Source organism: Sinohyriopsis cumingii, chromosome 10 (assembly GCF_028554795.1).
Source record: "Sinohyriopsis cumingii isolate HCF-2022 chromosome 10, ASM2855479v2, whole genome shotgun sequence".
Taxonomy (NCBI): domain Eukaryota; kingdom Metazoa; phylum Mollusca; class Bivalvia; order Unionida; family Unionidae; genus Sinohyriopsis; species Sinohyriopsis cumingii.
In genome coordinates this window covers 55,612,159-55,684,247 of record NC_142970.1, presented here as the reverse complement: position 1 = coordinate 55,684,247, position 72,089 = coordinate 55,612,159, and the positions used below count along the sequence as shown (strand labels likewise).

Below are 72,089 nucleotides of genomic sequence, written 5' to 3'. Positions count from 1 at the left end.
TATGCCTTTCTTAACGCTTGTTGGCAGGTTAAAACCTCAAAAGAGAACATTTGCATATGTGCCAGGGTTACACCGAGAAAAGAAATATCAGTCTCAAACGTCCAATTATATGCCAACAAATAAGTTTTTCAACGCAATGTTTAAAGTTTCAAATTCGATGTAGAAATCCTCGACGTATTTTTGTAACATATATACAGCTGAAAAGCATATGCCTAGAAAGAATACAAGACGCAGACAATTGAGTCAGATTTGAAGCTTTCAAACGAGATTTATATTTTATGGGTTCGTTTATGCGTATTATGTATTGCTACGTTTAGCTATGCTGTTAAATTATCGTCTTTGACGTAATTCTGTTAAAACAACACATGTGAATCGCGTAAATGGTCATTTCCTCGTCGTGCTGTTGCGGATTAAGGCTTATCTTCACTGTTATTGCATGCTGTAGAGATCATATATAAGACTCTCGTTTAATTATCCGCAGCCTCTAAAAGAATAAATATGCAACTATAAAATACCAAGCAGAACAGTTGAAGACATATCAAAGCCATTTTTGGACTTGATCAGTATCTTAAATGCCAACACGAAAATTCATATGATTATGATATGATGGTCAAATTGTGTCAGAGAATAATACATCTCTCCTACGGTAAGCTCTCGTCACACCTATGACTGACATTAATTAAATTGACTTTGAAGGAGATGGAAATTGTGAAATTTTCTTCAAATGTCTCTTCAATGCATAAAGGGGACATCAGTGTTTGCTGCTCTTAAGGTTTCAAAGTTTGAATAATACAATTTTAAGTAAGACCTACTTAGATCTTAGACCCACATGTTTTCAGCGTTATCGGTGTATATTCGTTTTGTGGACAATGCTTAAGCTTAGTTGCGTTGTAGCTACTGATTTACTTTCAGTTGCACTCGTTTGTCTGATACATTTAGTGAAGTGCAATATGCAGCAATTTGGTATTTAATAGTTATTATGCTACGATTGTAAGATGGAGAATTAGAGATGATACAATAGAAATTATTGTTATATCACCAGAACCTTGACAACGAATCAATATATAATTCAGCAAAACACAAAAACATTTCTTATTATAGACCTGTCACATAAGCACTTTCAACCCGATTGATTAAATATGCAACGTGTTAAATTTTGGATGTTACATCCTATTTTCTTAGCAGTCTTTGTGAAATATAAAGTTATTAAGTTGTACATCCTATAGGATTAGAAAACCGCTGCCGTTGAATACAAGAAACTACTTTTCATAAAAACAATCATGCAGTTGTAAATTAGTCGTTTGACAAATCTTGAAGAAAAGATTATATATTGATTTCGATAACGAGTTTTCTTCTTTGTCCTCGACCTACGTTTTCCAAGTATATGTCTCGGGTTAGGGTAGAATTAGAGATAATACAATAGAAATTAATAGAAAGATGGAGAATTAGAGATAATACAATAGAAATTATTGTTATATCACAAGAACCTTGACAACGAATCAATATATAATTCAGCAAAACACAAAACCATTTCTTATTCTAGACCTGTCACATAAGCACTTTCAACCCGATTGATTAAATATGCAACGTGTTAAATTTTGGATGTTACATCCTATTTACTTAGCAGTGTGTGTTAAATATAAAATAATTAAATATTACATCCTATAGGATTAGAAAACCGCTGCCGTTGATTACAAGAAACTACTTTTCATAAAAACAATCATGCAGTTGTAAACTAGTCGTTTGACAAATCTTGAAGAAAAGATTATATATTGATTTCGATAACGAGTTTTCTTCTTTGTCCTCGACCTAAGTTTTCCAAGTGTATCTCGATGGAGATATAAAGGGTACTTGTACAAGTTTGAAATGCGATGCAGGTATATTGAAAACAAATTATGATTTGCCCAGCTCTATGTCAAATGTGGAGTCCGAGTGGCCGAGTGGTCTAAAGTGCTCTCTGTTACGGATCATTGCCATGTCACCTATGTCTGCGCGTGTTCGAGTCTCGGGTTCGGGCAGGGTGGGTATGTGATAAATCTTGCCAGTAGCTTCTCATGGGTCGGTGGTTCTTTCCGGGTTTTCCCCGGGTTCTTCCTCCACCATTAATATTAGCCACATGTATAGCCTATCGTGTGCGTAAAAATGGCTTATAAACTACAACAACAAATCTATGTTGAATGTGGACATTCCTCAACTTTCGTTGCAAAGATATGCATCATCAAAAATACTTCGACGAACTAAGTTGTTGTGTTTTACGCAGTTCTGCATTTTATAACTTTCATATTTGCCTAATAACAATCACATATTTGGAAATCTTTGATTTCAGCTTTGGATTATTAAGGTTCAATTAAATTATGCTCCTTATGTTTTTGTCACATTCAAGCTTGCCGTATTGAGGACTGATTTTATTATCCTTTAATATCCCTTTTGTTTTCAACTCCTCCAGGAAATGGCACAAGTCCCATAGGTAATCTCTACTGAATATTTTTGTCTCATTAATAAGCAAGATTTGTTGGTCTTTATTCCTGTATGTGTTTCGAAAGAAATTTGTTTTACCGGATAAAATCCAAAATATGTTCATGATATATCATAGGGAAATAAAAATTTTTATGTTTGGTTTACCGATTTATAATTGTATAGGGTAACTTGTTTGATGTTTGTCCTTGTGTCGCCAGAACGGAATGACAAACATGTCAACCACCTTTCTTTTGGAGGTGTCGATCGTTTGTTTAGGGTATATCTTTACATTATGCGACGTATGTTACACAGTGACGACGAGATATGCCTTTCTTAACGCTTGTTGACAGGTTAAAACCTCAAAAGAGAACATTTGCGTATGTGCCAGGGTTACACCGAGAAAAGAAATATCAGTCTCAAACGTCCAATTATATGCCAACAAATAAGTTTTTCAACGCAATGTTTAAAGTTTCAAATTCGATGTAGAAATCCTCGACGTATTTTTGTAACATATATACAGCTGAAAAGCATATGCCTAGAAAGAATACAAGACGCAGACAATTGAGTCAGATTTGAAGCTTTGAAACGAGATTTATATTTTATGGGTTCGTTTATGCGTATTATGTATTGCTACGTTTAGCTATGCTGTTAAATTATCGTCTTTGACGTAATTCTGTTTAGACAACACATATGAATCGCGTAAATGGTCATCTCTTCGTCGTGCTGTTGTGGATTAAGCCTTATCTTCACTGTTATTGCATACTGTAGAGATCATATATAAGACTCTCTTTTAATTATCCGCAGCCTCTAAAAGAATAAATATGCAACTATAAAATACCAAGCAGAACAGTTGAAGACATATCAAAGCCATTTGTAGACTTGATCAGTATCTTAAATGCCAACACGAAAATTCATATGATTATGATATGATGGTCAAATTGTGTCAGAGAATAACAAATCTTTCCTACGGTAGGCTCTCGTCACACCCATGACTGACATTAATTAAATTGACTTTGAAGGAGATGGAAATTGTGAAATCTTCTTCAAATGTCTCTTCAATGCATAAAGGGGACATCAGTGTTTGCTGCTCTTAAGGTTTCAAAGTTTGAATAATACAATTTTAAGTAAGAGCTACTTAGATCTTAACCCCACATGTTTTCAGCGGTATCGGTGTATATTCGTTTTGTGGACAATGCTTAAGCTTAGTTGCGTTGTAGCTGCTGATTTACTTTCAGTTGCACCGTTTGTCTGATACATTTAGTGAAGTGCAATATGCAGCAATTTGGTATTTAATAGTTATTATGCTCCGATTGGAAGATGGAGAATTAGAGATAATACAATAGAAATTATTGTTATATCACAAGAACCTTGACAACGAATCAATATATAATTCAGCAAAACACAAAACCATTTCTTATTCTAGACCTGTCACATAAGCACTTTCAACCCGATTGATTAAATATGCAACGTGTTAAATTTTGGATGTTACATCCTATTTACTTAGCAGTGTGTGTTAAATATAAAATAATTAAATATTACATCCTATAGGATTAGAAAACCGCTGCCGTTGATTACAAGAAACTACTTTTCATAAAAACAATCATGCAGTTGTAAACTAGTCGTTTGACAAATCTTGAAGAAAAGATTATATATTGATTTCGATAACGAGTTTTCTTCTTTGTCCTCGACCTAAGTTTTCCAAGTGTATCTCGATGGAGATATAAAGGGTACTTGTACAAGTTTGAAATGCGATGCAGGTATATTGAAAACAAATTATGATTTGCCCAGCTCTATGTCAAATGTGGAGTCCGAGTGGCCGAGTGGTCTAAAGTGCTCTCTGTTACGGATCATTGCCATGTCACCTATGTCTGCGCGTGTTCGAGTCTCGGGTTCGGGCAGGGTGGGTATGTGATAAATCTTGCCAGTAGCTTCTCATGGGTCGGTGGTTCTTTCCGGGTTTTCCCCGGGTTCTTCCTCCACCATTAATATTAGCCACATGTATAGCCTATCGTGTGCGTAAAAATGGCTTATAAACTACAACAACAAATCTATGTTGAATGTGGACATTCCTCAACTTTCGTTGCAAAGATATGCATCATCAAAAATACTTCGACGAACTAAGTTGTTGTGTTTTACGCAGTTCTGCATTTTATAACTTTCATATTTGCCTAATAACAATCACATATTTGGAAATCTTTGATTTCAGCTTTGGATTATTAAGGTTCAATTAAATTATGCTCCTTATGTTTTTGTCACATTCAAGCTTGCCGTATTGAGGACTGATTTTATTATCCTTTAATATCCCTTTTGTTTTCAACTCCTCCAGGAAATGGCACAAGTCCCATAGGTAATCTCTACTGAATATTTTTGTCTCATTAATAAGCAAGATTTGTTGGTCTTTATTCCTGTATGTGTTTCGAAAGAAATTTGTTTTACCGGATAAAATCCAAAATATGTTCATGATATATCATAGGGAAATAAAAATGTTTATGTTTGGTTTACCGATTTATAATTGTATAGGGTAACTTGTTTGATGTTTGTCCTTGTGTCGCCAGAACGGAATGACAAACATGTCAACCACCTTTCTTTTGGAGGTGTCGATCGTTTGTTTAGGGTATATCTTTACATTATGCGACGTATGTTACACAGTGACGACGAGATATGCCTTTCTTAACGCTTGTTGACAGGTTAAAACCTCAAAAGAGAACATTTGCGTATGTGCCAGGGTTACACCGAGAAAAGAAATATCAGTCTCAAACGTCCAATTATATGCCAACAAATAAGTTTTTCAACGCAATGTTTAAAGTTTCAAATTCGATGTAGAAATCCTCGACGTATTTTTGTAACATATATACAGCTGAAAAGCATATGCCTAGAAAGAATACAAGACGCAGACAATTGAGTCAGATTTGAAGCTTTGAAACGAGATTTATATTTTATGGGTTCGTTTATGCGTATTATGTATTGCTACGTTTAGCTATGCTGTTAAATTATCGTCTTTGACGTAATTCTGTTTAGACAACACATATGAATCGCGTAAATGGTCATCTCTTCGTCGTGCTGTTGTGGATTAAGCCTTATCTTCACTGTTATTGCATACTGTAGAGATCATATATAAGACTCTCTTTTAATTATCCGCAGCCTCTAAAAGAATAAATATGCAACTATAAAATACCAAGCAGAACAGTTGAAGACATATCAAAGCCATTTGTAGACTTGATCAGTATCTTAAATGCCAACACGAAAATTCATATGATTATGATATGATGGTCAAATTGTGTCAGAGAATAATAAATCTTTCCTACGGTATGCTCTCGTCACACCCATGACTGACATTAATTAAATTGACTTTGAAGGAGATGGAAATTGTGAAATCTTCTTCAAATGTCTCTTCAATGCATAAAGGGGACATCAGTGTTTGCTGCTCTTAAGGTTTCAAAGTTTGAATAATACAATTTTAAGTAAGAGCTACTTAGATGTTAGACCCACATGTTTTCAGCGTTATCGGTGTATATTCGTTTTGTGGACAATGCTTAAGCTTAGTTGCGTTGTAGCTACTGATTCACTGTCATATGCACTCGTTTGTCTGATACATTTAGTGAAGTGCAATATGCAGCAATTTAATATTTAATAGTTATTATGCTCCGATTGGAAGATGGAGAATTGAGATAATACAATAAAAATTATTGTCATATCACCAGAATCTTGACATAGAATCAATTTATAATTCAGCAAAACACAAAATCATTTCTTATTATAGACCTGTCACATAAGCATTTTCAACCCGATTGATTAAATATGCAACGTGTTAAATTGTGCATGTTACATCCTATTTACTTAGCAGTCTTTTTTAAATATAAAGTTATTAATCATAACATCCTATAGGTTTAGAAAACCGCTGCCGTTGATTACAAGAAACTACTTTACATAAAAACAATCATGCAGTTGTAAACTAGTCGTTTGAAAATCTTGAAGAAAAGATTATATATTGATTTCGATAACGAGTTTTCTTCTTTGCCGTCGATCTACGTTTTCCAAGTATATGTGGATGGAGATATTAAGGGTACTTGTAAAACTTTGAAATGCGAAGCTGGTATATTGAAAACAAATTATGAGTTTCCCAGCCCTATGTCAAATGTGGAGTCCGAGTGGCGGAGTGGTCTAAAGCGCTCTCCGTTACGGATCACTGCCATCTCACCTATGTCTGCGCGTGTTCGAGTCTCGGGTTCGGCTAGGGCGGGTATGTGATAAAGCTTGCCAGTAGCTTCTCGTGGGTCGGTGGTTCTTTCCGGGTTTTCCCCGGGTTCTTCCTCCACCATTAGTATTAGCCACATGTATAGCCTATCGTGTGCGGAAAAATGGCTTATACCCTACAACAACAAATCTATGTTGAATGTGGACATTCCTCAACTTTCGTTGCAAAGATATGCATCATCAAAAATACTTCGACGAACTAAGTTGTTGTGTTTTACGCAGTTCTGCATTTTATAACTTTCATATTTGCCTAATAACAATCACATATTTGGAAATCTTTGATTTCAGCTTTGGATTATTAAGGTTCAATTAAATTATGCTCCTTATGTTTTCGTCACATTCAAGCTTGCCGTATTGAGGACTGATTTTATTATCCTTTAATATCCCTTTTGTTTTCAGCTCCTGCAGGAAATGGCACAAGTCCCACAGGTAATCTCTACTGAATATTTTTGTCTCATTAATAAGCAAGATTTGTTGGTCTTTATTCCTGTATGTGTGTCGAAAGAAATTTGTATTTTACCATATAAAATCCAAAATATGTTCATGATATGTCATAGGGAAATAAAAATGTTTATGTTTGGTTTACCGATTTATAATTGTATAGGGTAACTTGTTTGATGTTTGTCCTTGTGTCGCCAGAACGGAATGACAAACATGTCAACCACCTTTCTTTTGGAGGTGTCGATCGTTTGTTTAGGGTATATCTTTACATTATGCGACGTATGTTACACAGTGACGACGAGATATGCCTTTCTTAACGCTTGTTTACAGGTTAAAACCTCAAAAGAGAACATTTGCGTATGTGCCAGGGTTACACCGAGAAAAGAAATATCAGTCTCATACGTCCAATTATATGCCAACAAATAAGTTTTTCAACGCAATGTTTAAAGTTTCAAATTCGATGTAGAAATCCTCGACGTATTTTTGTAACATATATACAGCTGAAAAGCATATGCCTAGAAAGAATACAAGACGCAGACAATTGAGTCAGATTTGAAGCTTTGAAACGAGATTTATATTTTATGGGTTCGTTTATGCGTATTATGTATTGCTACGTTTAGCTATGCTGTTAAATTAGACGTTATTCTGTTAAAACAACACATATGAATCGCGTAGATGTACATCTCTTCGTCGTGCTGTTGCGGATTAAGGCTTATCTTCACTGTTTTTGCATACTGTAGAGATCATATATAAGACTCTCTTTTAATTATCCGCAGCCTCTAAAAGAATAAATATGGAATTACAAAATGCGAAGCAGAGCAGTTGAAGACATATCAAAGCCATTTGTAGACTTGATCAGTATCATAAATGCCAACACGAAAATTCATATGATTATGATATGATTTTCAAATTGTGTCAGAGAATAACAAATCTTTCCTACGGTAAGCTCTCGTCACACCCATGACTGATGTTAATTAAATTGACTTTGAAGTAGATGTAAATTGTTATATCCTCTTCAAATGTCTCTTCAATGCATACAGGGGACATCAGTGTTTGCTGCTCTTAAGGTTTCAAGTTTGAATAATACAATTTTAAGTAAGAGCTACTTAGATCTTATACCCACATGTTTTCAGCGTTATTGGTGTATATTAGTTTTGTGGACAATGCTTAAGCTTAGTTGCGTTGTAGCTACTGATTTACTTTCAGTTGCACTCGTTTGTCTGATACATTTAGTGAAGTGCAATATGCAGCAATTTGATATTTAAGAGTTATTATGCTCCGATTGGAAGATGGAGAATTAGAGATAATACAATAACAATTTTGTTATATCACCAGAACCTTGACAACGAATCAATATATAATTCAGCAAAACACAATAACATTTCTTCATATAGACCTGTCACATAAACACTTTCATTGATTGATTGATTTTATTTTTAACGGCGCATCAGCACTGTTAGGCTATTTAGCGCCAAACAAAATGTTATTTGTATAATCTTTTAAAAATTATAAAAGGTCTTATATCGACCAACGATAGAAAAGAACACATGGTTGAAATTAAAACGGTAACATGGTAATGGTGCAAAATAAAGCTTCCCGATCAATGATTGATTGATTGATTGATTTTTAACGGCGCATCAGCACTGTTAGGCTATTTAGCGCCAAACAAAGTGTTATTTGTATAATCTTTTAAAACTGATTAAAGGTCCTATATCGACCAGCGATAAAAAAGAACAAATGGTTGAAATTAAAAACGGTAGAATGGTAACGGTGCAAAATAAAGCTTCCCGATCAACGGGAGATGTAAATAAGATGAATACGTATTAAAATGGGACGGTATATATATTGCATAAAACTGCACAAGGTGATAGCATAAATGTCAGAGTTTAGAGTAAATATTTACGGCTTTCAGGAACTCTGTAATACGAATGATGTTTATAGTATCAAAAAGTTCTTTCATGTCATGCACAATGTAATAACGATCGCGCGTACGTTGTAGGTCGAAGCACTCTATCATAAAGTGCTTGACAGTGAATGGTTCATTGCAAGAAATGCACTCTGGTGGGTCTTCACCTTTTAGTATGTGGGTGTGGGTGATATAAGTATGACCAATTCGGATTCTTGCTATGACAACCTCCTCGCTACGAATGGTTCTGTAGGAAGGAGTCCATTCTCCTAGAGTTGGCTTGATTGCATGAAGTTTGTTATTCCCGGCATCATTCCATGATGCCTGCCACTTCTGACGAAAGAACTTTCTGATACAAGGTTTAAAATCAGTATATGGTATTTTAAAATCAAATGGTTCTTGAGTAAGGGCCATTTTAGCAGCGCGATGTGCTTTTTCGTTACCTTTAATGCCAATATTGCTAGGTAACCAACAGTATATTATATTGTGGGAGACACTCAGCTCGGTATTTTTGACCAGTATGTTTTTCAATAATGGGTTCTCCAGTTTTCTATTGTGTAGTGACTGGAGTACTGATAGCGAGTCGGAGAAGATGATACTGTTTAAAATATGGTTCTTTTCTATATGTTGCAGAGCAAGCTCTATTGCTCTGATTTCGGCTGTAAAAATTGATGCTCCATTTGGTAAGCGATCTTGCGTTGTGAGATTTCCACAAACAAAGGCTGCAGCAGCCTTTTCCTCATCCTTTGATCCATCAGTGTAAATTCTGGTGTAGTTTATAAATTCGGTGAGCAGTTCATGGTAAGAGTTGTGGAAGACAGAAGGGTTTGTTTCAGATTTTTTCCCATCGTGTAGTGTAAAACGTACTTTTGGTTGTTTAAGTAGCCAGGGTGGTGTTTCGGAGATAGACGTTTTCTGAATTTTAGAAAGATCTATATTTGTAGTGTCAAGGCTGGATGATATTCTAATGCCAAAGGAAGGTATGGCGTTTGGTTTATTTTCGTATAAAGTTTTGTATTTGGGTTGAAAAACAGCCGAAAAAGCAGGATTCAGAGGGCTTGATTTTAATTTGAGAGCATACTGTGCGGAAAGCATTTCTCTACGATGTGATAACGGTGGTTCATTCGCCTCAGCTAGAAGGCTTTCACACGGGGATGTTTTAAATGCTCTCAGAGCCAGTCTTATTCCCTGATGATGAATTGGATCAAGCATTTTAAGATATGACTTTCGGGCTGAACCATACACAACGCAACCATAGTCTAGTTTGGAGCGAATAAACGTTCTATATAAATTGAGGATGACTTTTCTATCAGCACCCCAGTCAGTGTGCGCTACTACTTTAAGTAGGTCAAGTGCTTTTAAGCATTTGGCTTTCAAGTTTTTTAGTTGTGGAATAAAAGTCAGTTTTCTGTCAAAGATAATACCCCAAAATTTTGTTTCCTCAACAACTGGAATAGGTGTTCCGTCCAGCATGAGTTTAGGTTCATCGTGGTGTCGTCGTAATTGACAGAAATGCATACATACCGTTTTTGATTTCGAGAATTTGAAACCGTTCGTACTAGCCCAATTTTGAATCTTGTTGATATTTTGCTGTAGTTGTCTTTCAATTGTATGCATGTGCTTTGACCGATAACGTATGAGAAAATCATCAACATATAGTGAGCAATCCACACCAGGAGTCAAACACTTGGTGATGTTATTAATTTTGATATTGAAAAGTGTCACAGATAAAATACTGCCCTGGGGCACACCCATCTCTTGCTCGTGCAAATCTGAGAGAGTAGAGCCCACTCGTACCTTGAATTCTCTGTCGGAGAGGAAGTTGGATATGAAAGAGGGCAGACGGCCTTTTAGACCTAGATCGTGCAGGTCTTTTAGTATCCCGTACTTCCATGTTGTGTCATAGGTCTTTTCTAAATCAAAGAAAACCGCTACTAAATGTTCTTTCTTGATAAATGCATCGCGAATGAATGTTTCTAGTCTAACCAGATGATCGTTGGTGCTCCGTCCATAACGAAAGCCACTTTGGAAAGGAGATATTAAATTGTTAGTTTCCAGGTACCATACAAGCCGAAAATTGATCATTCGTTCCATTGTTTTGCACATGCAGCTTGTGAGTGCAATAGGTCGATAGTTGGTAGGATCTTCGCTATCTTTACCGGGTTTGGGAACTGGTATTACTGTTGCTTCTTTCCATATTTTAGGTAGGTTACCAGTAATCCATAAATCATTGAAGAGTTTCAAAAGAGATGTTAAAGATGATTCTGGAAGATGTTTTAAAAACTGGTAATGTATTTTGTCAGGCCCAGCGGAAGTATCATGGGCCTTGTCTAAAGCCTCCATAAGTTCTGATAGTGAAAACAGTTGGTTGTAGATTTCCGAGTTGTTGGATGTGAATTTTAAACGTGACTTTTCTTTTTGAGTTTTCAATTTTTGGAAGGCTTCGGAATAATTAGATGATGACGAATTTTTAGAGAATGTATCAGCAAGAACATTTGCTATGTCACGTTTTGAGCTAAGATTGTTATTGCTCACTTTTAGATGTCGGGAAGAATTGTGTTTTCTCTTTCAGTTTATTTTGCTGATCGTGTCCCAAACTTTCTTAATTGAGGAACGAGAGTTTAAGGAGGAAACATATTTCATCCATGATGCTCGTTTACTTTCTTTGATTGTGCGCGAGCTTTGGCCCGGAGAATACGATATTTACTTAAATTCTCGGGCGTCGGATGATTGTTAAATTTTTTCAAGGCTTATCGGCGTTGCCGTATGGCTTCCTTACATTCCTTAGTGAGCCAAGGTTTTAGGGTTCTTTTACAGTTTGTTGAGGACTTGGGGATAGATTCTTCTGCAATGTCGGTTAAAATAGATGTAAAATGCTGAATGGGGTCGTTAACATTGAAAACTGTATCCTCATTCAGCCTGGTTTTACAGAGTGTTTCGAACTTGGCCCAGTCGGCCTTCTTTAAATTCCATTGTGGAATTACTTCATCAATTGTAGAGTTATGATTTACAAGGGACACTTTCAACCCGATTGATTAAATATGCAACGTATTAAATTTTGGATGTTACATCCTATTTCCTTAGCAGTCTCTGTTAAATGTAAAGTTATTAAGTATAACATCCTATAGGATTGGAAAACCGTTGCTGTTGATTACAAGAAACTACTTTTCATAAAAACAAGAATACATTGTAAACTAGTCGTTTGACAAATCTTGAAGAAAAGATTATATATTGATTTCGATAACGAGTTTTCTTCTTTGCCCTCGACCTACGTTTTCCAAGTATATGTCGATGAAGATATTAAGGGTACTTGTAAAACTTTGAAATGCGATGCAGGTATATTGAAAACAAATTATGATTTTCCCAGCCTCTATGTTAAATGTGGAGTCCGAGTGGCCGAGTGGTCTAAAGCGCTCTCCGTTACTTATCACTGCCATCTCACCTATGTCTGCGTGTGTTCGAGTCTCGGGTTCGGCCAGGGTGGGTATGTGATAAAGGTTGCCAGTAGCTTCTCGTGGGTCAGTGGTTCTTTCCGGGTTTTCCCCGGTTTCTTCCTCCACCATTAATAATAGTCGCATGTATAGCCTATCGTGTGCGGAAAAATTGCTTATACCCTACAACAACAAATATATGTTGAATGTGGACATTCCTCAACTTTCGTTGCAAAGATATGCATCATCAAAAATACTTCGACGAACTTAGTTGTTGTGTTTTACGCAGTTCTGCATTTTATAACTTTCATATTTGCCTAATAACAAAAATCACATGTTTGGAAATCTTTGATTTCAGCTTTGGATTATTAAGGTTCAATTAAATTATGCTCCTTATGTTTTTGTCACATTCAAGCTTGCCATATTGAGGACTAATTTTATTATCCTTTAATATCCCTTTTGTTTTCAGCTCCTCCAGTAAATGGCACAAGTCACATGGGTAATCTCTACTGAATATTTTTGTCTCATTAATTAGGAAGATTTGTTGGTCTTTATTCCTGTATGTGTGTTGAAAGAAATTTGTATTTTACCGGATAAAATTTAAATATATGTTGATAATATATCATAGGGAACTCAAAATGTTTATATTTGGTTTCCCGGTTTATAACTGTATAGGGTAACTTGTTTGATGTTTGTCCTTGTGTCGCCAGTACGAAATGACAAACATGCCAACCACCTTTCTTTTGGAGGTTTCGATCATTTGTTTAGGGTATATCTTTACATTATGCGAAATCTGTTACACAGTGACGACAGGATGATCCTTGATTAACACTGTGGACAGATCAAGGTCCTCAAAACATAACGTTAGCATATGTGTCAGGTTTACAACAATACAAAAAATGTGTCTCAAACGTCTTATTATATGTCAACATGTAATTTAATTAAAAATGTTTAATGTATCGAATTTGATGGATAAATCATCTATGTATTTCTTTAAGATATAAGCAGCAAAATAACATATGCCTAGAAAGTGTGGAAGGTGCTGACAATTTACTCAGATTTTTAGCTCTCCCATAATATATCTATTTTATTTGCACGTTTAGGCATAATATGTCTTGCGCTGTTGAACATTGTTTTTAGGCTTTGGTTATTGACACACTTATGTTAGAACAACACTGAGAAACTCGGATATGAGCATCTCTTTTTCGTGTCGTTGTGGATTAAATCATACATGCCCAGTTATTTCACGCAGTATGGATAAGGACCAACCTTCTCTTTTAAGTGTCATCAACCTTTACAAGACTTCAACAGTTTAAAAATGTTATCAGTCAGAATAGCTGAGGAGGAGATGTAAATTGTTACATCCCCTTCAAATGTCTCTGGATATCCTGGAGAATATTCTTTGCCTCTCTCATTGTTTTAAACTTGGCATAATGAACGTTCAAGACACATAAACGTAGGATTTAGACCCACATATTTTTCAGGGTTATATCTGTATATTTGGTTCGTGGAAAATGTTAAATATATCTTGCGTCGTAGGTATATTTGTACGTTCCGTTTTACTCGTTTGTTTGATACATTTATTAAGGTGCAACAGTGCGTGAATTAATTTTTAGTCGTCATAATGCACTGATTACAAAACGGCGAGTTAACGAAAATACACTTTATACCTATTGTTATATCACCAGCACCCTGACAACAAGACAACATATGATGATGCGAATCACCAAAATAATTATGGGTTTACACCAGTCGCAAAATATCGTTTAACCAGGATGATTCAATAAGCAGCGTGTTGCATTTCAGATCTAATATCCGATTTACTTTGCGTTCTATACTAAACCTTAACGCTATTTAGAATAACCTCCTATACGGTCTTAAAGCAATAGCCGATATCTTGACATCCATTACGATCTTTTTTCTATTCCCTTAGACTACGTTTGCACGTGTATGTCCAACGAGATGCAAATGGTAGTTGTATGGCTCTGAAATGCGATGCTGCTGTACTGAAAACAAGTTATGATTTTCACAGTCTCAATGTATAAAGCCGACTTTCCGCTTCCCTCGTTGGAGAGGCATGCAGCATGAAATATACTTCGACGAAATAGTTGTAGTGTTTAAGGCAGCGCGGCATTATACAACTTTCAAATTTGTCTAATAACAAAAATCGCTTGCTTGGAAATCTTTGATTCCGCTTGAGGTTTTTAAGGTTCAATTAAAATAAACTCCTTACTTTTGTGTGACATTCAAGCTTGCCATATTGAACAATGCATGTATTATCCTTTATTATCCTTTTTGTTTTCAGGTCCTACAGTAAATGTCGCCACAACGAAAGGTAATCACTACTGAAAATAATTTTTTATCATCAGTTTGGAATATCTGTTGATATTTGTTTCTAAATATATGTTGAAATAAATATGTATTATGCTGGATAAATACCAGTTGTTCATAATATATCGTAGGCAGTTCAAAATGGTTTAGTGGTGTGAGCGTATTCAATTTCAATTCAAGTGGTGAAACTGCAAACAGCATATAATCCTGAACTGCCACGGTTCTCGTGTCGACCTTTTTCAATAACTACCATTTACAGCGTCACAAGTTAATTTGGTCTGTGTCTTCTAGGTCATGCTCTTAAAGTCAGATGCAATATGATATCATATGTACAAATTGTTTGTATCCTCTAAAATGTGATTAGGTGAATCTTAAACATATGTTTTTGACGACCATGATATGTCACCCGCTTATGTTTGAGATTATATTGCAATTACATAGTTGAGTGTGAGCTTATTTGCACGAATAGGAATTTTAGGAGTTTTAGAGTCTTTAATTTGATTCCTATTCAGATGACTTCTTTGATCGATTGCATGGCGTATGCCTGCATGGGAAGTTCAGTATATATCCTGGTGTCTCCTGTGACGGTTGACAAAGAATGACTTATTTCCAGCTGACCATCAAATGGTTGTAACGTTTATTAGGTCAGCTGTAATAAATATGTTACACTGAATGTGTATGATTCCTCAGTGGTAAGATATGACGATGAAACCACACTGAATTCTGGCTTTGTTGATGAGATTGTGATAATGGAGGTAGCACTAGGGGTTGTATTTGCAACAACCTGTTGCAATGCCGTATGTATTTCACGTAGAAGACGAATTGTTTCCCCACAGAGCTCCTCATCAATTTCAGAATTCAACATTTCCGTTGTACGAATGAAGTTTTATTTATATACATAACTGATATCTTCAACAACTTCATGCATCAACGTGAGGTATCTAGTTCTGTCCACTATGTCAACAGTAAATAATAATCGATTAGGCTTTATTGATGACTTATAGGGCTTTGTTGGCCGCACAAATTGATCACACAATTGTTTTCAGAACGGTCGTTTTGGGTAAAAAAAGTACATCAAGGAAATCTCCTGTTTAATTTTTGCAGATACCATGTGTTCATTTATACATTATGATGTTAACCTGGGTGTAAGTTCGGTGCAGGGTGTTTCATTATCCACTCTACTTGTTTTCTGTTTGAGGTCAGGTTTTTGTTTTAGTGCTGTTATTTGCATATGTCTTCTTTATATTGTTTACTGGTTCATGCATATGTTTTGGTACTTAATACATTGACAACCGTTTTACCTCTACATCTATCCATTCCGAATATTCTTCGATTTTTCTACTTGAGGAATAGTTACTTGATCAAAATATTCTTTAAATTTTCAGTGGCAGATTGTCCCCACTATTATGTCTCATAAAACGATTCATCATACACTTTGCTTGACCCATTTTCCCAGCTTTAGTATGTAATTATAATACTCAAACAACTCGTCAGAGGCTTTCTAAATCTTGTACGTTTTCAGAAGAGACACTTGTTCCTTAATCTTGTTCTCCAATGGTTCTTTGTTCACTATATCATTCCAGATAAAGAGTGGATGGGTACTGACAAACATGCATTAACATTATTTTCAAAGATCTACTGAAGAAGCTTTTCATTAAGATGTTGCTCTGTTGCAATCATCATTGAGTCGTACTCGGATAATGGTGAAGCACTTATTTGATGGTTATTGTGTCAAGTTATTCAATGTTTTCTTTTGTACTTACATCAGACAAAATTTGTTCTAAAGCGTGTTCTAAATTTATTGCTTTGATTTGTTTATATTTCTGCCAAACACTGAATAACGCCTGTAGTTGCTTGCTTTGCTTGTTTGATATGCTTGTTGAGCTTAGCTATGTAACAATGCTACCCACATCATTTCGCTGAGTGTTACTAATTGCTCCGCTGTTGTTCACGTTTGTCTAATGAATTAAGCGAATGCTTTGTTCAAAGCCAAATGTGAGTTTATGTTGTGACTTTTTGTTACGACTGTAATACATAAATTACACTTTTCGACCTGCAATGCAATTGCTGAATCAGTTCCTGGTATTTATCAGCGGCTTTGTGGCGTCGCTTCTAATACTCTCCTATGAAATCAAAAGGAGACATTTAAACGAGTGTTAAATGAACATATGAAATTCATCTGCGTCCAAACCCACCTTTGTGTCTGCTTCATCGATAGCGGTAAAAAGCAAAGGGAATCGTTTTACTTCTCAACAATTACTTGTCACTCAGCCATTTTCGATTGTTTGATAACACATTATAACAGGTAAGGTGATGAGCCGATGACGCAATCACGTTGAAATATCCGCTTTCAACCATTTTTAAATTCATAGTCAACAACATTTAAAATTTACCTGATCCAGCGGGCGCAATGTTAAGTTGATGAGTTGAGCTTGGAAAAACATAACCGTGTTCAGACGGTTTAGGTGTTGCCTATGCAGAAAGTTGATGAGAGTAAAAATTATCTGAGGATATCTTTTTCCGTGATACAGTATATAATACAATCATATATTCATATTTCGACGATGTCGCGCAATTTCACATACTGGAAATCCAATTCGAGCTGAAACATTGACGAGCAGCGATTACTTGAACTTGTGTTAGATCTCAAACAAATAATCGCATGTTTAGTGTTTAAAACAAATAGTTGGTGACATCGTGGCTACATTAAACGCGACCATAAATATCATGGATAAATTATCTTGGTGAAAAGCACATCTCTGAATGCAATTAATGTGTATCCTGCAGACGGCTTTATATATAACTTTATTGTAACAACTAGACAAATGCTGTCGAAGCACATGTGACTCGTATTCAAGCTGTGAATTACGGACATGACCCTGCATATAAAGCATCCATCAATATCTATGCAAGCCAACGTGATGATGTCGATCACATCCACGAATTGAGTGCCTTAAACCACCACTATGAGAACAAATTGTAAGATGGATCATCAAAGGAGGTAAGATTGAACTTAGAGGCAAAGCCTCTTATTAAACTTAAAATATACCGATACAAAAAACCACAACAACAATGGAAACAAAACAAATGGACATTATCAATAAAGTTCTACAGTCCGATTGGGTATTTGGAGAATTGAATCCGCATAGGAAAGGTCAGCAAATGATTGATGCAAAGGTTACGCATTTGTTTATGTGAGCATGGGTGGCTGAACAAATGATTTGGCAATTATACATACTAGTAAAGACGCGAAGACCTTCAGCTCTGCCTCCACCAACAAGCTGTCTTGCTGAACAAGTCCCATGGGAGTTTTTTAAAATATTAGTTAGGTGTGACTGTAAAACTGGGTCACCAATGTTGTAACGTAGCAAAATTCAGCTGAATTGCTGCTGAAATAGCTTAAAGTTACAGCGAACCAGATTCAACAGCAGCCTTATTCATAGCAGTTAGGATTATGACCGATGACAACATACCACAGCCACCTATTTCCGGATATGTAAAGAACGTTTACATTTCAGTGGTGGAGGTCGAAGTCCCTGATCAGTGTCACTGGCATGTACAGAAGGGGCAGAACATAACACAATTAATATGCAAAGGAGCGTGTACCCGAACAAAACAAAAATCGGTGTAGTTCTTCAGATCTTCGCATAAGCTAGTCAATAATGACCAACTCAAGCCTGTTGATGAGAGCATGCTTTTGTCCATGCGAATGCGTGAGCGACTGGGAAACTCAGGTGTCACCGAATGACGTGTTGTATTCACTGCTATCACGTAAACTTACATCAGAGAAAGATTGCTAACACGCAAATACAGTTTTGCCCGCATTACAATTTAGAATCATGGGTAACTAATACGATATGTGTGTGCATATTGAGGTGTTATTGCTCGCTGAAGTGATCTGAATATTTAGTGACACGTTCATGCAAGCGTAAACGTTAGATCCCTCACATTTCGTTTTATCTCCGTACGCGTTGTTTAAACCAAGCTGGAATCGTGCATTCACATTGTTCAGAATCTTTTTATTGAGCGATCACTTCGCGGCGCGTTTTCTATGGAGGGCCAGATACACGCAAGCAAACAACCAAACATATCGGAGGAACATATGCTAGCGTTGAAATGTAACTGGAAACGTTTGATATGATGAGATATGTACCTGAACATGAACATAGTAGCAGCTTCAGTAATATTTGCGTATGCAGGACATTCTATTTTATCCTTAATACGATAGCGGTTGTCTGCATATTTAACTACTGCTAATAATAAAAGTATGTCTGATTTTCTTGCACCTTGTGGTATTGATAAATAAGCTCATTTGCAGATTGTTGCATTATATGTAGTGTCGATGCTGCATTAGTAACCAGTAGAGCAGCAGTCTGATTCAGTGCAGGAATATGTGTCATTACCTAAATAATGTCAGCTTGTCGCATAAGACTTGGTATTCTCATGATATGCTGTTTGGCTATTTCCTTTTGCTGAATCACGGTAGCCAGGTTTACATAAGGCGATATTTTCTCAAGATTTGACTAAGCTTTTTTCGTCTGCAAGTAACGACAACTTCAGTCACTTCAATATATGTTCTTGTTTTGATTTTTCTACATCTTTTGAGGCACAGAGTTTGTGCAATCGCAGGTGTTTGTGCATTAATGATGATTGTGTTTTACGCACCATGTAATACGTCTACATGGCGCACAGCGTTTGGTACGTGTTTAAACTGCGTTGCACATTTAAGACCCGTTCGATCACATATACCATTATCTACCACTAACTTATGTGTTGTACAGTATTCATAGCTCAATATGCTGTCGCAGAGGTCATTTGTATGCAACAACATCATATGTCTGGAGTTGGAGTATTTTCTCAATAGTTCCTCCTCCATTGCTTTTAGTAATAGCTTTTGAAAATCGTTGTCGATACTTTTGTTTGCATGTTTCGTATATCCATTGACGACTGGTGAGTTTGGTTTTCATTCCTATATAAAACCTTATATAAAACCTTATATAAAACCTTACAAATATGTGGTTAATGGATGTGCACTTGCATATCTTCACCAGTACAGCTAGGCCATTGATCAGATCATCAACCCTTTCACTCACTTCAAAAGCGTTAGGCGTTGAGCCGATTTAGTCAGAGACTTGTTTTCTCTTGCACTTTATTACATAAATTCGTCCATCTTCACAAGCCTGTACTAGTTTATTCCGTTCCATTTCTAAGGACACTCCCACGCAACACAATTAAACATTGTTTTCTGATTTGTCTCATAATGCGCCTATTGTATCTGTTGAGCTTATTTTAAAAATGTATTTGATGTATCGTTATTTACGATATGGAGTGTTTCATGTGATATATATATATATATATATATATATATATATATATATATATATATATATATATATATATATATATATATATATATATATATATATATATATATAATCTATCATTTGCTTCCTTGAATGTAAAACATTTTCATGCGAGAGGAAAATGTCAGTCTGTTGAGGACTATGCAGCACTTTGCACTTTGTCGAGAAACATAATATGTAGCCTCAGTTTTATATAGTTAGAACCAGTAATAAAGACCATATTACAAAAGTTAAAGTTCGTAGATTAATCATTGAATGTTTGCACATTGTAAAACTTTCCATTCCAGGTTAATAGGGGAGGGGGACAGAATCAGCGACAACTAGACAGGTCTAAATATTTGTGAGACAATAGTAAATGCACTTTCAAACTTGTGTTCATGTACATTTGCGTCTAACGTTTCCACTAAAATCATTTATTTTATTATATGCACATTTTCCCCCGTTGACTTCACATTGTCAGAATCGCGCAATATTACCCAATACTGAACCCGCGCGCCAATACACATATAGCATTCACATGCATAAAGGAACAACTTTCTGTTGTAAAAAAACAATGGACGCAGACGCCAGCACATTGGATTTGTAAACAAATCATGTACACTTGCGTAAGAGGCGCTTTACGATGTGGATGTTTAAATTTGTTTCTGAATGAACTAAAACAGATGTTTCGTGGACTGCCACATACCAGCTCCTTTGCCACATTCCGCGTTGATGCAATGTTTCGGATTTAGGCTAGCTATAGTATACAACAGACGCAAGAAAGGGTCATTACAAATGACATGTAAGTGACAAATCATATACTGTCTTCTTTAGCTGGTAATAAGAATGGCAAGATATATACTTCAAGATGTACTTTTTTAGTTCTGCAAATCCGAATTACATGAGCCATGTCATATGTTCTCAATCTTGATTATACATTTCGAAATTGTACTGTAGTTTCGAAGATAAGTGCAATTGCATCCTCCTTACTGCACTCAAAACGAAATAAGCATTAAATTCCATAGCGTCTTTTTGATAAATGCAATTGAAAGACTTCATAATTTTCCCACATTATGATTTCAAACATTCAATGACAGAAACATAAACACATTTGCATATGTCAACAAGGTTCTATCTAGCTTCTTCAATCCCATGTATTTTATGTGGAATTGTCACATACAAATCCTGTCCATAATCAAGAAATTTGGCAGAATCGAAAGAAAAAACAAAATGTATTCATTCCAGATCAAATGGAAAAGTTGCTGCAGTTCACATTCATTCACAGTATGACTCCAAATTTCAATTTTAACTAAACACACCATTTTCTTTCGAAAGTTATGTGGAGCGCGCGACTAAGTTCAAATTTATCTCGGTGGAGTAATGTGATCAATAATAATATTGTTGTTGTTTAATGATGAATATGCGCTTTTTTATTTAGTTTTGGAATGCGAAATACATTCAGTGACTTTGTTTCGTGTAGTGTATTTTGATATTTTGGGAAAATATGAACTAATTTTGTCAGATGGATATTCTGCACTCAAAAGGTCGTGCAGTATATCCATTCGAAAAACTCGTTCATATTTTCCCACACAAATGCAGTAACCTATAAATATTATACATTCATTGCGTGTACAAGATGGGAAATGTACATTTATCCTTCCTCAGAAACGATTATCATAAATGCATTGTAATGACATTTGTTACTGCTTTCAACGTTTTCATTTTAGAGTTAGTAACATAAGATATCGATGATCTTTACCTAGGATTTATATCTAAATGTATTCACGTGCGTGATTGACATTCGAACTAATTTTGCACTGGTTGTGTTTAACCTATACATTGACATTCAGTTTTACTGGCATGGACAAGACATTTTGTGTAGGGTTCAGTAGTTCATCATGTTAAGTTCTCATTCTTACGCGCCGTTTGCAGGATGATACATTAAACAAAATAGATTTAAACGTAACGCTATCACTATCATATTGAATTCAAGACATTAGCCATTTTTTTAAACTATTTGAATTTTATATTCTATACCCCATGTGCTTTTATGTCTTTATTCAGCTTGCAAGAACTTTAGTTTACCATTTTATAACAACTGAAAAGCGTGGATAACTGAACTAATGTTTGTACTGTGCTAAAAATTGTCATCGTGACTGCAATACTGGACGGATGAATATCAAGACAATATACTGAATTCAAGACAATATCAAATCTAGTGAAACACTATTTAAACTATTGTTACGCACCATTCACAAAAGCTATTTCCAAATAAATATTTCCGTTTGTAACTTTTGAATATGGTCACTATATCTCCTGTTAGTTCGGATTGTATTCAGTTTTTAGCAATTTAGATCTGAAACTGGCAGCTGGATAATATACACCACGATATTATATTGCTTTATATATGTAAGCTTTAATTTAGTTACCATCATTGTTTGTTTTTACCTATCATTGTCTATATTGATATTACTATCCTATAGTTTCAAGCCATGCAGGAAATAAAACAACAATTTTAGGTAGTCTCTTAAACTACTTATTGGCATTGTTGTTCAAGAATTAATTTTCTTTCTTCATATATTTACACTAAGAGAATTATTTGTTACCATGACAAATAGCAATAAAGTCCGTTATATTTGATTTGTTTACCACCGTTCAGTTGTTCTCACCATTTATATTTTAATGTGGACAACATGTGCGTTAAGTTTGAAATGTTGTCCTCTTTTGGCAATGTTTGCTTACATTGATGCTTCGAATTATATTATATTATATTATATTATATTATATTATATTATATTATATTATATTATATTATATTATATTATATTATATTATATTATATTATATTATACCATACTATATTATTATATTATATAATTTTTTGTATATGTAGAAATGAATGAAATATTATTTCCGTCCAATATGACGTTCTCTTGAAGAGCTCTTCCTGATGTGATCGCAAAAAGAAGTTTTTGAATTTAGTTATATCCATATATCCGCTACACCATATCTGATGAATATTTTGATGAGTATGTCTATCAACTCCATTAAATACAACTAAAATAGTACAGTTATCTCTAATCACTTTAGGCAGTTATGTATATCGCTGAGTAACATAAATCACGTCTGTGTTTTTGTGTCTTCTTCTGGAAAATGTTCTTGCTGGATTGATTGATTTTCCACCATCATATATTCATAAACTACGAGAGTATTAACCCATCGAGGTCATCTGCAGATGTGGCTTCATGAATATCAGCAATAATTTCAATACTATAATTGCTGTCCTCGTCTAACAATTTTGCATTTTCATTAAAATCTTTAAGCACTTCGTATCATCGCTGATCACCAACTGACGGAGATATTAAATACAACTGTATCCCATTCGATCCATTTCATTATCAAATTAAGTATCAACTGCGTGTAACCAGACCCAGGTCGACCTAGGATAATAGCTTTGATAAAATTTTGTAACGATGGATAATGTTTGACGGGTTCTTGCTTTCGTGTCGCTGAGAAATCAATTACATCCATATACATATAATATGAACCCATATTGTGTTCGATGTAAAGCACCCACTTTCACGTGTGGATTAAGAATATGATAACAACAACAACAAAAAGTGCAGTTACAGGCAATTGTTTACGATGTGGTACAAAACAATATAAATTTATTTCCCTGACACAGTCAGGCGGTGATATTGCTACTTCACAGGGAAAATTACTAGGAACTCCTGGGCCAAATACCCACGAGAACGACATCTTCCTGGATATAATTACTGTGGTCCTGGAACCAGACTTGATATCAGGCTTGATAAATAAGATCAGCTAAAATCTGGAGAGTATACAATAACCGGCGATCGATCTAGCATGTAATATTCATGACGTGGCTTATAAAAGTAAAGATATTTAACAACAACATAAGAAAAAAATCTCTTCGAAAATCATTAGCTAACCTTTTGATAAAATTTGCGATGAAAGGTGAATTATTATTCGGAGCCGGTAATTATTCCACCGGGTTTTTTGAAATAAAGGAATCGATTTATTATAGCCCAAGATAGAGAATATTGGAAAGGAAAGTAAATCTGCAATTAATAAACTCGTCGACGCGGAAAATTGTACGTGTTGTACTGCCGAAAATTAGTCAGCATGACATGCATAATGATACATTTATCTACCACCACCTAAAAACATGAGCATGAACATTTTGCTGTGAGCGTTCCAAATGAAGGTCATGAGGCGGATATTTCATTTTTACCACATGATACTATTAAAATTAGAAGACATCAATTAACATACAAATCCGCGTTAACTATTGTTGATGTTGCAAGTATATATAAGGAAGCGGAGCCGTTATCAACTAAAACAACTGCTGAATTTTCATCTTCGTTTGAACCAATTTATCAACGAGGATCTTTATGATGGCCACATCTATGACAAGTTGACCCTTGCAAAGAATGTATTGGTGCAGTATCGTTGATGAAGCAACACAAACGTCACAATCAGACTAGGACATACTGCAATTCATCGTGATCAGGCAATTGTTATATTTTGCTGAGAGGTTATTTGGATATCAATATGCGAAGGAAATAATTCAGAAAGATACGAAATCTCGCGAATGGGTTGCAAGATTACCAGGTGTGATAGCTGCGTTAAATAACGAAATTACTCGAACAACTGCCATGTAACCCGTCAATGCGATTACAAAAAAAAAACAACACATACCACTATAACAACACGAATTTTCAAAAGAAACCAGTGCTAGGTAATGTAACTCCAAGATGTTTATATGAACCCGGTGAACTTGAAGGTGGTAAAATAGAGCGACTGATCATATTGGAGTATTACGTCACATAAAATTTCCTACGTGGTAAGATCCACGGGTAGACCTGCAATCCACTGATTAGACTCAAAGTAATTCCAGAAGACACAATTATCACCCTGATCACTTCTGGTAACCTGCCTTGCCTATACGTCTATTACGTTAAAGACAGGTAAGCAACGTATTTTCTTTTGTATGACCAAGGCTACTATTAATTCATTCAACGGTAAATTGTCTTGGATTATTCAGATTATTCCTCTAAAACTTGACTGTGTTACAGTCATCACAGTGATTATTTTGTAGTTGTTTCACTGTCACATTCAGCATCGAGGTCAAAGTCGCGTTTATTTTTTTTGGGTCACATTGTTTATAACTAATTGTTTTCTGACTATAACATTGTTCATAACATCTCCAGCATCTTCGGTGTTGCCAATAGTTTCTGTAAAGTCTATAACAATTCTATGAAATATTCTTCTGACTCGAGACGCTGAGATAAACTAAATTTGACCATTCGATACGATCATCGACGATCCAATCTCGAGTATCGTCTAGCCTCCATATAGATTTTACAATGGTTAACACGCTCTCCACAACTTTGACATGAACTTTGACAAAATCATTTAAAACAATATATTTTCTTCGTCTGATATTCCTGGTATATCAACGTCGACAATCTGTTGTCGTGTGTCAGCTGGTCGATAGCACAATGATACGGCTAAATGTAAAACAGTGTCTTTATGTAACATAAATAATTGTTGTTGAAGTGTAACACGAACTACCTTTCTGCTTGCCACTATCAAATCAGTTGGTTTCCACACTTGCAGTAAATCTTTAATATAAGTTTTTGAAATTATCTTACACAGCATTTAACATTGAATTTTATTCGGTTGTAATCTGATTAAGTTCTTAAACTCTGATAATTATGGATCAATTAGTTCTTCATAATAATCCACAAAAGATTTCAGCCATTCATGTGGAGACAATCAAACAAAAGACGGTGGTTGACCATGATCGAAACACATTATTATAGAATGTGTTTCGATCATGGTCAGGCAATCAAGAAATATTTTTATCATTTCTATAGGCACTGTACATATTTCATCCCAAACAATTATCCTTGGAATATATTTTTCTCCCAGTCGTTCATGAGTCCATTTATCTCCCTTCCAAAGAAAGAATTTATGATAAGTGCATAGTTTAATATTTCTTTCTTTCTTTTATCTTGCTAGTCTGTGTGTAGGTGTAAATGCAACCATTTCTGGACAACTTTTCAAGAATAATCGATCACATGAGTTGTTCTACCACAACATCCAGGGCCAGTGAGATAAACTGTTTTATGTGTACATACAACATTATATACCGATGGTGCTGATGACAATATTGATATTTGATTTCTTGATACTAAATATCTTTAATCAAAACATCAGCCGATTCAGAATAATCAAGTATTTCTTCTCGCTTTATTCTGCATTCACCCCATGATACATAAGTGTCGATATGTAGTTTTACTAGTAATTTTGTATTTTTATTGAAATGAATACGTAGCGACTCTGACAGCAAACTCAGAAACTATATTTATTGTCGACACTATATTTATTGAAACATACGCGAACAAATGATTAAACTGCTGTGACTTACCATCAGTATAATTCACAATTGTACCTAATTTAGTTCCTTTGGCAAGAAAACTAGTTTTCGTGTTATAAACGTATTTATTTTTATTGCATCAGCAATTATAAAATCTAACTCAGCATCATCTATAATTATCATTGTACAATGTAGTTTAGTGGGTGAATTTATCAGAATGTTCATCATCAGAATGTTTCTTTTGTGGCTGTAAACAAACGTCCTTCTGAGAACGATATTATGTCATTTCTTCACTTGCAATCACCAATATCAGTATTTTTTTACATCGAGCATATATTAAAACTATCGTTACCCACCTTTTTGTCTGAAAAGGGTTTACTAAACCAGACATAACAAATCGGATGAAAACCTTTAGAAAACTCGAATGACTCAATACAGGCGAATCCTATCAAGTCAAGATTTAAAGGTCTATTTATCGATACACTGTTCAACATTAGGTCTTACAGCCTAATACAATTTATTTTTCAAATGTATTTTTGTATTTGATATAGATTATTACATCTGGTCTAATCAATTATTCGTCGTTTTCATAACTCTGAAATAACCACACTGGTACAGGATGGTTCTTACTTATATCGTTACTAATATCGAACCAATATCCCTGGTAAAGTATGAAAGTTCGATTTTGTGAAAATACTGATAATGCATTAGTCCACGCATGCGCGTTATGATCAATCATTTCAATTGAAGCTCCCCTCGACCTATTCTTTGATCCGTACAAAATCTATCTGGTTATCGTTTTTATCGTTTCGGGAATTCATATTTCTTTCATAATTCAGCTACATTATGTATCGTATCCTTGATCGTCTGGATAATACATAATCCTTTACTGTAGCATCGATAACACCTTTGGTGTCGCGCCTGAATTTAAAGGTTGACCACGCGTGAGTTGCATCATTGTCTCGAAATTTGTATGGAACACAATGAGTTCCAGGATCAGAACTGTTTCAATATTGTTTGTATTTAAATGTAACTAATCACGCATAAAAAACACCTCTAAACGTTGTTATGGTCTTTAACAGCATCAAGTAAATCAAGATTTGACATTGAACATATTAATGAACTGCTTTAGGATGTTTCAGACCGTTTCCGTATATTAAAGGAGTTAATGGCAATCGTAGGCCGCTGTCTCTTTTGTATTCCTTGTCCTGTTGCTTTATTTAATGCCATTTCAGCAGCGATTCCAACAGCATCTAACGCTCCGCTTTTTCAGCTGATATAGCTACAAGAAGTGAGTTTAACGCCTGTTTTTGATTGATTGACGCTATTGAAATGCTTGAGTTGACGTTCTAACAAAGATAGTTTTTTCTGACCACCTGTGATTAGATCTCGCTTTAGTGAGATATTTTCATTCCACCGTTCTTTGCTGAATTTGATTGAAGCTTTTTAATCGGACCAGTAGTCAGACTGACGCTAACATGATGATATGACATACATATCATGCGCGATTTAACTACATGTTCAGAAAATATTACATATATTCCACTGGTGCGTCAATATCTTTCATTCGTCCATCAGCACCTTCACGTAACATCGATTTGTCACTACGTATAAAAGCGTTTGCTCTGTGATTAACACCAGCACCTGGATTTACGCGAGCTCGAAAATGGACATCAACAACAGACGTCTACTTAAATCAAGATGTTCCAAGGAGAAGCAATATATCTGAAATCCGATTTATAAAATATATCTATGATATTTGCAAACAAGTACCTATATTTTGATCACGTCCCGTAAATGCCAGCAAACGACGACATGTACATGCTACATGATTAATTTCAAAATTCAATAATATATCTTCAAATGTTTCTTGATGTCCATTTTGTTTTAAGAAAACCTCACTAATTCCAATATAGTCAACAATGACATTACTATGATTCTGTGAGTTCAATTGCGAATTCTGAAAAGCAATAAGGATATGTCTTGGTGCAGAAACACCTTGCTGGGATGCAAAATGTCATGTAAATAATCGATTAATGTTGCTCTGAATACTATCCGTTGTTACTGTTGACCATGACAACAATGATTTACCTCATGAATCCATAAATTAGTAATATTTGTTCAACAATTGATGGAGTCATTTTTTGCTTCCAACGTTTTATCATCATTACTTTACCAGCATCAGCTCCTCGTGCTCGCCAGAGAGCATCGTTATCATCACCATTTCTGCCAAGCACAACAATGTGTTTAGCCACAAATACTTTTCTAACGTTTCTACAAAACCTAAAGAGATGGGATGGTGGAATTGAGCATTATAATCTTCTATGATAACTTTCATCGCAAATCGAAGTTTTACAACTCCTGCATTAAAAACCGGTTAGGAGAAATATTCATAGATTCCAGCAAAGTATTTTGATCGTGCCACTATACATTGATTATGATCGGATTCGTTAGAATCATCTTTGGCGAACATCATTGTCGGGCAAGCTGATCTTGTATAATCATAAGAATATCTTGCTAAATATAGTATTGTTGTAGCAGCATCAACCTCTTTCTGAATCTTTTCCACATTTTTCCATTAGTCATATGCGTAACACTGTCAAACAGCGCCATAACAAAATTGATGATATAAGTAACATCGTATACAGTATCATCTGTTTTTATAATTTCACTTTCTACCTAAGATGGTAGAAAGTATCTACTTGTATCATGAACTTGTACTTCAATTCGTCCACGCTGATTTGGTTGTCGTGCGTCATAAGAATACAATTGATAATCACGTACCGATTCATGTTAATGACTTGTGCATCCATATCAAGCGCTGGATCAGAAACACGCTTACAAATCTTATTATAAGTATTATCGTCTAAAACAAAGACAACCTCCCGAAATGAAACTTGTATTCATTGTTTTATATTTCTTTGATATGTGTATTCCTGCTTTCTCAGTCATCTCTGCTAGTTTTCTATTTGCAGCTTGATTTTTTATTTTACCAACATTCACATGCATAATTTCAGTGCTGGGTAATTGTACTGGTTGTGGTTTTCGAAGTATTAATCGTGCTAGTCTTTCTTTAATTGCCGAAAACGCTATATTGGCAACATCGCCAGTAATTTTTTCACGAACAAGAAAAACATATTTAATTCCTAGTTCTTTTGCAAACGGTATTGCTTTCGGAGTTAACTTTCCTAATAAAATGTAGACAACATCACCGAACCCAACACCGTATATCGCTTTATATGTAGGTAATCGCGAATGTATCCCCTGACCATGTCCACGCTGAGCATTACATACGATCATCTTATGTATTATTTATTTATCTAATCACTGTGATAATCATCAACTATTTCATGAGTAAGTGACCGACAAACATCGATGTCCATGATACCGCCTGTAAATAATCTTCGACAAATATCAGCTGCTTCATTAATAATTTATGGAGAAATCTTTCCATCACGTTTCCCTCCAATCCGAATTTCTAGTCGTTATACGTTAGAAATAACATTGTTAGGACAAGCAATAATACCGCTTCCCTTTGGCTGAGTCGGTGAAGAAAAATCACTTCCAGTAGCGCCAAATGAATCATCGCCTGGATCTCTTTCCTTACTTGGTGAAGAATGCATCTTGTCCTATATTCTTCTCTTTGCTTCTTTTCTTCTCTTCGCTTCATCTTGTGTTCTCTCCGTTTCCTTTCTTCTCTATACATTTCAAGTTCCAACATCATCTCTTGCCGCGGTGAAGAAAAGTATTGTTGTTCTTATGATGTTGTTGAGGAATGTTAAATTTTGATGGAATAAATGGAATGAAATATTTTACTTGAGGAAATTGTGTTTGTCTTATATTTGTTGCTGAGGTGGAGGAAGTTAATATGAAGGCTCTTACTTGGGTGATTGCGGTGGAAGAGGTGTGTGTGTGTCCTTAATGAGATTTTCATCATGTTCATTTTCATAACCGGGTTTCAAAATATCAGATTTAATAAATGTTTTCTAATATTTATTTAGGCAATTTTTCTCTTTAGTATATTTTAAGTTCTTCGATAAAAGCATCTCTAAGTTTGTTAATCAGAGCAATATTTTCTTTTTTCTCTAGGTTTAGGTGCAATATCCTTTTTACATCGTCTATTTGAACTTTGCCAATACTTTCAAGTATTTATTAATCTACAGGCAGAGGATGTGCAGCATCTATCTCAGCTTGAAGATCTCATAAAATCTTGTTTATTTGTTGAGTTCTTTTTGCTATTTTTTTAGTTTGCTCAGAAGTTTGTGTTACTGATGGAATAAGGCCTTCAGTCGTCTCTGCAACTCTTTCAGTAACTTTTGTAACAGGAATACATATTTTGATATCCTCTAATCTCACTCGAGCTAATCTAGCTGCATAAGACTCCATAACTGGCAGCTTTATTAACATAACAATGATTTAGTTATAGCAACAGAGGGGGTGCGACCTGAATAAAGCATCACGGTGTGTAAACGCGCGCACATATTTATGAAAATAAACAATACTGACAACAATAAAGGAAAATAAAACTAACCTAATTAGAGAAACTCTCGGTTAGTTAGTCGCTGTTGTTTGGAGTTATTGACCTTGTAATTTCATTTTCGTATATAGCTTTCTTTTCTCCAAAAATGGCGCTCCAGAAAAGGTCAGCTCACCTCCTCAGGCAGGGTAAAATAAAAAGTACAATAAAGAAACATAGCTTAAGCGCAGTTGAGAGTTATTCAGGTAGAAACCAAATGTTCATTTTAATTGATCAATTACGTAAGAATTATCCAACATAATCATGCGAACTAAAAGATGAGAATTGTACTTGAAAGACCCCTTCGTACATTTGAAAGTGCAAGCAGTTGATTATCACGTGGTTAGGGTATTTACAAGTTCATGGCTAGTGGCACACCTGTGTAAATATCCATCAAGATTCTATTATATTTTCACCTTAGTTGTTTTCTTCCTTAAGCCGTCGTGCATTTATGTCATGTTATGGTAATTTTTGCAATTTGGAAAGTAACAATATCTTTGAAACAAGGAGATACATATACATTGATATATTCTATGTTCTTAGAAGTTGTCATCGAAGCCCATTTTAATGCACTGCACAATATGGATAAAGCTTTCTCTTTGAGGTATAAGCAGCGTATGAAGAATTTGAATTGCATTAAACTAATACCAAGGAAGACATTAGAAAACGTATCAATACCAGTTCTAACTTGTATTACTCTGTCAAATACCAAATCGAAGACCTCGTGTAACAATATGTACCGCGTTTGGGTCAGATTTCTACAAAGTCGACACTAAGAATTACAATAAAAATAAAATGTTTATTTATAAATGATTAAAAACAGACAAAATCCTATAGCGAATTCGTGCGCATAAATTCCAAGACTTGATGATTAAGCTAATGATGCGAACTGAGTTCAATAACTGAAATAATATAACACAAATAATACGTTTCCTAACTAGAATGAAAAGTTCGATGTAATTTAAAACGACCAGTAAACAATAATAAATGAATTAAAATTAAACTAAATAAGCACAACAATATACTAATTAATCACTCAAACAATATGTGAATTTCAAAACTATGATATGGTTTCACTGAAATACTGAAAACTGGTTACATGTAAATAATGACATGTTTTCACTCAAATAGTGATACATGATTTAATATAAATTGTAACATATATCTTGCGGCGTCTCATTGATAATCGCAAGGTATTTCCAGCTCAACCGCTCTTTCAGATGGTCCAAAAGCCACTACGAATGGTCTGTCCGTCATGTTCTTCCTAAGGATCCGGAGTACCTTTGGTTACCAGCAGATCCTTTGATACTGAAAGTCTCGTTCTAAACCACGTGATAACCAATGTCTTCCTCAGTCCCTACCTCCCTACCGGCAGTAGCACTGTGGATGAATGCAAACCCAAATTTTCACCCCGGGTAAAACACTATAGTGTATACGGTGCAGACAAAGATACAGAATAGCTCTTTCACTTTCGTTCAGTCACTTTGTTGCTCCTTTAGTCCTTCACTCCTTTTAGCCCTTCACTCATTTTAGCCCACACCTTAAAGCTGAAAATATATTATCTTAATCCGAGTAAAATCTGTGGCACGGTCATGTATACCATGCCGATGATGGATGCGAGTAAGCAGAGGAAAATCATAGTATCGGGACTGCCGTATAATCGCATAATAATTAGACTCATATGTGAACATGTATCTCAAGAGAATCTTATATAACTTGAAGAAACACTCTCTCTTCCCTTAAGTCACGCAACATTGATGTGAAATCAACACTTCTGTTCAATTATATGCTGATGAACTTGAAAATAAACTATATTAGAATCTAGTATTGCATTGCACAATTCGCAACTATCAATAATGCACAAAACATCTTAGAATAAAACAAGTCCATCCAATAACGCAGTTAGGAAAATTCAACTGACACACTTCTACATTTGGATATATTGAGCAGTAAAGTGGACCGGTTAGTGATAAGACTTTCCGTAATGTGAAGTTTGAATGTACAATGTGCCTATATGTACACTGACTATGGTGCAATGATGGCCTGTACTCTCAAGCGAAATCGGTTTTGCTCTCGTACGCACGTCGATTGTGCAGCAGGTAGTGAACCGAACTCACTGCATCAAAAAATGTATGATATAGACAAGCCACCCCAGCTAACAGTTTACACAGTAACGAATACCGAGTACATTCTATTTCAACTAGTCATACACAATACAGATTTACAATTCCGTATGACTCCCATGTTTATCACATAAGTGTAAGTTTTTTTAGACAGCAATACATTGCCTTACTCACATTCATGCTCGATAACTGAACTAGTGTCATTTAGTATGCATATACTTTCCGCCCGTGGAGGAGTTTAGAAAGCATTATCTAACCTCTAAACTATATAATCTCGTCAATATTTTGTAGTGACATTATTCTTTACCACTATCAACGTTTTATAACCAATATAATTAATTATAAAGTAACTGTAGATCTTGATACTAATTGCTTTGTGTTTAGATCAACATCTGACTCTTTGGACCATTTTTACGTTGTGATGTATTATATATATCAGTATAAATTTAGTTTTGGTACTTTGGATAATATATCAGTATTGGTAATATAGCGCTTGTGCAATTTAGTCGTATATATGCCACATATATTCACATATATCCACATACATCACTCATAAGGGTTTAACGATTTTAGCTAATAGCTCCAGTGACCCAAACAAGAGTCATGCCATAATACTGAGCAATACTAGGCAAGAAAAGCCATTGCCATTGACACTCTACACACTCGCACATTGCGTAACTTTAATTCACTTCTCATTTTAGATTTTCAATTAGTTATTCCGATGGGCTTTGGTGAATGGCATCAGTAATAATTGTATCAACCACTGCGGGCATAATTTCTGCTGATGGCAGCTTAACCACCTTTGGTTGTGCCCTATTCATTATTCATAGTAGTCGATCTCGAAGCAACTAAGTCGCATGTAATTCCTTTTTTCTTCCATCCGATCCACATCAGTGATTTTCGTTCTATCAACGGCTCGCATTGCTATATGTTTCGTGACTGGTGCTGCGCGAGACGATAATCACTTTGTGAGCCTGTACATACTCCACCGACGTCAAATTCATAATATATTACGTAACCGCGTTTTATAGCGTTAACACGGCGCAAAGGTCTCAAATGTCCACATATGTCGATCATTCTTTAAATATCAGGTCGATCTCTAATGTACAATTGTATTGGCTATATTTCACATCATCTATTCACAAAGATAAAACGAAAACCGATTATTATGACACGAGATATACAGTTGGTGGAAACCCAAACAGTATATAACCCTGATCAATAACTCCTGTCATAACACACCTGCTTTCATAGCTACATGTGTGAATTGCACATGTTAAATTGCTCTCCATTTAGTTAATTCTAACTACGCCACGTGGGATATGCTATCCATTTATGTAGGGCCAAAACAATTTGATATTTCTAGAATTTATTTAGACCAAACAAAAACTGTTGTCATTGTCGACTGTCCAGTATGAACCAAAGACTTTGGGAATTCATTTACAATTACAAAAATGAGTGTAGGGTCATGTTCAATTGTAGACTCTTTGAAAGTCAATCATGAAATGTATCGTTAGTCACCATCATTGATTAACATAATGTTGAACGCACTGTATGAGTTTCTACTATACCCCAACTTTTTTGACGACCTGATGAAAATAGAAATGTGCTGTTATCGGGTAGATGACCAGGTAAGTGTATTCGGATATCAATTTCATATCCTTACTGTCACACGCGAGGAGCTGCTGTGACGGCTTTGTGGTCATGTTCTGGAGACCAGTATTATTGCCATAATAGCTACTTTGATCAGCCAAAAAGATAAAGACTGAGCAGTGGGTTGCTGATGGCGCCAATGTTTCGCTTTTCCTTGAATCTGATCAGCTCGTTCTTCTTGTGCGCTATTGTGCTAACCACATTTGAAACTGTTATTGCTCTTTTTCGCGTTGTTGTTCTTTTGGCGTTATAGCAATTGGAGACACAACTTTTCGCTGGTGAATAACTGCTTCTTATATGTGGCTGTACCTGTTCGTATGTTTGCGTTGCACGTTTTTAGAGTGCACGGAATGCGTGTTTCTGTTGTTCCTGATATCCACTTTGTTGTTGCAGTTCTTCCTATGTAGGATATTCAAGGTCGATGACGGGGTCTCTAGTTATTGTCGCATTACTCATTGAGGTGAGCTAAGTTTCATGAATTATCTCCTTAGGGTTTCACCTTCTTCAGTTCTTCCGCGTATAAATATATTAAGCATTTCTACTAATCAGCTCAAAGTTCGCCGGTTGCTAGTTTTGTTTCTTCAGTAAAATGTCTGAATTCTATTTTAGGACATTTTATATGCATTCGTTTATTAGTCTTGATAATAGTATTTTCAGTTGGGGGGCCTAAAGAAGAACACGTTTTGATCACAAATTGTTCAGTTTTTCACGGATTATGCAAATATTGATATTGTTGATTTGGTTGTGCAGGGCTGGTGAAACTATAAAAACAGTATTGATTTTTGCTAAAGTATCTCGTTGCCGTACACTGCAATCAACTCTGTTGAAGCATCATACCACGGTTCATCATCAGCGGATAGCGCACAAACTACTTCAAACATATAACATATTGAACAACACGTCGTGTAAAAACACGTAGCGGACGAACTCAGTTACCAGAGTTAGTGTCGATGTGGAGTAAATAAATTTACAATAACATTGATTGGTGCAGCTAAAACTCCGGTTTACAAAACGTCGTGGTTGTAGTCACTGCTCCAATGACGAAAATACCGCGGACACCATGGATTAAATACACTGTTGAAACAACATTAATTTGCGAACCAGGCATCGAAATATAACGTTCATCGTATCCAGAAATCGTATACTCAAAGAACCAATCAATTGGATCATCAAGTGAGGTATAAAAGCCAATCTTGTTTTAGGATGTAAAATTTTCTGTTAGCAAAATGCACTCATTAGAAGCAAATTATATTAATACAAAATAATATGGATACTAAACGTCGAAGATTATTAAAATGTCATACCGTTCGCTTGGGTATTGGATGAGCAAAGCTGCTGTGGAGAAGTTAGAAAGCACGGGAAAGGTCAGTCAAGGGTTCGCTTGATCATGATTGGTCAAACAATCTATGTGGTAAATGTACCTATCAGTACCTAGAACAAATTGACGAAATTGGGTTGATTTTCAAACACCTAATGAGGCTCACCTGGCTGATTTCTATTTTTTTTCCACATGATCGTGTACATACGTTATCGACATTGATAATTGCACATGAACAAATATGGATTAACCTTTGGTGATGTTTCAATCAGACAAAAACATCCGATTCATTGACGAAAATACAATTCTACAAATGTCGCATGTGCAAACATATATATATATATATATATATATATATATATATATATATATATATATATATATATATATATATATATATATATATATATGTGTGTGTGTGTGTGTGTGTGTGTGTGTGTGTGTGTGTGTGTGTGTATTAAACAGGTCGCGTCTGGTTGTAAATTCAATGGATCTTTTGCTGCTCTCTTGATGAAACATTGAGTACGAGTGATCAAGCTATTGTGTAACAGTTTAATCATACACTCACAAAATAGTTGTTCAGTCATCAGTATGAATATAAATTGCTCGCTTTGGAAGTATACTATGTTATTATTCTGGGACTGTTTTGACTTATTCATAGGAACCCTGGACAGTGTCATTTTGGCAAAGTCACGATATTGTGTTGACCAGTACCTTTAATGTTTTGAAACTTTCCACTAATATGGATTTTAAATTGATCAGGACTATTTGGAATTCACTTCGTAATAATGTAAGCATATCTCACATGTTTATTTAAAGTATTGATAAGACAAGTATTTGTTATGTTTTGTTTTTTGATTTTGCTACTCGCTGTTACTTAATATAGTATCACTGTATGACGAATCGTAACAATAAGGCATGTACCTAATAATGTCAGATGTACCATATGTTTCATCAATATATAAGGGTTATGTTCAACAACAACCATTTCCTCCTATTAATAATCTTCTCCACTCCGGCATCACTGTATTATTATTCTGAAAAAATAAATATTGTTCGTAGTGAGTGTTAAAGACATTGTCATATAAATAAACAATAAGTCCTTCGTTGCTTTGATATTGGATATCTTCATCATTACATCTATAACCTTTGCTGAAAAATCATAAGAATATACATGTGAATTAATATCCTCCATCGCATCATGTGTTGTAGGTGGTTTACTTAACGTTAGAGCCTCATTCTTTCTTACACAACGCATACAATAAATAATTTAAACCTGTTTGATAAATCGGCATGACTCATTCAACCGAAACAGCAATATATGATTTTCTACTACATTTTCAACATGCCATTTTCTGTAAGAAGGGTGTCACTTTCATAGATCTCCTTCAATTCATTCAAGTATTATTAGCATCGATCGCTTGATTAAATATCATCCTGACAAATATATATATATATATATATATATATATATATATATATATATATATATATATATATATATATATATACACCTCAGAAATTCTTCAGTATGAAATATATGTTCTGCAATATGTTGACTTAATACACAATATTCTTCTGTTGCTACAATTCTTTTTCAGCCCACGCTATATTTTTTTCCCCTGAGATTAGGAATTATCCTGCCCACGCCATGCATTACATATCGTGAAGTAGAAAACTCATTGGTGTATTATATTTTCGGTATTATAGGTCCGAAAGCATATTAAAATAAGCATAACGCATTAGCAATGTTTCACTTGAATTATTATATCTGATCCAGCATATGAAAACGACCCGTCACATTAACCCGTAAAAATAGCTACAGCTATGGAATTAGTCATGGTGCAGGCGTTATTGATTTAAAACTTTAGCTGTCAACATTAGCATTGTCGATGCCTTTGCTAACCCCTTATTTGATTACAATATCACGTTTGATATTGATTATGCAATTTAAAACCTTTTTAGCTCTGTCGTTTCTTTCATATATTACATACATGCACTCGATAAGAGTTGGTGTTCGTGGTCTTTAAAAATGTAAATATAGAAAATGGAACAGTACGTGCGCATCACAATTTGTGGTCGTATTTCGACCAGCACAAAAACATTGATATTGTCTTTTTAATATCCTAATATTTTTTGATGACATAGAAATTATTTTTCGTTTGAACATTGTAGCTGTGTAAATCGTCCTTTGTGTATATGTAATTGCATGAACGTGTAGGTACAGCCCCGGTTGTTGGTTATTTATGTGATGTGATCCTTTCTGACACTGGCCATCAATCTTATGCTGTGAAACTTTCTGACAGGAAACTGTTGTTGGAATGTTGTACCCGTGGGCAATGTACAATATATCACTTTATATTACTAAATAATATTGTCGTATCTCGAAGTGAAGGATGGCTTTAGTGAATATCGTTTCAGTAAAAAATAAAATTTATTTGAAAACAATTGCGAGATCAATGGACATTTCAAAGAATGTTTAACTGGTATGTTGAGGTGTGGTTGATCCAAACACAACTCGATCACAATAACACTTAACACTTGCTAAACTTATCCAAATCGGAGGTGATGTAAATGCAAAATATCGGTGAAACGATTCCTTCCTTACAACAATTATTGTGCTGTGGCATCACCGGTTATAAAAGCTGCACAGTTAGGGTCTGTCGGACTGCACCAGGACTAACCCTTAAAATATAGGTTGGTGATTGCATAGCACATTATAACCAAACAGAAAATAGCTTATTTTACCAGGAACGCGTATCAGAATAACGTCACGAAAAGGTCTTCCGTTAGAAAGTACGATGCTCAGAATGTCATTCAGCTAACCCGTTCATTTATTAATTTTGTTATATTCGCGACGGCAAAAACTGGAAAGCACTTTTGTGGTATTATTATGAATTTGCGTCGATGGTACTAGGATCAAGTGAGACCGAACATGTCACCATGGATTTAACAAGGGACCTGACAATTGTATGTGGTGACACTTCGACGTCTTTTGCATTGGATTCGCAAGAACTTTCACTTTCAGTTAAATTTGTTAAATACGTTACAAACGTCATACAGCCGTTCGACTATACTATTGCAAGCTCAATTGGATATACCTATCGGCAGTCGTTATGATTTATTAAAGTGTTGCTGAACTGGCTAAAGTAAAACATATTCACTACCAACTGTTCAATCTGTTATTGATTTCAAAATATAGAAAATGTTTGTTAACATTAAAGGACGTTACTCATCCCGACTCGATGATTATGCGGGATTGTACAGGATTACCACCAAAGCGAAATTGATTGAGTTTGTGATGTTGACTAAGGAGAACATCTGATGTTTCAAACTCAATCTAGCAAGCCATTACCCATATAAAACATACTGTCACAAAGAACCTGGCTGCGATCAGTGAAAGAGGTGGCAAATGATAATCATGCGTATCGGTTGCATTTATCAAGAAATATGTTGATGATTCTAATGTTTCAACAAGACACTACATCAATGACAACTCGATAGCGTACCAACACCAACATGCGAAGTAAATTCGTTTATGCTATAAGCAATACAGACCTATGAAGAAAAGTTATTAACTGATAGTGAAATAAAAATTGGTCGAATTGGAGATTTAATTAGTTTTAACTGAGCGCAAGTCTTGACTTTTGTATTAATTACATCCGGTTATCATAATGAAGAGTCAGTTAACAGCATGTGCAAACATTAAGCATATTGCATGAGTAATACTTAGTAGAGATCCCGAACCGGTAATTGAAAATGTGATATACACAATATCGATATCATTGAAAGTTTGATATGCCATGGAGATTTAATTATTTCAACCGGACACTTAACATTCTTTGTTTTGAGTATTAGGATTACACTTCATCATATGATATACTTGATGTATTCTCACCGCGGTCATGTAACTGCTGGATGTAGCCACGTATTACTAGACATATTTACAGTGGAATATAATATTAATGGGGGTCGGTTCCACTATTCGAGGAATAAAGGCGTGTTAATAGACTCGTATACACTATCTTGTTAAACGCGAAATCTAAACTGGCCACTCTGATGTACCACTACCAACTGAAGGTCAACTTGGAATCAGTGCATGTGCATCATTCCAACTATTGATTGACTGTGCCAGCATGCTTAAATATAGTCTGATGTTTGTTTTTAAACGGGTTCACTGATATATTTACCTCAGATACGTTTATCAACATGTACTGTAATCCAAAAATTGGATTAAAAAAAAGGGAGACAGCAAAGATCTCAACCCTTTCTTAGCAAGAATACACTTCTTCACTTAACCATTACTGTGCAACACCAATCCTTAGAAAAAGAAAATGCTGGGACCCCCCCAAAAAAGCAAAGATTCGGTGGAGATTTAAATATCATCAAAGAATATAATTTGTTTCTAATTTTATAATAATTTCGCTAGTAAAATAGGGTAATTGGCTACAAGTGTGTGTGTGTGTGTGTTACACATGTACGTGACGTATCGGGACAGGGTCTGCCAGTAGTGTAATTATGCTAAGCGATCATGTTATTCATATAAGAACTATGATGAACCCTCGGTGTTACCAAAATGAAAAAGTAACTGAAGCGGAGCAGAAGCAGAGATATGAAACCACGATGAAAATTAGGTTTATATTAAATGTTTGGTTGCAGAAGACATGTGCAGGCTTGCAACAACTACTGGTTTTGAATTGAAAATAATTGAAATCACGACAGCCGACAAATGTACACCAATCACAATTATTGTCCGGGCGAAACCGCTACTAGTCGGTGTCTCATGCGGTGCTAACAAATTAATGTTGACATTATTGAATTCACAAACACACGTTCATTCGGAATTTTTTTCAGCGAGACAAAGTAGTCTCATCACCATTAAGAAACGGTATTCAGTTGCCATGAATGATGAAATAATGAGTGAGGCGAAATTGGAGATTGTATTGGTAGATATAGAAAATCAGCCACAACACCGAGGGCAAAGAAGAAACCGTGTAGCTGATTTACGGCTATAATAACATTTTATTACGCAATTTCGCTCTGAGTCACTGCATTTTTCATGCTCGAGCCACTTTGCTTTGCCGGATTATTAATGCTAATATTCAAATTAACAATGTCTGCAACGTGCTTAATAAAAGGGGCAAACGGTATGAGGGATTTAGGCTGAGCCAGCGGGAGGATACGTCCGGGGCCCTTACTTACTTCTTTATGCTCCCCACCACCAAACCCACAAATTGAAAATACTTATGGCTAAGACACTGATTCAGCCATTGTTTAGTTTACATGGCGAAACATTTTTACTCCAAGTTCCTTGGCACTAGATAACGTATGGATTGCCGGTAAACAATAAAGAATCAAAACTTCGCAAAGTGCTTTAACTAACGTCGACGCTGGCGCACCTTTCTCACTCAGTGTGATGAATATACGTCCGTGCTGATACTTTTCGTGTATAGTCCACCAAACGAAACAAACCTAAGATAACGTCTAGTAAATTCAAGCATGAAATTGAATGAATGTTTTAATAACGATGGCAATAATACAATTATCCTCTCGCAAGAGATCTAAAAATATATGCAAGCGACGAAATTGTATGCTGCTATTTTAATTTAAAATTTCAACATATTTTATATGAATTAAAAAGATATTTTGACTTAGTTCATGATTGTCCGATGATAACAATAAATAGCAATGTATATACCATTGTAGAATGCTGCCCTACATTATATTCCTTTCTATTTTCCTAGTAATTGTACCGACCCTAGACGGCGTTGCCTTCACGGGTCAATCATACGTAATTTTATCAACTGAGGATAGCATATGTATATCATTGGCACTTGGAAGGTGTCGGTTGGGCTTGTTGGGCTCCATTGTGGGTGGGGAGCACGGGTGCTGAAAGTTAAACAATCCAACATGTAAATTAAAAAAAAAATAAACGTACCCAAACTTGATCTGAAGCAGATGACGAACCATGTAGTTTGGAGTGATTTTGACGCTTCATGGTTATACAGTATAAATATGCCACATAACCGCTTACTTCGCTATCCCCGCTTGTCATTCGAAAAACACTATCACATGATCGATGGACACATCAAGAATTGTCACAAAGTTGTAATCGGGTTGCGTCCTTGTTGAGTGTCAGTTACGAGGTCAAACAGAAAATATAAAGAAAATGAAAGCTTTCTTCGGTATTCCAGTGACCTCATTCGCGCACTCAATAAGTCAAATGGCCCGATTCGTTGTCGCGACTTGGCTTGAGTTAGCGTCAGAGATATCATTGAAGGAATGAAAAACAAAGGTACGTATTAAACGTAACAACAACATGCATTACACCAGCACCATTGTACCAAGAGTGGTTCAAGTTGGCTTCTTGCAAGTGAAGGTTGCAAGTGACATTGAGAGCAAGGATGCAGAAGAAACTGTGTCACTCTACATCGAGATATTACCTTTTGTTCTATTTGCTTACCACCAAACACCAATGTAGTACCAAACGATTTGGACAATCTTGTTCAACAACTTCCCGCACCATTCATTTTACTCGGGATTTTGAATGCCCATAATATTTTATGGGGATCAAACCACATAAATGACCGAGACCACAAAGTAGAAGACTTAATGTTTAGACACGGTTTGTGTCTATATAACACCAAATCACGGACATATGTACACCCAGGAACGGGAACATACACGTGTATCAATTTGACAATTGGTTCCACATCTCTGCTTATGGACTATAAATGGAAGGTCGCTGATGGCTTTCATAGGATTGGTCACTTTCCAATTTATCTTTATAACGCCGACGCTACAAATGACGAAGCCATTCCACAATTGAATTTAAAGAAGGCCGACTAGGCCAAATTAGACACACTTTGCACAGCTAGGCTTAACAGGGATACCGATTTAAACGAAAATATCTCTTTTCAATATTATTTTTCTTCTGTTTCAACCGACATTGCAGAAGAATCCACTCCCAAGTCCTCACCAAACTGTAACAGAACCCCAAAACCGTGGTTCACAAAATAATGTAAAGACGCCATTTGACAACCCCGAGAAGTACTGACAAAAAATAATAAAGGTCCAACTCACTGATATGTATCTAAATAAAGTCTTTTTTCGGACCAACGCCCGCCGCACGATTAAAGAAACTAACAGAGATTAATGGAAAATATGTTGCAATTTTAAAATCTCGTTCCTCTTTAAAGAAGCTATGAAACACAATGCGCAAAAAAATGGAAAGGGAAAACACGATTCCTTTCGACCGCTCAAACTAAAACTAAACAACATGAATTTCAATTTCAAACTTGACATAGTTCATATAGATTATGATATTTTCTCTAACAATTCCTCGTCGTCTAATTATTCAGAGGACTTCAGAAGATCTCAAACTCAAAAAGTAAAGCCATGGATGCAATTCACATCGAATTACTAAGCTCTAATCAACCGTTTGAGCTGATGGAATCTCTGAAAAAGGCCCACGATACATCCACTGGGCCTGGCGAAACACATTACCAGTTTTTGAAACACCTTCCAGAAACGTTATTAACAGTTATTCTGGAAATCTTCAACGATTTACGGATTACTAGTAATGAATAAAAAATTTGGAAAGAAGCAACATTAATACCAGTTCACAAACCAGGTAGAGCTAGCGCAGATCCATACCGCTATCGACATATTGCACTCACAAGCGGTGTGTGGAAAGCAAAGGAACGAATTATCAACTCTCGGCTTGTATGGTACCTGGAAACTAACAATTTAATAGCTCCTTTCCAATGTGGCTTTTGATATGACCGGAACAGCAATGATCATATGGTTAAACTGGAAACATTTAATCGCGATGCTTTTATCAAGAAGGAACATTTAGTAATGGTTTTCTTTGATCTAGAAAAGGCCTATGACACGACATGGAAGTACGGGATACTAATTGAACTGCACCATATATGTCTAGAGGACCGTCTGGCCTTTTTCGTTTCAAACTTACTCTTAGACAGATAATGCAGCGAACGAGTGGATTATATTCTCTCAGATCTGCCCGAGCAAGAGATAGGTGTGCCACAGGGCAGTATTTAATCCGTGCCGCTTTTTAACATCAAATTTAATAGCATCACCAAGTGTTTGGCTCCTGGGGTGAATTGCTCGCTATACGTTGTTGATCTTCTAATATATTATCGATCAAAGCACATGCATACAAATAAAATATAACTACGGCTAATATAAACAAGATTCAAAATTGGGTCAATACTAACGGTTTAAAATTCACAAAATGAAAAATGGTATATATGCATTTCTGTCAGTTACGAAGACATCACGATGTACTTAAACTCACGCTGGAAGGAACACCTATTCCAGTTGTTGAGGAAACAAAGTTTTTAAGTATTATCTTCGACATAACAGTGACTTTTATTCCAAACTGAAAGAATCTAAAAGCTAAATGTTTACAATCTCTATATCTACATAAAGTACTAGCGCACACTGACTCGGCTGCTGATAGAAAAGTCATCCTCAATTTATCTAGAACATTTATGCGCTTCTAACTGGATTATGGTTCCTTTCTTTATTGCTCAGCCAGAAGGTCATATTTGAGAAGGCATGACCAAATTCATCATCAAGGAATAAGAAGCGAACGAACCACCTATATCACATCGTCTAAAAGTGATTTCCGCACTATATGTTCTCAAATTAAAATCAAACCCTCTGAACCCTTCCGTGTCGGTCTGTTTCGAACGCAAATACAAAAACGTATACGAAAGGAAACAACACCATAACTTCCTTTGTTATTATAATATCATCCAGCCTTGAGAGTACAAAAATGTATCTGTCTAAAATTATGAAAACTTTCGTTCCAGAAACACCACACTTATACCTTAACCAAAAATACTTTTTACGCCACACGATGGAAAAAAAATATGAGACAAACCCATCAATCTTTCACAACTCCTATCATGAATTCATCACCGAATTTGCAAACTACACAGCAATTTATACCGATAGATCGAAGGATAAGGAATAGCCTGCTTCATCCTTCGATAGTGGTCAACACACAACAACTTCGCTTACCAGATGGCACATATATTTTCTCAGCCGAAATCAGAGCAATAAACCTTGATCTGCATTATATCAAAAACAAACGTCTTAAAAACAGCTTCATCTTCTCTGACTCACTATCAGTACTTCAGTCACTGCACAATATAAAAGTGGAGAACCCATTATTGACCAATATACTCGTCAAAAATAACAAGCTGAGTATCTCCTACAATATAATATACTTTCGGTTAACCAGACATATTTGTATTAAAGGTAATGAAAAAGTAGATCGCGCTCCTACATATGCCCTAGCTCAGGAACTAACTGATTTTAAAATACCATATACTTATTGTAAACCTAGTATCAAAAAGACCTTATGCCAGAAGTGGCAGGCATCATGGAATGATGTAGTGAATAACAAACTTCATGCAAGCAAGTCAACCTTAGGAGAATGGACTCCTTCCTACAGAATGATCCTTATAGAGGATTTAGTCATTGCAAGAATTCGAATCGGTCATAATTATATAACACACTCCCACATACTAAAAGGCGAAGAACCACCAGTGTGCATTACTTGAACTGAAATATTCACTGTTAAGCACATTATGAAGGAGATTTTAGACCTGCAACCTAAGCGCGATCAGTACTACAATGTACATGATATGAATAAATTGTTTGATACCATAAACGTAAGTTGTATTCTAAAATTCTTATAGGAAATACATCTTTATTCTAGAACATAAATCGTATGCCATCACGTTGAACAGTTTTATGTAATGTATATACCGTCCTTTACATCCAGTACCTTTTCATCTGCACATTCACCGTTGATAGGAAAGATTTATTTATTAACGTTGCCATCTTGTTGTTTTACATTCAACTATTTGGTTTTATATCGCTGGTCGATACGATACCTTTTGCCACTTGTAAATAACCCTACGTAAAACTTTTTGCATTACGCTCAATAGCTTAATGGTGCTGATGTGCCGTAAAAGATATAATCAATAAATCAATCAATCTCTTGTGTTTGAACATTCCTGAAAGAAGTAAACTTTTGTAAGCTATAACTATGTAACTATAAAGCGCGATATTGAAACGAGTCATATTTTGTGCCACAGATGTTTATTGAGCATTAACATAAGTAAATAACATTTTATTTGCAACGATGTTGTTTTGTTTTCATAGTGAAGATTTCCCTGGTTTTAAATGCTATAAAGATTATTGGCATAAAGAAGAAATAAAGTGTACCTATTTGGAAAACAATGACAGAAATGTATTGTTATAGGTGCATCACTATTAAGTTGGTAACGTAAAACATACTCAAGGCTATTTAATAATTCTCTTAGATTTATATAATTATATCCTTATAAAGAAAATATTGTTAGAGTGATCTAGTCCTGAACCTAGAGACTGTGGAATCGCGTGTGATTTAGTACGTAGTAAACTACGTATAGCTCCCCACTGTTTATCCGTTGAGCACTTTCCCGTCCTTTCAGTCGTCTTTAGCATCGAGGTCGTTGGTTTCAAACATCGTAATGTTTGAATGAATTTTGTGTTTGTCGATTTTGAAGAAAGTATGAGAATGAGAAATAATTAATATTGACTTACAAATGCGTTTATTCACCAAGCGGATTCACTAAGCGGACGATAACCACAATGATACCATATTGTTTTCATAAACTTTGTACAGGGAATCACGCTCTGAACTTGCACCTGAGCATTATGAGACCAATAAGAGGTACTCGTTAGTGAATCACAATCAAATGATGTGGACATGTAAACTTATAATAAATCAATCAATCAATGTAGGATGCTGCATTTTGTTTGCTTCAGTCATTGTCGAGAGAATAATACAGCTTTAATCATCTATTACTGAACCATGAATGTACATTCTAGTTGTTCAGATAGACATGCTTCCTTATTCTAAACTCTCTCGTTAACATGTATAGCCTGTTGCAAAAATTCAAACACTATCCTAAGGTATATTTATAATTGTATTAATTTCACAGTAGATTCATTTTATGCATAAGGGAAATCTCTAGTTTTAGGTTGTAGTGTTACTATCTTCAGAACATCTATGACAGAACATTGTCGAAGCTTCATCATAATAAGATCTTTTACTGACTTCATATCAACACCTTTCGCTCATGTATTATCTAATGCCATAGTTTTACCATATTAATATATTAGCTGTGTCATGTCATGATAGTCAATTAAATTAATATGACACAAGCGAACATACTTACCTCGATGATATAAATCGGTTCATATTTCCTATAATAACTGCTTCATTATATGAAAATTAACCGATTGCTCATGTGTAGCAAAACTATAAAAACATGAAATTGTATAATGACAAGACATATTACATATACGAATAATGATATTACAAAATATTTACTAAAAGCTATTATACTGGCCTAAACATGTCATATGTATAAACTTTTGCAGAACATTTGAGTATCCAAACAATCCTGACTACACCTGCAGAAATCAATATACAACTAGGTAAGATATGACATGATATATATATATATATATATATATATATATATATATATATATATATATATATATATATATATATATATATATATATATATATATATATATATATATATATATATATATATATATATATATGTATATTCTTCAGATATATTATGCATTTTTAATCAGATACATATTAGTGTGGGTTATGATAGAGTGGCTATGTAGATTTACTGTTTCATGAATGTAACCTTTACGATGTTTAATATAAATTGTCAGGTTTGTGTGGTATGTATGTTGAGTTAAATCCGCACATAATTCGGAATATTCTCAGCTGTGACAAATACACTTTACACATCGGATGGTACAAAAATGTGCTCTGAAAGTGAACAGATATGGTGATAATGTAATTTAATATTTGGTATTATACTTGTAGAAGCTGTGAAAGTTGCTCTCCCATTTTCCATAGAACTGAATCTTGTCTTCACCAAAGACTTATATGACAAAAATGGCGAGATGTTTAGAAGCTATACAAGAGAAGCGAAACGTGAGGTAAAAGCTCTAAATGCAGACTGTATTACCAACTATTACAGATCCATTAATTACCTAATATCATTGTACTTATTGTGTGTTTTAAGGTTTATATAACATTTGTATGCCTGATTTATATTCTTCATTGTATTTCGTGTTGATATTCAGTTACCTACTTCTACAAATATGAATCTCAATGTACACTAAGTCGTGCAGTGTTTGTAATGAACTAGTTTTGTCTTGCATTGTATAACAATCACAAAGATCTTTATATCGGATATTAGTCACTTTAAATAAACCTCTTCTTTTCTAATAAAATGTGCATTTTTATTTTCCTGATTATCAATATATATTGTCTTGCATACAAGGGATATTTTGTTAAGCAAATCATTAAATGGTGCATGTGGTAATATCAGTAATTGTTTGATCGATATAAGTTCCCTTGATGAGATTATATGCATGTAAAACAATATTTGTGTACTGATGTTCTATAATTATTCTTATGCATTGTGTCTGTTTCAGTAACAGGCGTTTAAAAGTTTATCACTGTAGCAAAGTTGTGTGAGAATACATGATAAACCGAATTTTAGTTGTAGCAGGTTGTAAGTCGCAATTTCATCAAATCTTAGACGGCATTCAAACTATATTAATGTAGTGTACATGGCCTAAAATAGTGCGTGCTAATCATACGTCTGCCATGCTAACATATAATTGTGGACTGCAGTTCCAAAACAATATTGAAGAAGTCTCAGTTGAAAACAATGTGTAATATTTAGTGAGACATCATTTGCAGGATCAGTTGGTCATGTAATGTGGACTTGCTTATCAGTTCTTAAATTATATATGTTTATAAGTTATCAAATTATACACAGTACAATATTTATTTTATTTGATACATCTCTTACCACTAAGTTTCTATTTTTGTTTATGGCTATTATGACCTAGAGTGAGTAATTAGCTTATATATTTGGAAGTTAGGAAAATTTGCGCCGTACAAACTGTGATCATTATTAAACAGGTTGATTTAGATATTGAGCAACTATACCATAGGACACGTAAAACCTTACCACTGAATAATGAAATGACTTTAAATTATCTCATGCTGTTCCAGAAATAATTTATTATGGATTGCATCACAATCTTTGCTTTACACGCCACTCTGACGGACACACGATTAGCACTCATTCTTTTAGGCATGGTAGGATATTTAGATTTTTGCAGCATTGACCTATAAATAAGTACATTGTATTTCAACATATTATTATTGTTAGTATTATTATTATTGATATACCATACTAGTATTAATGTTATTAGTATTGTTATTATTATTATTATCATTATTATTATTATTATTATTATTATTATTATTATTATTATTATTATTATATGTTGGGAAAATATGTAATTTGACTTTTGGTCTCAGATGTTCTGAGAGCGACTTACTACAGTGATGTTATTTCAAAAACCTGTGGCTCAATATTTTGACCATTTAATCCACTTCATAGATTAAGAAGCTCATATTACCTCTAAGATTGATACCTAGGACGTCATGTTTAGTTTCATAAATTATGTTTGGAATGAACGGCCAAATCGGGAAAACTAGTTTTATTAGTATATTTTATATATGGTTTATGCATAATTTACGTCCATTATTGTAAATGGTTAATATTACGTATACGTAGCATTTGAGTTAGGAATAATCTGGACCCAGACGTTTTTACAACTAGCTTTGACTGTTCCATTGTAATTATTTCCATCTAGGTCAGTTTAAAGGGTGCTTAAATAAAGATTCAATAAACAAATAAGACGTTCATTTTTAGGTCAGTGTCATATAATCCTTTCATTGTTAAAGAGGAATGATTTCATTTAGAGTATCCATTTAAGGTATCGAAGTGCTCATACACTGTTGAATTAATACATCCCACTGACTATTGGACTGACACAGTCCTCTAATTATAGTGAACTAAGTCAAAGACATTCTAGATGAAATAATTTTGTTATATTTGGATAGTCAAACACTATAGAAGTATTGTTTTCATTTGCTTTATGTTAAACGATTAAAAACATAAAAACCGTAACATACTAAATCATAAACAAATATGTACATTGTGGATTGCAAATAATTGCACTCAGCGTGTTAAATGTTGTGAGCATGGCCAGTTATGCTTTTGTGCTTGCTTTGTTGTTTCCATATAGATTTTACTTTTTATAACATTTTGCTCAAATATCTACGTTTTCAGCATAATTGTACTAGCTTTGCTTCCGCTGTCATTAGGTCAATACCGGAACAAGCAGGATGGTTATGTCAGTTCACATTGTTCGTGAATCATCCGTTTACATTTAGATGGGTGAGCCATAACGGCATGTATCGGATCAATATATTGTTTCAAGAATATCACCCCTACACAAACTCGAATTAGATATCATTGCCATTTCATATCATTTAATCCGAGATGATAACTTCGAAAATTTAGTATATACCAAGCAACATGACAATCCAATTTAGAAATGATCCATAATGCTGTCTTTATGTGTTAACATTTATCAACGAGTGCACTCACGTTCCGTAGTCTGCATATGAAGGGGTAGTAGAACTAAACATTGCACTCATTAATTTGTAATATTTATTGTACTAGTATTCAAAAAAATATGTCATTTTCTCAAAACGAGTTTGTTTATTTATATTGCAGCTGTTTGACCTATATAAAGACATGCCAGGATTTCAGTTTATTGATATAAAACAATTCAGGTAGGTTTGATACATATATTTTGAGTAAACAATATGAGGAATAGTTCAGGGCTTATTTGGTTGCGTATTTTCCAGCACTGAAAGGTAATTCAATTGCTCAGAGCTGAGGCAACTGAAGAAATGCCAAATGGCACAAAACGGTAGCTACTACGACTTGATTCGATGTAATGATGTAATGAATATATCTAAAAAACGTCTGTTAATGGTAAACAATGTGTGCTATTATATATATTGCACATAATCAAACTGACTTACTTAAATGTTCTAGTCCTTGAATATTTGTATTAATCATGGGAATGTCTGTATTAGTTTCACAAACTCTAACTGAAAGAAGTAAGTATATTTTACTCCGCTAGGCCAAGAACAGAGTTACGCATGAATTAAAAATTTTCTCTCTCTCTCTCTCTCTCTCTCTCTCTCTCGCAAAACTGGTATACTTACTGATGAATATTAACGTGGTACTTACAGTTCATTGTGAAGCATATATATATATATATATATATATATATATATATATATATATATATATATATATATATATATATATATATATATATATATATATATATATATATATATATATATATATATATATATATATATATATATATATATATATATATATATATATATATATATAATTTACATTATTTTATAGCTCCAGAGAAGCTATATTCTCATGTAATAACAACATAGAATACATATTTTTACTATGTCTAACACAACTGTGTCGATGATCATGACAACTGGAGATGATTGTCGGGTAATAAAAAAGGCACAATATGCTAAAACGAGTCAATGGAAAGAAAGGCATGCATACAATTCGAGTAGGCAACTTTTTATCAGAGTCTCTATCAATGTCTGTTGATCCGTTTTTGAGGAAAATATTTTTTAGGGAAATAGGGAAAATAGTCTTCGGAGGGTATGCCTTTGGTGCAAACATTATTGTGTAGTTATCCAAAATTAACCAGTGAAAATATCCAGTAGATACTTGTATGATCTAAAGATGAACGTTTCACCTACTTCATTAATTGTAATAGTGTATACACGTCGAATGCATAATAAGATCGGGCTATTGTACGTCGTGCACGACATGTAATGCTTACGTGTCAATTAATTGGCCTTAGATGTTCACTAAATAAGTAGGAAGCTTGGTAATATATGATTCAAATCCTCCCAAGACCCTCCTTATATCATATAATTATGCCTGCGGAAAGATACGCAATATTGATATGAAGACGCTTTTTCAGAAATGGGAGTGTAATTATCGACTACAGTGTGGTGCTGGACGGAAGTGAAACACAACATTTTAACGATTCAATTCAGTACATGAGAGATAACGTAGTTTCAAATTTTGGAAACGTTTGTATATTTAACGTTTGTGTCAACGAGCCATCCATAAGGGAAAATATGAGCCGCCAGTTGGACCATGGTAAGTTACATATCACTCAACAATGTCAGAGAAGTTGGCTAAGTTACTTACACATTATTAGCCTCGTGCTTGTGAACAGCCAGGCCATTTTGCTTGTTATGTTATCATCCATGCTTTATTTAATGCTACGTGAGTTCGGAAGAGCTGATTACACTGGACAACAAATTTTTACAAAAGTCATGTTACTGAAATAAAATTAGTCAATTCTTATCAATTTTTATGTGCTGAACACGAATATGACAGTCAAATTGCAAAATTGGCTCTAGTTTTTTTGTAATCTGCAAGAAATTAATGTTTACATAACGAAATGCATTCCAATAGTAAAAGGTCAACTGTAATAGCCTACCTATAAAAAATCAAGTCATTGACTACATCTTAGATTTCTTCGCCTGTCTCTTGTACAGCTGTTCGGGAGCATCTCTGAGGAGTGTCCAGCAGTAGTCAGCCAGCATTGTAGTGGACCATTTTCCCTGGTATCTTTGTTCCATTGTTGCGATATCTTGATGAAAACGTTCGCCGTGTTCATCACTAACAATACCACAGTTGCTAGGAAAGAAATCCAAATGGGAATGAAGGAAGTGAATCTTTAGAGACATATTGCAGCCAAGTTTCTTATACTTCATCAACATGTCTTCTACTAGTTCCTTATAGTTTTCTGCCCTAACATTTCCGAGGAAGTTTGTAGAAACTAGGCGAAAAGCATTCCATGCTTGTTTCGCGTCACCTTCCAGCAAGTTGTTGAACCGGTCATCTTTGAAAAGCTCTCGAATCTGAGGACCCACAAAAACTCCCTCTTTAATCTTTGCTTCGCTGAGTCAAGGGAATTTTTCATGCAGGTATCGGAATGCTGGCAAAGTCCGGTCAATGGCTTTCACGAAGTTCTTCATCAAACCTAGTTTGATGTGAAGGGGTGGTAGCAAGATTTTCTGAGCCTCAACCAGAGCTGGGTGTTGGATATTCTTCTCTCCAATGGCTACATTCTGCCTGTGAGTCCATTCCTTCCTCATGTAGTGCATTTCCCTTGCTCGGCTATCCCACTCGCATAAGAAACACATGTATTTTGTATATCCTTGCTGCAGTCCCATTAAAAGGGCAACTACCTTCAAATCACCACAGAGGTGCCAGCTGTACTTGTTATACTCAATGGAATTCAGTAGCTGCCTTAAGTTATCGTATGTCTCTTTCATGTGGACAGCATACGCTACTGGAATAGATGGAAGAATGTTTCCATTGTGCAAAAGCACAGCCTTGAGACTCAGTTTCGAAGAGTCCACAAATAGTCTCCATTCTTGTGGGTCATGAGTGATTTTTAAGGCATTCATGAGGCCCTCAATATCGGAACAGAATATCAGATTACTTTCCTTTCTGAAGAAAGGCTCCAATTGCTGGTGGCGCTTTCGATATGCAGTAATTGTGACATCTTCTTCTAGAAGATTCCATTGTTGGAGTCTTGATCCTAGCAATTCTGCCTTGTTCTTTGATAAGTCCAAATCACGAATCAGGTCATTTAGTTCTTCCTGTGTTATTCTGTGTGGGGTTGATGATGCACCACAGTGAAAATCTGGATCACTGCATGCTGATGGACCAGGAGAAGAACAGGTCGACTCACCTTTGTCTTCGTCAGATGAATCAAGAAAATATTCTGCTGGAGGTTCTGGAATAGGAAGTCCCTCACCATGTGGAACTGGTCTCAATGCAGACGGAATGTTTGGGCAGACTATTCTCGACTTCTTTCGCTTCGTTATTCCGCCGGAAAGAGGAGGAACCAAGCAGAAGTAACAGTCATTTAGGTGGTTGCTTGGCTCTCTCCACACCATTGGGACTGCAAACGGCATTGATGACCTTTTGCAATTCAACCACTGTGAAAGCTGTGTTGTACATGTAGCACAGCATATATGCGGAGCCCAAGGCTTGTCTTGGTCACCAACCTTGCATCCGAAGTAAAGATGATATGCCTTCTTCACTTGAGAATTGATACTTTTCTTCTGGTTGGCAAATGTCACTTCCCCACAAATATAGCAAAAATTGTACGCGGTATTAACACACTTTCGAGGCATTACTGTTCTTTATTGTACGTAAATGGATAAAATAATAAGTTTTATGTAACAGTAGCTTGAACTGTCTCGCACAACGTCTAAAATATTTTAAATGCTGAACCTATCTGATTGGGCTTTATATAGTACACTGCTTACGTCAGCTTCAGCAGCCGCCTGGCATTAGTATAATAGGCCTACACATGTATAGTACACTGCTGACGTCAACTTACTTCAGCAGCCGCATGGCATTAGTATTGCATTGCATCAGAAAATGATGCAATCAACTGTGGATGATGTGAGCATGATGGTATTATGCAATGTTACATCATTATTCCGGATGTTGCTGCAGTCCTACTGGAGAAATTTACACAGTGAAACATAGAAAATGAGGTATATGAATATCTTCAAAACGAGAGCCAATACAAATTTTTCACGGTTATATTCGTGTTCGGCACACCAAAATACTACAGATTAGGGCCTTTTCAAGTCAGTAATGATTTCACTGTTGACCAGTGTTATCAGTTTAATTGATTTTGCCGTCATTTATTTCATAAAACATAGCCAATTGTTTATAACCACTTACACATTTATTATGTCAACTAATGTCAACAAAAATCACTATTAGGATTTGTCCTAATATGAAAATGGACAGTTTTCATAATGGACAGTTTTCTGTATACTTGTAAGATATTTTGCCCTTAAAATAGTTAAAATTTGTATGCCATACCAATGAAATTCAGCTGAATATTATCTTTGATACCATACAAGCGTTACCATACAGCGTCATATTTGCGTGACTTATAAAGAGATTTGGCCGTGATTATCTGTGAATAATCATCAATATGGAGTGTGAACTCTCTAAATTAGGAACTGGATTCTCTTTAATAAAACATCCAGCTCTCTTCAAACAACCTAGTCAAGTTTGATATCAGTGCGATCTTTGGTGTTTTGAAATTTGATCCGAGTGTTTACTTTACTTTGACTAGGCATGTCATTATTATGTGAACACTCATGTATTACTAATTTGTAAGAAAATGACTAAATTGCTTTATCTCAACAAACACTTCGAAGAAGAACAGATTTTAACGATATTATTAATTTGCACTACACCCCATTCCCAATAATGTATCATTATAGCGGCGGTTCATTTTAATAAAAAGATGACAGATATTGTATACAAAAGTTAGCGTCTCTCTGGTCGCGCCAATCGAGCATAAATTGTTTGATATCTAATTTGTTTTAAGTCTGATGTCTCCTTTTTTGGTACGAATCAAAGCTTAGATCTGAAGTTTTATTTGAACTAGTTTTGGAGATGCAGCACTTTTGATATATTAGTTTTACTGAACGAAGCAATAATATTTGTCACCGTTTGTATTTCACATTCCAACAGTACCTATATTAAATCTGTAGCATCAACGAGATCAACACTTTGCTTCCATCCAATAAACACACTGCACATTAATAAAAACCCTTAATAAAACAGGCCGTAACCGTCTCCGTCATAGAAGGTTCTATGGATATTTATATTGTTTCTTCTTAAACTTGTGGTCTATGAATGTCGGTTGTAATTGTCCATACTAGAATATTTATTTGTGTTTCTGCTCTGTAAGTTTCGGGGTAATTTATTAATGACAAATTAAGCCATGTGGATTGTAATTAGAAATAAATCCTGTAGGTGGTATAGAGATATATATTAGAAATATAGTTGGTGCGATTTATATAAAAGTACCTATTTAATCAATTATGTTGTAATTACAATGTTAAAACCTTGTATTGTTCTTTTAGTATCAGTATGCAGATATATTTAATGCTCTGTTTATATATAATTTGAGAGTAATAATTTCCTGGGATTATTCAATGGAATCACAATTTGCTCATATATTTAGACTAAATTATTATTACAGGATTACTGCTAATGTATTCAATTTAGGTTTTGAGAACGCAATTGGAATAAGTCAAAACTGTCAGTAATTCAGCATAATAAGGATATTTGTACATAAGGACAATCATGATAGTAATATTACCGACATATTTTATTAAATTTTAATTGTATAACTTAAATAAATTATTTCTTAGGTTAAAGAAAGCATGTTGCTAGTGGTCCTTTATGTTATTTATTTTAAGATCATACATTGTTATCATTCGTTTCATCGAATATGTACATGTGAAGGCTAACATTAGGTAAAAGCCACAGTCAAATATATCGAACATTGCTGATGACTGTGACGGCAGTCATGCTTGCACACGTGTAGAATAATGTTATTCATAATGGTATTCTCAACGCAAAGCTATTATCTAACTATATAGCTGTTGAACAGTACATTGTCTACTTGTGACTAATTGAGACCAATTCAACTTTACGTTTAACATAATTAGCCCATAGTACGATGTCACAGTATGATTAGTTTTTTTTTATTACGTCGATACATATTTAGATGTGTTGTGATGTGATGTGATTTGGATTTTAAACGTAGCTTTAACGATTGTTCAGTCTTATTGCTAATATGTCTGCAATGTGGCAGTTTATTGTGATGTATTGCACTGGGGCATCATGCCGCATATATGTAGCATGATGTCCACCCAGTCGCAGTATACTGACACCTGGACGACCAGTCCTAACACTAACCTCTTGATGCTGAACGCCAAGCGAGGTAGCGGTTAGTAACATGTTTGTAAGTATTTCGTATGACTCGGCCGGGGATCGAACCCACGGCCTCTCGCATCTGAGGCGGGTACTCTAACCACTAGGTATATTTCGATGTAGAGCAACGAAAATATACAATTTTACATATGCATCAGTCTATATCAGCAACTGGATGTATGTAGTCCTAATTTATATTTTAATGCACACATTAATTGATCTTAATTGCAGTGTTGACTACATTCACGGATAATAATGGATGCGATTTACTTATTACACCATGCCGCTTTGGACATGTGTGCCAAATGAAGAATTCGAAAGCCACGTGCATTAACATGTGCAGCTTGGACCCATGTCTTTGTTTAAATGGCGGAGAATGTTATGTTGATTCGGAGGACAGTAAATGCAAATGTCGGTTGGTATCTAAATGTACTGGTATTTTATTTTAAATTGTTTGTCCGTTGCTTGTTCAATTGTGTTTTTCATATTATTATATAATGGCTGTACCTTGTTTGTCTGTTATATTTATTTTAAATACAATTATTACACATTTATATACATAATGTGTCACAAATAAACAGACATTTATATTTCGACATCAGTATTGTCGAGGGTGTGAACCTGTCTAATGTTAAAAATAATAACTAGTTTCGCATATGAATATATAAACAGAGAACAAGAATATTGACATGCAGGTTAGTGTATACAGCAAAGAGACTGAGAGCGAATATTAACATTATACATTTGATAATTCATAAATTGTATCGACATTGATAATCGAACACATGTCCACGGGCTAGGACAAGGTAATTTATCCCGTGACACGCAGATTCAGGTTAAAAATTCAGATTAGGACGAGTTAATTGCTTAATTGTTTTTGCAATTTTATTTTTACTTTAGTATTGTCAAGCCTCCTTTGTATGCACGTATGGTACGCTTTGCTCTGGCTACCGTAAAGTATAACTTCTAGTACCATTCATATCGTCTGAAGTCACAAAATAAATTAATTGCTATAATGGAAAAGGCACACATATCACCTTTAGAATACTAGTGTGTATGCTATTGTTGATTGAATCCAGTTTTCAGGAATATTTGTTACAGATCCGATGCTGCAAGTTGAATAATGATTTACATTTGCATCTTGCGCTAGCGATCTATGCAATTAACATAATTTATAATATATTTGGGACAAGGTAGAGAAATTCCACGGTACCAATAAGTACTTGTCGGAAAGAACGATGAATGTGCCAGTCTCTTCCAGCTGAGAATTACCGCATATGATCAATGATTGGTATTTCTATGCAAGTGAAAACGTAATCAGAAACATGATGAATAATAATTCGCACGGCATTAGCAATCTAAATATTAAACCTTTTCCAAAACACTAGTGCATATTTTGTATGGGGATATCAGTGAAGAATAAAGTATTAATGAACACATCACTTCGATATTTATATATAGGTTAAGCCTAGGTATTAAATATTCAAATTCAAATACAAAATTACATATTTAAATGGTGTAATACACATGTTAACAACATATATTTCGTTGTGGACTGTAGTTGTTTAGTGGATACATTTGTCCCAGAAGACATTCATGGATGTGCAGTCTTTATTGCTAATATAAGTATTAGATAAGGACTCATTCAATTGTTTTATTATTCCTGGCATACCTCTCATGTTTTGTTCCAGGTGTCATGATACAGATTCCCATTTCTATTCGGGCGATAGATGTGAGGTTGAAAATTTGAAAATAACCGCCCCTCTTTCCACTAAAGACTATGCCATTATTGCCGGATCAGCCGCTGCCGCTGTACTTATAGTCATTATTAGTGTTCTCGTTGTAAGGTACATGAGAAAACGATGTAAAAAGGGCAACAAGGAAATGGACTCAGGAGGTGGCGAGTAAGAATACATTAAAATATAATAGTTTATCCTGCACCTGATATGGATATGTTTTCCCTATTTGTTATTTGCTGAATCATATTCATATTAAGTATTATATTCAGATTTTACTTTGACGTATGTCATGTTACATAGTAAACCCACTATAAAACATCGTTATTCCAAAGTTCTCACAAATTAAACGTAGAGGCCACGTTCGAACCCCATTTTGGATACATCTTTGCAGAACGTTTGTTGGTGGATTCCTTTTCAAAAAAACAATAAAAACAAATACATAATTCTGTACCGATGCAAGTGTTGTGATAAAAAATATGTTGATGGGAAACCGACAGCATTCCTATAGTATATAACAACATAACCGATTGTGACTTTACACGAGATAGCATCATAGTTTCAGCTCCGCTTAAATGAACAGATGAAATAAAATGAACTGAAATCAAAATAACTGAAAATTGAAACTCTTTAAGCAAATAATAAATCATTGTACCATATATATATATATATATATATATATATATATATATATATATATATATATATATATATATATATATATATATATATATATATATATTAATTGGCGTTAATAAAATAAATATAATGGCGTCTGTTTCAATTAACTCACACAATTTCCAAACAATGAATTTGAGGACCGCATCAAACTATCAAACATAATATTTTTTTTATAAGAAAGCAGTGTTTAACAACTTATATTAAACTTACACATAGTACTAAAATGTACCGTATTTGTGTTTGATGTGTACCTTTACTTCCTACTCAAACGATAGGATAGGGTAAAAAAAGAAATTATGTAACCATAACATGTTCGCGTTTTCATGTTCATAGCTGCGAATTTTCCAACAATAGCCAAATTCCGGCTTCTAGGTATTTTCTAATTTGTTTAAGGCATTCATTAGTTTTCAAGCCATGTGTCATGTGCGGTAGATATCTAGTACCCACTAGCCTAAATAGTCTAATTACAATAAAAACTGTGGGAAAATGTCAATATAATTTTCGGCCAATACACACATTAATATAAAACTTAAATGGACAAATTATGCCAATCTCGCTTCATTAAATAGGTATTTGATTTTAATCGATAACACGTTTCAAAACAGGTAGCTAACAGTGAAATTGCATATGGTTTCTTTTCAGTTTATAACATATACTCGTGGATTGTTTTATGTAAGTTATAAAGTCGTAATGCATATTACTGATATGTAAGTTATAAAGCCGTGATGCGTATTACTGAAGAATATATATCTTAAAATGTGCATTTGACTACAATATGTATATGTGCCAACGAAAGGATTGCAAAAGTTGATGTTTGTTTTAAAACAAAGTATATCTGATGTATATATTTCCATTCTCTTCGATTGATTTACTCTGAAAACATATTTTGGTTGTCATTTACACTGCTTCGCGCATGTATATGCTAGACGTTGACGGCTATATAGTTCGTTTGTCGTGGAAAATCAAGCTTATTACTCCATTTATTTCAACGGAAATTTAAATTTTTTATAAAAAAAGATTTGCAAATTATAGATGGCAACATATTAGATATAAAATTCTCCTTTATATTGTTTTACCGTTACCATGTTTGTATACCCGAAACATTGTACTTCAAATTAACCAGGTCATATGGCATTGAGGTTCAAGGTGACTTATTACAATTTGTTTTCTCGTAAACACGTAAACGTATACCTAATCGTTGAAAAGTCGTACGCAACACTATAGGGACCCTCGATGTTGTTAGCTTAAGGAAAACGGAACCTTTTAACCAGTAGTGATGGATGCAATGACAACTTTCGTTTAAAATTTAGCTTGAAAAAATGTAGCAGCTATGGTAGACCGTCTCTCCTGACTACGTCGATCCACAAGCACGTATACTACGTGCATATACACGTTAAGTAATACAAAATAACTGAAGACTGGTATGTATCACTCAAATTTCAGCAACTTTATTAAAACAGTGTTGATAAAAACAGACTAGAAAAGGCACATTGCTATCAGCATGTTCATTCATCTTTACTCTCTCTCTCTCTCTCTCTCACATATATACACACACAAGGGTGGTTATTATCAAAAACGATTGGTACAAATCGACATCAAACAACAGCGGAATAATAAACAATAATGAATTTGAAAATGACACAATATTGACAACCAGTAGAGCCAGCAGTATTTAAAACCCAAATTGTGTTCAGTACGTATTTTTAAGCTAATTAAAATATTTGAATAGATGATACGATAACAAAAATACAAAAATAAAGAAATAGGTCAAAAAGAACACAGTTACCTCACTAAATGAACACAAATTAAAATAACGGTATAAATGCATATAAATAGTAAGATAAAAAATATCACTTTTAATGAGCTCGAAATGCTGACTTGCGATGCAAATATAGCTTGAATCCATTGACTTTTTACCTCTACATCACTTCGGTTCTTAAACATTTTAGCAGGCATATTATGATATATAATGAACTTTCTTCCTGTGTGTGGTTCTTTTGGCTAGATCGGTTCTAACAACATATATGTTTTCACTTTTGTAAAGGCTCATAACACTGTAAAATATCCCTTCCTTCAATAAATGCTTTTTTCGCCACTACATTCACCTCTTTAGAATAGGATACTGTGAAACTGTGTATTAAAGTAATTTATGGAACGGGAAATATAAACTGTATTGTTTTTGTATCATTATTCCATTATCAATTAGAACCCGTTAGTAAAATAATACGTAAACTTACAATTTTGTTGTTGCTCGTCGATTTCATTCATGCGCATTTCATTAATCTTCTATATTTAAAGTTGTTTAATATATCCCAAAACACGATCATAGAAAGGAAACATCATTATACAATCGACAGGCGAGACTTGAATATAAATTGCTTGTTTGAAGAAGAAAAGAAAACAGAGAAAAAGGCATTTTGTGACACTTGTTGTTATCAAATAGCTATAGAGACCAGTTCAGCAAAAAATGAGCTTTCTTTTATTTGTCTTTTTGTTAAGCTAGGAGCGAAAACAAGAATAGGTTTAAAATTCCCATACGTGTTATAAGGTGTTTAAAAGTTGATACTTCAATACATTAAATTTCTCATTAGCGTGGTAGTTTGTGAAGACTCTTACATGGTGACCATATGGTACCTACCAATATTGTCATTATCACACAAGTTTACTTATTATGCCTATTAAGAACATATTGAACAATTTTGGGGTCATCAAAGTAGTTGATATTACGATTATGTTATACATTTGTCACGTTTATGAGTCGTATTAATTATCATTTTCCTCCATCGCAAAATTTCTGTCAATATCGTGATTTATTGGCTCATGTCTTACTCATTTCCATTATACACATTCCCCTTATATTGTCTTTATTTCATAACATTTTCCAAAACTAATTTAACTGAACATCCGAATACTCATAATAGTATTTGTCATTGTAAAAAAAAATAATTATGTGTCCAATGTGCCCTATAAACGAAATACGTAGTGAAGTATTGTGTTTCGAATATTAATTATTGTTCATTAATGAGCATATGCAAATCCATATATGTCGGATATATTTCCGATCTTTAAACGTCAGTACAGTCGAGACATATATCTGACTGTGTTGTTACTTAACCCTATTCATGAACCATCGAATTCATACGGCAATACTATACATTATTTCGTTAAGCTCATATATAGAACACACCGGGCGATATCTAAAGCGATATCATGTACATAATGTGTTTTACTTTACAATGCCACAACAATTTCATCTTATTTCCATTAATCAAAACAGATACCTAAGTATAGATCATCATATGAAAGTATTAGTACATTTTTTCTGATGCTCTTTTTAGGTGGGAGTGAAATTATTTTCTGCGTAAATTATAATCTACAATAGCAAATCCATTTATGATATGTTTAGTATATGCTGAATATAAAAGGTTATGTTGATACTTAATAAAAGGTTTTGAATTTTATTTCATTACGAGATACCAATTTATCTGAATTAAAGGACTATACTTTACACCTCTCTTACTTCACAATCTTTACAATCAACATATATAATCACAATATCCGTTTTAAGTTGGTTTTTGTTTTAAACCATATGTAATGCAATATATGTTATAAAGATAATAACTTTGTTTCCCACTTATTATACGGAACTTTGAATCATCTTCTACAACATGAAAGAATGAAGACTATCTCTCGAACTATAGCTGATTATATCACAGACAATATTTTATAAAACTTTTTTTCTAAGAAATAGTGACTACAGGAAGAAATGTTTTTCTTATGTATTTCAGACAATTGTGAAGTATCCATTAGTTTTTTAGTTGTACAGCCTTTGTATCTTGTATGCATACTTGAAGATATTGTCTATGCGCGTTCTTGAATAGTTAGCTCAAAGAGAACACTAAGGGCAGTAGGATAGTTATGTTCGTGACCAATGCTACCATTAGGTAGGTTCTTGACATACATCGCACAATTTTATATTTTGCTATATTCACAATATTTACTTTTTAAACCATATATATATATATATATATATATATATATATATATATATATACAGGTGTGGGTATGTGCGTGTGTGTGTGTGTGTGTGTGAGAGAGAGAGAGAGAGAGAGAGAGAGGTGTCAACTAAACAATTTTGGCGGAAACGGCTTGGCTTTGCATTTTTGTAAATCATTGCCAGTATTCCGTTGCTAGAATTTAAAACATGCATATTTATTGTATTTGAGCCTGTGTGTGGAAATGCATATATATATATATATATATATATATATATATATATATATATATATATATATATATATGTGTGTGTGTGTGTGTGTGTGTGTGTGTGTGTCTGTGAGTGTGTGTGTGTGCGTTTGACAGGTAATGACATTCCAGAAAAATATCCCCGGAATATTTATACAGATGCTTTATTCTAAAATATCATTTTCTCAAAAACAATCAACTAAGATTATAACTAGAATCAACTTTTGCCACAATAATTCAACTCACTCGATCTTTTTGTATAATTCCCCAGTATATAAAATGTGTATTCTCCTTATGGTCAAACAATGCAGTTATCACTGTAGGGTAAGTTTGTGCATTTACTGGACCCATATCAAGGAAGCTATAGCCGAAGGTGGATCAATTATGATCATCATCTCCGATGCAGATTATTATGGACCATTTGCCAGTATTAAAACAAAGGAGACACAAAATTACATTTTAATAAAAGGTGACACGTAACATTAACGTATTTTCATAGTTTTGTCACAATATGGCAATGGCATTTACATGTTTACGGCGCATAGTTAATTTTAAACTAATATTGTGAATTGCTTTCTACCAATATAACTTATATGTTATGCATCATCTATCATACAATATAACCCACTTTTTTACAAATAATTTTGTAATTATTGAAAATAATTACTAATAAATACAAAGTGATGTCATGTTTTAATATCAGAAAATTACATGTCATTTTAGATCAAATTCCGGTGATGCCCATGCTTCTATTCAAATGCAAAGAATGAATGATCATTTGCACGAGAAGTCTGCCTTTAATAACACAGATTATATGTATGCCTCTAATCTAACAAAATTAAACAGAAAACAAAGAGTGTATAGGGATCCACAGACTGGCGAAGAGGTCAGTATTTTTATTTATATGTATGTCTCTCGTATTTCATTGTGCAACTTAAGTCAGTAAATATATTTTAATCTTTGTATAATATTGGAATTTCTACTTCGAGGTTTTATTATAGTTTAGCAAATATAAAAGTGTTCTACTTGAGAAAAGTCGTAGCATATTTTAACACGTTCAGTCAGTCTTAATAATATGTTTCCATTTTGGTTTGTTTTAATTATGAACCTTTTTTGTTAAACCATCTAGATTATATTTAAAACAAGTATGGTTCTATATCATGGCAAATCAAGAATTTCAATGAAAGTTCATGTCGGTGAAACAAAATAACTGCATTCATAATCTTTTCTAATATACCAAGATCCTTCAATTTCATCTATTACGGACTAAATTTACTTCTGATTTGTATCCAATATAATATAGTTTAGTTTAGAATTGTATATTCAAATGTTCTGCACTGTCATTAAGAAACACTCTGTTTCGATTCTCTGCTATGTATGAAAACACAATCTACCCGTAAACTTACAAGTTCAAATTTGCATGCATTCATCCAATAAAACCCAAAGTTATGACCTGCAGTATGAAATAATTCAAAGTCAAACAAACTTATATATATATATATATATATATATATATATATATATATATATATATATATATATATATATATATATATATATATATATATATATATATATATATATATACATACTTATATATATATATAATAAATTACTATTACTACTACTAATAATACTACTACTAATAATAATATTAATCAAGACTTTGTATAGCGGCTAATCTTTAGAAGCTCTAAGAGCTTTACGATATTAGACAACATCTAAAACATAAAAACATATATAATGATATGATTACAAAAAATAATCACCATGAAATTAGAAAACATAAAAAACATGCTGAACATATCTAAGGTAGGAAACATTACCAGGCCTTTAAGTTTGTTATTGAAATCACATACACACACACACACACACATATATATATATATATATATATATATATATATATATATATATATATATATATATATATATATATATATATATATATATATATATATATATATATATATATTATTTTGAAAATCTTTAATGTAACAAACAAGAATCTCCTTTGTTTTCAGGCGATTATCTATCAACCTGAAATCGTAAATGTGCCGTTGCCGCGCGGAAGCGGAGAAATCAAATCAGTAAAGTCGGAACATGTGTCTCAACGACAAATTTACGAATATATTGACACGAAAAATGTAGTGAGTAATGAGTTTACATTTTGTTTTAAATTATCCAAACACATATTCCTAGATGTCATTAATATTAACATAATAATGTACGGAAAGATGGACACTTTAAATATGTAAGCATGACTACTAACTGCACACTGGTTGAAAATTATTACATGTAGATGTACTTGTTAAAATTATATATCTCTCTTTGATTTATATATATATATATATATATATATATATATATATATATATAATTCAACTTTTTATAACGGCAATTACTATATTTCGGTCACTTCTATCCATTAATTAATGCTGAATATGTCTTAGCTGCAACATATAATAAATGAAACAAGTTTTTTTATGTTTGTATAAATATACATAATATATACTGCTCTATATAGTAAGTTACAATGACCTTTCAGTACAAAATCAAGCGACCAGGCATAAGAGAATCAAGAAACTGGCCTCAATACGAAGGTAAATTCAAAATTATCAAACTCGTAGGCCTACCGGATTAATGATCTTGCTTTTATGTTCAATATATACTTTGTATAATAAATGATAGGTAGAATGCAATATTATCTTCATGAATCGAAAACATCAGCAGTAGTAGTATTATTTGTATCACAAAATGTTTCGACATTGTTTGACAGTCGCAATTAGTTCTGTCTAAGATAATCCATCATCTCGAAAATGTATCCGCTGATATCAAGCTGTTATATATTACATTTTGTATAACAGTAACATTTTACACATTATACATGAAATTGTTATGCTTTGGATACACAATAAAAAGAAAGACAGATACATATGTTCATTTGAAGGTACTAGATAAAGACATAATCAAAACGAAGAAGTACATGAATTGTGACATATATTAATCAGATCATGCAAAGGAAACCTTGTATGGCCTCTCAGTCTTAACATAACTTTTAAATTGAATGATTGGAAAGAATATTTTCTTTCAGATAAAACTCTTACATACAGCGGAACCTGATGTTAACCGCAGTGTATCCATGGTTTTACGTGTCTTTGACAGAACGGACCTGAAGGGAAATATACAGCAGATACTTGATACTAATATCTAGATTTTCAATTAGTATCTGCACGGTTGTATTATAAATAGAATATATATGCAATTATGTATCATGTATTATCTAATGTAATGAAGATTATATATCCTTTATATACAGCTAACTATTACTAGATTGTTTCATTTTCTTTATTGTGTGTATTTGGAGACTATACCTTGTTTAATCTAACTCTAATTATTATTTGTAGTAAGTCATGTAGATTATCGTGTTAAAGCTTATAATTTGTCTAGCTTATTTAGCTATGCGTCATCATATTTTCCATATCTTGGCATCTGGTTGTAAGAACGTTAACGAGTCTATTAATTTCGGAAATAGCTTTCTCCCTGAATAGTTAAGAAGTTTTGAAAGATTCATGTTTAGGTTGATTTCCTAATTTTCTTTGAACAACTAATGGCTCTAATATGTGGGTGTCAATTTGTAATATTACATATGATTAGCAATTAGTGAATTAGCCAAAAGTAGCATCCGTTATATAACAAACTAAGTCTCAAAATAATACCCCTGTCGAGAGTCAAAAGTACATTATATTAGAAGGAATATAAAGATCTTTCTTCAAATTATAATGTATCTCACCACAAACAGAACGTAGTCTAGTTATACAATTACTATATTCTTGATTCAGCTAAATGTAACTCAGGAATAGAGATAAAAATGTTCTTTACCAAAACGGTTACTGATTTTGGACACGGTCAGCATCTAGATACATCGTTTCATTACCCATATCATATAATTCATTAACAATAAACAAATATAAAAGCTATGAAACACTGAAAAAGTATTATATATATATATATATATATATATATATATATATATATATATATATATATATATATATATATATATATATCATCCATTTGAAATCCCCTTGGCATAGATCATTAAAGATGAATAATGAGTGACAATGTGTAAGATTTACTGTTAAAATCTTATACTCATATGGATTCGTAAGCATTAATAAATTAGACGGTGATGGTGACGCAACAAGAATCCCAATAAACACGTGAATTCAAAATTCACATTTGATTTGAATTGATCAGTATCAATAGAGCCAAGGATCGGATCAACTGTTACATATGTCTAGCCTTAGAAAACAATAATATGTGCAGGTCAATACTGATCATTTGGTTGAGACTCAGCAATACATTACTTGAAACAAGTAATAACAAACAACCGAACAACAAAGGGCATGTCCTGATATTTGGAGTATCTGCGCACTGGCACTCAATGTCGAGTCAGCTAGTCTGCGTACAAGCTTGTTTCAAGTAATGTTTTGCTGTACTTTTGTTCTGGTAGTTGTAGATTGTCTGTGATCGGTCCTAAATCACACCAAGGTCTGTTTGTATCGGGTAGTATTTGGGATGCTACCCATAATGGAGAATGCAATGCTCACGGTTGGCGTCTGCCTACTCCGCTTATATCATGTTCTCTAAGTCCGAACAGATTATATGGAGAATCAAGCAGTCCAGTATATACACACCAGATTGATCGTGAGGAGATTGGCCGATAACTAGCTTCATTATGGCGTTCTTTGTAAGACTTGTGGAACACAATACTCTTTGCCTGGTCAAAAAGTCGGCGTTCACTTTTTCAACATCAAGCCGTGTGTATAAAGCGGCTAGCCATACAATTGTCGAGATGGTTCATGAACTCAGGCAGGATATTTTCATGCCCTGCTGATCTGCCGGATTTGATGTTGTATCACACCTTTTCAAGTTCTGTAGTTGCACATTCTAATGGAGAATTTAGCTTTCGTTCATCTGATTTTCGGAGGCCCTATAGTCACCTCTCATCTCGTACTTGATGTCTGTGCTGTTTGTCCAGGGGTGGTTTGGCCACTTGCAGTAAATGGTTAGCAACATTATTTGCTTTGACAACATATTGGTCTTGAACTGGTGGTTCCTGAGCAGTGCATAGTAGGCGAATCAAGCTTTATCATTTTCGGCTGGAGCGCGTGGAGTTGAGATATCATGTAGATTATTCCCAGCGAACAAGCCTGGCTGTGTCCAAGTATTCAATCACGTAATCTGCTATGCCTGGGTCTCAAGATGCTTCGTACTAATTGATAAGAGCCTGATGTCCTTCATTTAAACACGGTGTATAGACTCTGTGACGGCCGCGAGGGACAGACTGATTGGCTGCCCTGAATATGACTTTTTGGAAGCGGTGGTAAGACTCATTGATTTGGATCCAGCGAGATGGTCTAGTAACTCTACTACGCTCCATCCTGTCAATGTACTTCGTTCAAACTGATTTTAAGTAAGTTCCAACTCAGCAGTGAAAAGCTGTATATAGTCGGCATTGGAAGTCCAATATGGATAAGTATTGGTCTGTGCTGTGTGGGGAGTCAATTCGAAATGTTTGTCTTAATGGTCCCCAAAACAGCTGACCGACCAAAGGTCCGGTGAATAGTCATTTTAACATCTTGCAGAATGAAGTGTCCTAAGGTGTTTGGAGTCGTGTGTTAGAAGGATGAATATAACAACAATTAAGTATACATTAGTTTGGAGAACGCATTGCACAAGATTGGTTACGTTCATACAAAAACAACTTTAATTTAAACAATCGGTTAGGAAAATAAATTAATTGGCTGTACTCAAAGGAACATCCACTATACCTCTTGACCAGACCCTATGAAAATATTTGATGACAAAGTCCAAATGCAATAGACTATATTGCTAGGTTGTTTTCACTTCGAGACTATTCACCTTCAGGCAACATATTTCAGTTCAGAACGAAATGCATTGAACCTATTGTTGACCTGTGACTTTGTTTAATACGCAGTTCACCATTAGACAAATGCTACTCTACTGTATCTAAAGTTTCAATAACAATGACATTAAGGATTTAGATAAATACACGCTAACATTTATAAAATTAACATTTATTAAATTATACAGTCTTAGTGTTAGGTACCATTATAAAGAACCGACTGAACTATCGGCTGTGAGTATAAACATATAGTTTCGATATGTGACTTAAGCACGTATAATACATATTAAAACATTACAACCCTTTCAACTGAATATGTTTTTTATTATCTGTAAATATATATGACAGGGTATAAAACACATTTAATTGATGACGATTCATTCAAAGCAAATAATACTATCATCGACTTGTACGTCTTACATTGATCGGTACCTATTTTAAAATAACCGAACAGCTTTTCGAACATCAAATAAAAACAATTATGTGGTCAATAGTGGGCAAAATGGACATAAAGCTGTAGTCCAATGCATCAATGGCCTACATTAACTAGTTCGTCAATTGCTGGATATATATATAGCTTTGAATCAGGGTGATGAACGAATGTGATTCATAGCGGTCAGTTTCATCATGATATTATGTATGCGCGGTTATAAAACGACAGACAGCAAAATGTATGATTCATTTGAAACGTATTGACCGAAATTCAGCAATAAATATAAAAGGATTAATCAGGTCGTGATACTCAATTAAGATGATGCTGATGACAATACATGTTTATACAGTGACACGGCAATGAAAACTACTTTTAAGAAAACAAAAAAAAAAAACAAAAAAAAAAAAAACAAAACAAAAAACATTACGTTAGAGAATAGTTATCGGACAACATGAACATATCGTGAGTAAAGGATTTAGGAACGGATGACAATGACATTGTTTCTCTACTCTCATGCCTCCCAATATAATCCTATCCTGTCAATAATCTGCCAACTGGGAATTTTAGCTGCTCCATATTATAATATACGTGAACCTGCTTTGATCTTTATCATAGTCGAATCGTGAAGATATTTATGTTGTATATCATTCTTATAATGTTACGGGCATTATTGCGTATAAACTTCCACATCCGCATGGTTAGCAAACTACATAATAATTGATGCTATGTTTTAGAAATTTGAACTGTCTGCAACTGGTATTAGTAGTTTGTATTATAAGCAGTGTATCCCCTAGAGTGAGAGTCAAAAACAGGGGTTCAGACTGAGTAAAAAACAAACTTTGATATCAAAACTGGGGTCAAATTAAACATTTGGGGGTCTCTGAAGCGCAAATGAGGGTAAAGGAAAACATTGATTATAAGGTACCTGTGTTTTATTTAGCATGTTTATTCGTCTTTGTGGTGTGTTTCTTATGTTTGCCATTAATACATTCCTTAATGGATTCCATGCAATGAGTAGAAGGTTTAGTGAACTATTAGTACTATCACACACACACACACACACACACACACACACACACACATACACACACACACACACACACATATATATATATATATATATATATATATATATATATATATATATATATATGTATATATATATATACTATTATTTAAGGTGGGTCGTGGGCAGTTTTGTCGTCCTCGGACTGGTATCGTGGGCAGATGAAAGCTTCGTGGGCAGATGGAAATCTGCCCATGAAGCACGTCGTCCTTTTCTGCACTCTTGCCACAAATATAAATAAAATAAATGCATATTTACGCTGCTGAATGTTAAATATTCGATAAATATTCATCTGCAAAATAAATAATTGCCTTTTTACCTATTTATTTCCATTTTTTCATTAATGAATTGAATTGAATAGCACAACTTGAGTTACCTGCCATTATGTACAAGCATTTCTTACATGGTAAAAATAGATTGACCCGGAAGTAGTATGTTTCAAATTTACTGCCCATGATGACAGGGGTTCGTTACAAAGAAAATCAAGGGATGGGGTTCTAACCTGTAACAATATAATATGTTAATATTGTTACAGGTTAGAACCCACATCTGTTGATTTTCTTTGTAACGAGCCGCTGTGCCCGTGATTATTATTGTGAGAGATCACAACTGCCCGGGAACCAGGATGTGGAGTGAATAATCTGCCAATGTCGCCAAAAAGCACCATACATAATTACATATATACTATTTATTATGATATCTAAGAAGTTTTCAATAATGCTAATTAGTAATGTACATGTACTGTTTAAGGTACAAAACTGTTTTGCATACTTCATAACTTATTTATCTAATAGTGCAAATAATAGGAGACAGAAGACAGTTAGAAAGAATTAATTTGTCAAAATAAGTTAAATATCAAGATTAGTTTAATGGACATTTGAAAATTTAGTATTAAAGTAAAATTGCCTATTTTTGAGAGAA

General features: G+C 34.3%; 1 protein-coding gene across 1 annotated transcript; it reads left to right on the top strand.

The window, feature by feature from the left end:
• The first annotated feature begins 14,799 nt into the window (after positions 1 to 14,799).
• LOC149790185 (mucin-3A-like) lies at positions 14,800 to 66,932 on the top strand. The gene is made up of 11 exons (XM_089973414.1): positions 14,800 to 14,824; positions 47,648 to 47,704; positions 48,123 to 48,238; positions 50,908 to 50,966; positions 52,217 to 52,398; positions 57,307 to 57,490; positions 58,767 to 58,979; positions 64,461 to 64,623; positions 65,762 to 65,887; positions 66,286 to 66,340; positions 66,832 to 66,932. Exons 3-11 carry the CDS (start codon positions 48,203 to 48,205, stop codon positions 66,858 to 66,860), a joined length of 1,047 nt encoding a protein of 348 aa, XP_089829540.1. The 5' UTR covers positions 14,800 to 14,824; positions 47,648 to 47,704; positions 48,123 to 48,202; the 3' UTR covers positions 66,861 to 66,932.
• Positions 66,933 to 72,089: the final 5,157 nt, after the last annotated feature.

What these genes read in the sequence shown, in the direction of transcription:
- LOC149790185 (XM_089973414.1), top strand. Translation starts at nt 48,203, where the DNA reads ATGTTTAGAAGCTATACAAGAGAAGCGAAACGTGAG. An exon ending in GAGCCGCCAGTTGGACCATG is followed by an intron (nt 52,399 to 57,306) that starts GTAAGTTACATA and finishes TCTTAATTGCAG; the next exon opens with TGTTGACTACATTCACGGAT. An exon ending in ATATTGACACGAAAAATGTA is followed by an intron (nt 65,888 to 66,285) that starts GTGAGTAATGAG and finishes ATGACCTTTCAG; the next exon opens with TACAAAATCAAGCGACCAGG.